The sequence below is a fragment of the Nelumbo lutea genome, chromosome 1 (assembly GCF_056320005.1).
Source record: "Nelumbo lutea isolate HS-2025 chromosome 1, American lotus-T2T, whole genome shotgun sequence".
Classification (NCBI taxonomy): Eukaryota; Viridiplantae; Streptophyta; class Magnoliopsida; order Proteales; family Nelumbonaceae; genus Nelumbo; species Nelumbo lutea.
The window spans coordinates 91,852,870-91,924,958 of NC_142684.1; the positions used below are offsets into that span (position 1 = coordinate 91,852,870).

Consider the following 72,089-nt stretch of genomic DNA (forward strand, 5'->3'; position numbering starts at 1 on the left):
CTATGTTTGGTGGAAAACCTGAAAACCCAGAAACGGTGCCATTCAACAAGAAAATTGGTTTTCAGGTGAAGCTATTTTTTAATAGCTTCTTCAAAATGGTTCTGGTGAAAGCAGCTTGGTTAAAGCTTGAGCTCCCAAACGGGCACTAAGCCTTTTGGGCTTCAAAAACACATATCCTAGCTTATCCAAACGCAACCCTAATTTGTACCTCTGAATCTAGTTTAGTCTGCTAGGTTGGACAGATTCAGTGATAGTCTTGAATCTCCTTGTCCTCTAATCATATAACACCAACCATGCTCATTCTTGTTGCGTATAATCTCTTAAAATGGACCATTTGACAACCAGACCGGACATAGACCAAAGAGCTATCTGATTCATGGTTTCCACACGGTTAACCAAAAGCAGTCAAGACCCCTTAAATCATTGAACCAGAAAAGGAATCCATAATCCGGTTTTCATGGTACAAACGGGATGCTCTGAGCCGGTTTTCCAAAAGAATGTATAGAACAAGCCATCTGAAAGAATGGATTCACCGTGTGAAATTAAAGGGTTTTATTGTATGGATTGTCACTTTGTCAAGTTTAATGTTCTAATACAAGGCCCAGAAATTGGGCCTGGTGAGAAATGAGAATAGTGATTTGTTGACTTTATGAGGCCGGCCTGGCCCACAATTAGGCTCCCCCTAGTTCCGAGTTGAATGCCAAGCCAATTGCCTACAGTCTCAAGCGGGTCCTCTCCATAAAGAAACCGAATCTTGGTAAGGATGTTTATTAAAAAGTTGCAAATTCTATGATTGCCAAGACTTGGGCCTGGGGACACAGGACCCTTAAGTGGTATGGGGCCCAATAACTTGGTCATCTGCCTTAGATTAGACTAATCGGGACCCTTTCGTTTAATGGGTCCCATCTTGAAATTAAATGATCTAAAATTCAACTCAAAATCACATTCAAAAATGTCTATTTTTAAGCAGTAGTTGGACAGTTTCCAAAGCTCTATTTATCTCTTTAAAAGATTTCACATGACCCATGAATCAGATGATATAAAAGACATCTAATCAAGCTGAGTTTTATTTTTGATGGGGGACCCATTTTAGACAGAACCCATTCAGTTGTGGGTCCTGATCTTTTGAATCTATGCAATGTGGGATGCTGACTATGAGGGTTCTAACTTCTAACCACAGTTAGGGGTCTTGTGTTCCTAGACCCTATCCATTCCCTAGTATGGTAGTATGATACTGAAAATTTCCACTATGAAAGTAAAGGAAGTATGTAGTGATGCTCTGAGTTGGATCTTATGCTGTCTGTCTGCTACTTTGCAACATTACCTTTGTAAAGGTGCAATATTGTGCAGCATGCAAACAGCGAAAGTGCAACCTATAATAGCAGTCAGCGCCATTTGTTTCTGATGCAAATTGGAATACAATTGCCTCTAAGATTTCAAGAAACAAAACTAAATTGAAGTGCATTTGTGTACCAACAACGATTACAAAGAAGGGAATTTGCATGGTTTCATGTTGGCTTTCAACTGGGGTTTTAAATGGAGTGGGTTTGCTGCCAATCCACTCGTGTCTCGAATTGGTCTAAGGCATCATCCTTTATAATGAGGAGGCACAGGTTCAAACTGTGGAAGGATAGACTCTCACTAGGTTGTGTGAATGAGCCTGTGTGTAGGGGTGTCAATAGGCTGGTTTCCAAATCAAAATCAATGTAGCGGATTGGATGGGTCAATAAAACATATTGAATTAGACCGGTTTAAATTTAATGGTCTAAAGTATTTATTGAATTGAATTAAACCTGATTCATTTGTAATGCATTTATACTGAATTGGGTTGGAGTGAACCAATATTTGATCCATTAATAAAAGATAAGAATACAGGTGTTAATGAATCAGGTTTGGATTAAAACCAATTTAAACAGATTGGATGATCTAAACATTGAATTGGATCAATCTAAAATGATCAATAGTATTCATTGGATTGGATTGGACCTGGTCCTTTTGTAATGGACTTATATCGGACTAGATCAGATTGAATCAAATCCGGTCCAATTGACACCCCTACCGGTGTGAACTCTATCACTGACGCATTTCACTGCTCTGGCATACAGCAAATTATTCTTGGGGGTTAAAGTTGCGTGATGACTCATGAGAAACAAAAAAAAAAAAAGGAATGGGTTTATCTGAAACCGAATCCATATTTAGTTGAGTTTTGGTCGTATAAATCTGTATGCAAAATACATCCTTTATGGGGGTAATTAATTGGCTTGGCATTTCTATAATCTTCATCGTGTTCTGGCGTGGCAAGATGGTTTCTTTTGGAAAGTTGGGACTTTGCCTTGACAAGTTTAGTCGGATTCCTAGAGTTGTTTTTTTTTTTTTTTTTTCACTTTTCCTGCTGATTGTATTCATAAACTTGAGGTCTGAGCATTATTACTAAGGCTCAGTTTGGAAGGAGTATAAATCTTGTATTTTGTATTATTTATATGTATTATACTGTATATATTTGTATTTATATTCTTTTGAGTCTAAGGTTGTGTTTGGTTGCAGGGTAATTTTATTTACACTAGTACAAATGCATAAGAGTACAATTGAACAACGTGTAAATTCTCGTTTAATTTTGTTTTGGGTTTTACTTTATTTAGTTTTATGTCTTAATTTACTTCATTTGTACTGCAATTAAATAAAATAAACTAAAATATGAAACAAAAATGAGTCAAAATTTACACTATAGAGGAAATGAACAAATTTTGGTAAAGTAGTTATGTAACAAGAGTCCGGATCTCCTGTCCACACAAACTCTGCCCATGTTTATCGCAACCACACATGGAGAATATCTCTTCCTCTACATAGCAGGGGGAGATATTCCCAATTCACGGAGAGTAGTATGCTGTGGGTAGACGTGGGCAGAATTCTCATGGACAGGAGATCCAGAGTCATATAACAAATCCGCAGAACTGTAGGATCTCCGTGGTAACACCAGTGGAATCCGGATCTGCTCCACACACCAACCTACAGCACATTGCAGAACTGTAGGCTCATTCATGAGGAGATGGGGGATGTTCCTAATGTGTGGTTACAATGTGTAAAGGGGTTGGCGTGGGGATCACTTTGTGAAGTGCAAATATGAGTTGAAGGCTAGTGGACCTCATGTTCATTCTGCTCTGCCCCACCCTTATTCTCCTCTAAGGCTAGTGTGTAGTATGTAAGAAAAAAAAAAAAGCTAAATGTTGAGAAATAGGGCAAATTGTCTAAGAACAATCTGAGCTAAATGTTGAGAAAACCTTTCCATATCAGTAAATATAGACCAAGAGAGATGAAAAACAGCTAAGCCTTTTAAACTTGGCAGCATAGTGGGGGCCCAAAAATTCTCCATGTGCTCTCTCTTTTATATATGAGGTGGCACGGCAAGTTTCAGTGGAATTTCAATAGAACAATCCAATAACGTGATAGAAGTTAAGCCTTTTATTTGGAAAAACTTTTAAATTTAAAGAAAAAAATATAAGTTTAGAGTCAATAGGATTTTAATTCTTGGACTGAAATGAAGCCCCTACATAAAATTAACGTTGTGTTTGGATAATTTTAGTAGGTGTTTGACATCAGTGTTGGGAACATTGCACCGTTTTTTCACAAAAGCAGTACTAGGCATGTGGAGTTGTAAGTACCGTTTTCTAAGAAAATGATGTTTATTTTTGTTTGGAACTGGTGCTACCACATAGGTGTTCTCTGAGAAAACAATACTAGTTTTGTTTGGTACCAATGTTGGCAGCAATATTTTCAACATTGATCTATAATATCCAACGTCCAAGATGATGCCACATCATTGCACCGTTGATAGCAATGTGTCATTTTCTCAAAAAACATTGGATTTGGCGTTGCTCCAGACCATACTTTCCCAATTTCCAAGGCATGATCTGGAGCAACCTTTTTTTTTGGAAAAATGGTACCAAACAAGAGGGTATTATTTGAAACACCATTTTTTCTGATGTGGCACCATTTTTTTAGAAAACAACTGTGGTCTATTTTAAATGGTGTGTTTTGAAAGGCATCTTGACATACCAAGCTTTTATTTTTCTTCCAGGGCCATACCAAGCTGTGGTTATGTGGTGTGTTTCAAATTCTTGATATTTGGATTATATAAATTATTATTAAAATATTTCAAATACTTCTTTGGTGAGTGTTTCAAGGTGCAGGGGGTTTTAGAACATTAAATTTTGGTGTGGTGAAAATATCATGATATATTCAATTTCAAAAATACACCATAATTCAATTTAAAACATGCCACAGTGTAAAATAATACCATTCTCTATGGGGAGTGTGAAATGAGCCACAACCATGCTACAGAATACCCCTAAATATTTCAAGCTTTGTTCTTATAAGTATTTTCATGTTTTGGCTTTAAATTGTCATGTTTTTAAAAGTATTTCTTATCAAATGCTCGAAACACTGTTTGTCTTTTTTTTTCCCCGAAGCCTAGCTTAAAAGCAAGAAGTTATCCAAACAGAACCTAAATGTATATGGTTTCTGATAGTCTATTGAGTAAAGTGAAGGGATGGGAGATCCATCATATGGATGGCCAAACCCTACAGGAAGGTTGGGCAAATTTTAAAAAATTTCTTTACTCCCATCTGAGAATCCTATTCCCAATTTAGAAAACTGCATTTTCAAGGTTCGTTCTTGTAACCAAACCAAACCAAATCTGAAACCAAGATTAGGGAGGGATATACCTTATATGGAAAAAAGCTCATCCCAATGCAAGTGTTCACACTCAAAGAGTATACCAAATCCTCTCTCCACTGAAGATGACACAGTTTAGGATGAGGCAGGATTGGCAAGTAGTTCTTCACCAAGAACCTTTTGATTCTTCAGCAAGAACCGAATGGGGTAGTGAGTACAGCTTCAGAATTTTTTCTTCTAACAAGAAACAATATCAAGATCAAATCTTGACCAGTTTCAAGAATTGGAGATCGAATAAAGTAGGGCGAAAAAGAATTGAAGGAAAAAATCAGTCAAACTAAGTTGTCTTCTGTAATGTTTGTGTCTTTTTCAGATCCGCCCTGCTCTCTATTTATAGCCTTAAAGAGACAACCTCCTAATCTGATTAGGAGTTTCTTGATCCAAATATTTATTTGGATCTAAACTCTTTTAAGTGATTAGGATAATCCCTTATCTTATTTATAGTTTAGGATCAGCTTATTCCTAATCAAATTAGGAGTTCCTTGGTCCAAATCTTTATTTGGATCTAAACTCTTTAAATGGATGAGAGTTATCCTCTTGTCCTTATCTACTGATCCAAACCCAAATCTGCCTCTATTTAATTAACCCAATTAACCTAGTTCAAAATGGGCTTTAGGCCCCTTAAGCTTTCAGGCTCACTTCCTTTTAATGCTGGCTAGCTTGGCTCTATTTGTATGGCATGGGACCCTAACATTGATCTACACATCAGCTTAGCCTCTGTTACAAGGCCTGACCAAATTCACTGTTGAATATAGTGAACCCCTAAGTCCATCACTATGGGCTCTTAATGGGCCCAACATTTATAATAAATGGTTATCGGGTCCAGCCATCTTATGAAGGCCCAAGGACTGTGGGTAAATGCAAAATTAGCCCATCAGGTATAACCCTCAATGATCTTACACTTAACCTCTCAGCCCTTAATGTTCAAACACTGCCTGACAAGAAAAGACCTCTCCCTCAGTTGTAAGGTACAGTGCTGCACTCTCTACTCACATGGATCCCGGTAATTAAAACATTTTGCAAACATTTTGAAACCATAAGATATATAAGTATATTTCTGTATAAATATATTTTGCAAAACCAAATTTCAAACACATTTGAAATCCACTGTCGGCAATTTTAGGTTTTAATCAAAGAGAATGCATTTTCCCGATCATTCACTTTGTCCGACAAAGGGGCTGCTATCACTATGATCACCCATTCAGATGAATTCTCGTACTGTCCCAACATACCCAGGTTTTGACCCCCTCTAAGGATCTCACTGATTGGCACATCAAAGACAGCCCAATCCGACACCTAGTGCAGTATCATAATCGAGTCTAGGGGTTAGTTGTAACATTCTAGTTTTTCCCATCTATCTCTAAGGTCCAGGGCAATACTGCAATTTTGGTCTGGTTCAGGGTTTCAAGAAAACTCACACTACATGTGCCTCAAATCTCACCCTAGTAGCTGAGATAAGGCACCCCAACCAACTTGATAGCACATCAGTGTTAGCCTTGGCAGGATAAATCTTCCCTGATCTATCCAACGATTGTGAAGATTCTAAACTAACACGAGTCTCATATGTGTTTAGTTTAAGGGTATTACACAGAAATACACCACAAAAACATGAATCAAATATGTACTTTATTCATTTACAATAAATGTCATAATGTATATCGTGCTGATTGGAGCTAAGGGCATACACTGTCTAATACAAAGTTGTCCAAGTAACTAAGTGCACTATTTTGTCATATTGACCATCATTTTGTTCTCAAGTTTAAAACAAAGCTAAGAGCCTGAGGCTGAATCTATACCGTTTGGATCCTTCTGGCCTTGATCAACTATTTTGCTTTTAACTGGCCAGAGTTTCAACTTGCAACCCCAAAGTATATTAGGCTCAGTTTGGAAGGAGTACAAATACAAATATGTACAGTGCAAATACATACAAAACTACATAGTTTTGCACTCTATATATTTGCATTTGTACTCCTTCCAAACTGAGTCTTAGGCTGCGTTTGGTTGCAGTGCAAATGCAAATATGTACACAACATATTTACCCATTTTTTGGTTCATAAATGCAAACACGATTCACATTATAAACCGTTTTTGCTTTCATCTTGTTTGTTTGAAATTAGTGCAAAAGTGTGGGCCCATCATTAAATGCTCCAATGCATTAACTTTGTTCAAAAAGTTAATTATCAAAAGAACACAAAATTGTATCAAAAAAATAGGTACAATAATGCTCTCTTCTCATATTACAAAAGTGTCATAAAATACATTTTTGCTCAAATAATCATTACTTTTTTACGTTTCAAACAAACGCTCGCAAACGTGAACCGGGGTACATAAATACCCCAGTCCGGTGTTTATATCGCAAACAAACAAAGGCTTAGGGATGCAATTCAGGTTGGTCTAAGGCCAAGTTTGGGAGTGCTTATTGGATGCTTATTCTAATAAAAACTTATGAGCGTTCAGTAACAAAGTACATATTTTAAATGGGGATAATGTAGGTATTTTTAAAATGAAGTGGTGGGCTAAGATAGGCTAGAAAAGAAATAGGCACCAAGGTTCTAAATATTGATACAGGCTGATATGCCCGGTGTATCGGTCTGTATTGGTGCTGTTTTTTGTGTTTTATTTTTTTTTCAAAACTGGTTTAGAGGAGTCAGTTTAAGTCCCGACTACCCTTTGAACCATGGCCTGACCCGATACATCCTCTATAGGGGCACATCAGGAAGGCCCCGATACGTTAGGTATTGGCTGATACGGGGCTGATTTGTAACAACATTTTAAACTTTGATAGGCACTTATTGAATAAGTCTAAAATTTGGGCTTCTCAAACAAGTACTTATTCTTAGAATAAGCACCTATTTTGGGCTTATTTCCCAAATGCAAATAAGTGTTTATTAGTATGATCCTGGCCCAAAATAAGTACTTATTCCAACAAACTCTTATTTTTAAGTACTCCCAAACTTATCCTTGTGCACTACTTCGAAGTTGGGCATTGAAATCAGATTCATTCAAATTTTAACAAAAGGCCCAATTCGACCAGCCCAAGTTGCATCCCTACTATATAGATAGAATTGGAGTTCACATCTTCTATGAATATGGTCATAGCATTTTCATGCATTCGCCCAATAAAACATAAACCTCCAAACAACCCAACAAAGAAGATCATTCTTTGTTTTGAATTTACACCAAATGGAGATCATGTTCATTTGTCATTGGTGGTTGCATGCTAAAGTTGTGTTGTCAATCAGTCAATGGGATGGGTATAGGCCAAGTTGGGCAGATCCACTCCCAAACTGATAAACACACCAACCCTGTCCTGAGTCCCGACCCATACCTTAATACCAACCCTATCTCTCAATTGGCCTCATCAAATCTGAACTGATAAGATTTGATTATATCTGTCGATACTTTAACTTGGTAATTTAACAATAATTTTGTTAATTCTCTTATTCTATCCTATTAAAACATCTTATATAGTTATATATCCCCCAAAAATGACAATTTTGAACATATTATATGAAGTTGCTATAGAGGCCATGAAAAGTTGTCATGTGTTGACATACATACATACACTATGATCAGTTTGGGTCTTAACCTTGTAGGATAATGTAAAAACAATCCCAACATTATTTTAATCAGAGCTCGAGATGGAGAAGTGGAGACCTTGATCTTGTGTAATACGGTTGGATCAGTTTGATGCCATGTTTGGGTGTGCTTAAGTTAAAATGAAGTGTTTATTGAATAAGTGCTTAAAAACAAGTACTTATTCGAATAAGCATTTATTTGCATTTAGTATGTTTAGTGCCTGTTTGATTTCACTTTAAATAAGTACTTAATAAAAATGTTGGGACCATACATTAAGTGGAAAATAAACAATTGTGGGAGTTTGATAAAAAAGTATCGAAAAAGTACTTCTTTATCAAAAAAGTACTTATTAAAAAAGCCACTTGAGAGTTACTTTTTTTTAAGTACTTGTTAATAAGTGGACCTGCAAAAATTTTGGGACTAAAAAATCCCTGTTTATTTTTTTAAATACCTAGAATACCCCAGTCTCTCCTTAAACACCCTTCTTCCTCACTCGAATAGGGTCGAGCATACCAGTGACAACACCTTCCTTGGGAGTGACTGGCGACCATCAAACGAGATACAAACTCGCCAATGACTAGGTCGGTTTCATGTTTGGACTTGTTTCCTACATATATTCTTGAATATTTTGGGTTTTTTTTGAGATTTTAAACGCCTGAAACCCTCTTTACCAGATCTGGTTTTTTGGGGCGATTTCAGGCATTCTCACTATGCTCTTGCCGGCAACACTCAGGTCAGCCATCCTCCTCCCTTGTTTTTGTTTTAAAACTATTTTTAGTGCAATATTTTGATTAAAACTGATGTATGAGTGAAGGCTAAAATTATCATTTGTTTCAATATAAATACTTATGGGGAAAGTAACTTACCAAACATCTCCACACATAATAAGTGATTTGGCAAGTGGGTCACCAAACAGCCTTAAGTGGTTGTTAAAATAAGTACTTCTAAAAAGTACTTGTGCAACAAGTACGCACAAGTACTTCTTTTAACAACCACTTAATTATCAAACAGGGTCTTAGTAGTCTTTTTCTCCAATAAGCACTTATATAAGCATTTGTGACTATTTTGTCCTTCATTTTCTTTCAAAATTTCAAATATACCCTTATGAAAGCACTTTTACTAAATTACTTTTATAAAAACACTTTTACGAAAGCACTTTTACGAAAGTACTTTTACAAAAATGCTTTTATGAAATCACTTTGATGAAAGTACTTTTATGAAAGCACTTTTGTGAGTACTTTTACGAAAGCACTTTTGTGAGAGTACTTTTATAAAATTCAACTAGGCATAATTTTATAAGTGGTATTTTAAAATTCAACTAGGGATCATTTTGGAAGAAAATTTTGAATAAATGCTTATTATATAAGCACTTAATAAAAGCTGGAAATTTGGGATTAAAAAATAAGTCCTTATTTATAAAATAAATACTTATTTCGAGTTTATTTCCCAAATACCAATAAGTGCTTAATATCCGAAATAAACACTTATTTTGAATAAACACTTATTTTTAAGCACTCCCAAACATAGTACGAGTCTATTTGGTTGAACTGGTCCATTAACAGCCTTAACTGAGACCCACCCAATGATCTTTCTAAGCATGAATAGGCAATTTTTCCATCCAAACTCGTAGTTTCATTTTTTATTCTCCTTAAAACTTTGCCATTTTAAGAAAATAGTACATTAACTATCACTTTATTTGTTCGTACAGGAATTGACTATTCTCATAAATTTGAGGAGATTGGTTTCAGTCAGTGCAAGGTCCGTTCGAACAGCCTTTACAGCCTTGCATGGGAGACATCTCCATACTTCTGTGCTATTTCATGGGGAGATATTCCCAATACAAGGCTATAACCGATGCTGGAACTAGTTCTTCACTGACTGAATCCTGTTTCAAAATTTAGTTACAATTTTTGCTACCTAATTAAATGTCACATTTAAGGCTACTATTAACAGTGATTTTGTTATTGAAGGGCTTTTGTTATTGACATTTAACCTGGACCCTTCACAATCTCTCTTGGGCCTTAATGAAGCTTTCAAGGGTTTTTGTTACCGGATCGGATTGAAATTGGGTATTATCAGAATCCAATTTGATGATATAAATCTTATATCCTACCTGACTCGAAAATCTAATAAGATGTCGGTCAATTCCAATTCAAATCCGTTAAGGATGTTGTATATCAGAATTTGATCCAAGCCGATTTAGATTCTGCAAAACTTAAAAAATTATTAAAAGGAAAAATATAACAGTATATATAAAGAAAAACGAAAAATAAAAGCATTTTTTCAATTATTTTTATTATATATACATGTCTTTTGATAGAAAAGTAAATAATGTAAAAAATTATAAACTGCAATATAAACATATTTATGATGGGGTGATCTGAATTCAACTCATTTTAATTGGATCATATTATTCAATTTGATTTGATCCAAAAATCTGACAGGGAGATATTTGAGTTTGGTTGTGATTCGGTCCATTTGCACCCCTGAGAGAGATAGATGCATATGTCGTATTTTAAATTTATGTGTTCAAAATGGTTTGAACAATTATTGTTTTTTCACAATAATGAACAATATTTACTTCAAATGTAATTTTTTATTGTTTTTTCACAATATAGAGATGAACAATATTAGGAAAATATTATTGAAGTAATAGAAAATAAATTCAAAAATAACGGAAAATTATTTCTCCTCTATGTTGTTTATATGCAATATTAGACCTTAGGATTAAACAACAAGGTATGAATGTTTTACTTAATTCTTACCATGAAAATATTGGAAGAAAAAAAAATGAAAGTGAATCTTTATTACTTCAAATGTAATATGGAAATAAAAAGACCTATACAGTGCCACCATTTGATAGCGAAGATAGTAGTACATCAAATAAGACATGGTCATTAATAAATGTAAGCAAACAACAATCAGTTGCTAGCTCTTCTTCATATTCATTTTATGAATTTTATTTTTATTTGAAAAATGATTTTACAAACTTCATCACATTTGAAGAAAGGGTATTAGATGAAAAGAGAAACCATATGATAGATGAAACTCTAGAAATGTGTATGTCTCAAAGATTGGGAGCATCCAAACATGTAGAGGATAGGCTAAAAGATCAAGGAAGACATGACCTTTCATCCAATTGAACACGAAAAATCTAAACAATGGTCAAGAAGGAAATGGAGCTTGAAGACTTAGTAATTGTATAAAATTTTTAATATTATTGTAAATTTTGATTTTCAATTTATAAATTGTAATCCAAGTCAATTGTGATTTTTAAGATTTTTTTATCATTTTTTGTCTATTTTGTTAAGTCATTTTTAAATTTTTATTCTTTTTGTTTTATTTTTCCTTCATTAAAAAATTTGTGTCAAACCATCCCAGTACAACCTATGGGCCATGGGTCTAAGCCCTGTTGGACCCCCTTCCCACTCTACTTCTTTGGGTTTTAACACTTCAACTTGAAAGTGCCAACTGGTTCAATAGGTAAGGATTCTAGCTAGTGGTGTTGTATAGACTTGGGATCGATTCTTACCTTTACCGGGGTTAGGGGTCATGGGTTTGGGCGATGGACCCTCATGTAGTAAGGGTTTTGAGAAATTTTTTGTTCTTTCTCTATTCTTGGTTGAATCATGTGTCGTTTTTTTCTTATGATTTTACAGTACTCTTGAGCAACTAGGAATCTAACTTCCTAGGTTCGTCATTCTTCTCTCTATTTTTTCCCTTTATAAGAAAATCCTATTTTTTTGCCTCCCATTTATTTTCTTAATAGATTTTTTTTTTTTATTATTTATGATACTTTTTATAGAGCCAATCAGTTGAGTTGTTTCCTCTTTTCTAAAGCGTTGGGCAATTAATTAAAATGTAATATAAGAAGTATCGTTTTCTTTTTCTTCCTATACAATTATATTTGGGAAACTTATTAGTGTTTGGGAGGTCTTTTTTTCCAACTGCACTTATTTGTATTTGGTGAATTGTTTATCCCATAATTATTTATTTTTGTGAAAGTAACAATTATATCCTTAACTTAACATACTCATATATTGTATATTTTTAATATTATATTGCCCTATCTTAACATAGCCATATACCGGACATTTGGGGTATCAAAACTGTAATAGTTTAAGCACATTTTCTTAAAAAAAAAAATTGATTTTCAACAATATTGTTATAGAACTAAAAAGATAAGCATATGCTTCAAACTCATAGATATGGAGTGAGTTCGTTCCTATGAGCAATACGGAAAAATGATGGGGAGAAATCTCCCTTGTCGTTACCACTGCAAGAAAAAAAAGGAAAAACGAGTGGGAGAGAAATGATAGAGTTTTATCATGTTTGAAAATGGGGGAAATTTCTAGAAATAGTGAAAAATATTGGTGACATTTTTCTTCCAATAAATTCAATAAGTGCTTAAAAAAGGTATCCAATTGTTGTTTATTTTTAGATAAGTGCTTATTTTAGACTTGTTCTTCAAATGCGTTCAAGTACTTAAAATGGACATTTTTTTGTGGTCCCAAAACTTTTTAAATGTATATTTGAATAAGTACTTAAAATAAGTGCTCCTAAATAAGGGCTACAAAGAGAAATATGATTTACCTTGCTTCATTTCTTTTTTCCTTTAAATTACTCTTCTTTTTAATTGTCCAGTACCTAAATATATTTCACATTGTTATTTTACTGATTTATGTATCTTGGTTTTGAATTCTATGCATGTTCATTTCAATGAAGCACATGCCTTCAAAGTTTTATGATTTTTTATTGACTTACTCTTGTTAATTATTCATTTACAATGTGATAATTTGTAATTTGTATATAAAATTATGTACTAATTTGATTTATCATATGTTCTAACCATTTATAAACTATAACTAATATTTTCTCTTAAAAGTTCAAGACTTATGCCTCACACTTTTAGACCATTATGCCTCAACCAAAGATTAAAGTATTAATATAATATGTCCGATACGGAGCATATCACATCGGTATTGGTGCTTACAAATATGGGATACACTATGACCAAAGGCGTATCCCTTAAGTTCGTGCATGTCGGGCCAATATGATCTTGTATTGGTGTGTATGGCATTGTATCAGTTCGACACACCGATACATGTCGATACATGTTGATACCATGCCTCACATGCCGTGTCTCTCTATTAAAAACACTCTTTTTGTGATTCGGAATTGTAATAAATTTAAGCACATTTTCTTTAAAAAAATTGATTTTCAACAATACTTTTATAGAGATAAAAAAAAAATAAAAATAAACGGGTGCTTTAAAACTCGTAGATATATAGTGAGTTCGATCTTATAAGCAATACGGAAAAATGATGGGGGAGAAATCGCCCTGGTCGCTGCGACTACAAGAAAATGAAAAGAATGGGAAAAAGATAGGGTGGGGTGAGAAATATGGAAAAACGAAAAAATGGAGAGAAAATGGGGTGATATCAAACCTATATAAAGTATAGAGGTGAGTGGGGGAGAAAGGATAGGGTTTCTATCATGTTTGAAGGTGGGGGCAAGTTTTGGAAATAGTGTAAGATATTGGAGACATTTTTGCCCCAATAAATTCAATTAAACATTTATTCAATAAAAATACCACCCAATTCTTGTTTATTTTTAGAAAAGTGCTATTTTAGACTTATTCTCCAAATGCGTTTACGTACTTAAAAGGACTTTTTGTGGTCCCGTAGAAAGTATTGCATTGAGAATTTAATAATTAGTTGATGTTTATAACATTTGAGAATTTAATATTTAGTTGATTTTTTTTGTTAATATTAAAAATTAAATGACATAATAATTAAAATATAATAGTTGCATACATTTTTTTTTTGCCTTGGACTTGAATAAAAAATAACAAAATAATGACTTTGTGCATGTATTAATTTATAAAAAATTATATAATATATCTTGGACTCTTAATTGATGCATTATCATTAAAATTGTATAACATCTATGCATCCTAATATATTAATTGTAATATATTTCTTCATATATATCATTAAAATATACATTTCCTATGTATTTATACATAATTTATGGCTATTTTGATTTCAATTTAGTGTTATTAATGTAATTTATGAAATTTCTAGCATATCCAAGCAATATATATATATATATATATATATATATATATATATATATATATATATATATATATATATATATATATATATATATATTGTTGATATCCATGCATTAGTGTATCAGTATCCATATCCATATCCAAGTTGCACAATTCAATACCCAATATCGATACTTTGATTCTTGGCCTCAACTATGCCATTAGCCTTTCAAAGCTTTGATTTGCACCACCTTTCTCCTACCTCAATTCCCTCTCATAAGGCTTAGTTTGTAAAGCGTACAAATACAAATATGTATAGTGCAAATACATACAAAATAAAATACGAGGTTTGGCACTCTACATATTTGTATTTGTACTCCTTCCAAACTGAGCCTAAAGTGAGGACCACATTCATTATCTCCGAAACAAACAACCATCCTCCACCTTCATTATCTTTCATATATATAAGGTGACGACCACATCATTTATCATTTGACTTCCTATTTTACTTATCCCAAACAAATAAGAGAAAATCAAATATAAAGCAAAAAATAAACTAGAATTTAGACTCCCATATTTGCAATCTTATGCATTTACACTAGTGTAATTGAAATTTGAATCGCAAACAAATTAAACCTAAGGCTTAGTTTGAAAAGAGTACAAATACAAATTTGTAGAGTGTAAAACCTTATATTTTGCATTATTTTACATATATTTGCATTTATACTCCTTCCAAACCTAAAAAAGCCAATTTTGAATGAAAAAAAGAATGTAGGACATGGATCTAGAGCCATCAGTGACATAATGAAAATTTAATATGAGATTAATTAAACACCAAAATTTCTACATGTTGTAAACATTCAAATGACAATAAAACCTATTTGGAGTGTTCATAGGGCTGTAAATTGGGTTGGTCTCGGGTTAAGGTCAACCCTTATCTAACCCAAGTTGTTGAACCCTCCTACCCCAATCCTAATCCAAACTTCAATCTGGCCCAAGTTACAGCCCTAAGTGTTTACATTTCCAAGTTGCCTTACATCGGAAATATATATGGTATCAAATTCTGGTAAGGCAGATTCAATTCAGCTATAGCCAAAACCAATTTGTTTATGATCGTAGCCATCATATTTTCCATCCATGAAGTATGATTCATGTCTAGCTTAGTATACATCAATAACAATTAGGTTTAAAGTATCAAATATAATACGGCTTATGTGTATCCTCTCTTGGGCCGAGGGACGTGATACATCCATTGAATTCCAATAATATCAAGCTCACACTCCGTATATTAGAACTATATGGACCAAGACGGACTAATAAAGATAAATATAGGAACCAATACAAAACTGATAGTTTGATACTGATTTATATAAACCAATAGATGTTAATACAAGAAAGAAAACACAATCACATAGAAGTAAGACACAGAAGATTTGATATTGTTTGGTGGTTGATACCCATATCTAAGATTAGAAATGGAACAGTAGTTTTTGAGCTGTTATAATCCTGGCACAGTCTTCGAATTTCACAGAACAGTAGTCTTAGATACCCATATCTAAGACTAATACAGTCTTTGAATTTCACTATTCTCGATTCAACAAAATTAAAATCCTGGCACAGTAGTTTTTTTTTTTTTTTTTTCGTTTATATCTCAAATGTATTCTCAAGTAGCAAATAATGATAGATCTGAAGATGTTATAATGCAAAATGAACCCCCTGTCCAACTTGATCCTATTGATTCTTTGTGTAACATGCGTGTTTGATAATGTTTTAAAAACCAACCTGGAATTGAAACCGCTTTGGCCATCACTGTCCAGGTCAGCAGTTCGATCGACCAGTTCGAATAGATGGCCTGTTCCAAATTAAAAAATAAAAAAAAGTAATTAAAATAAAAAATGACTAAAAGCCATTGTTTGAGTCGAACGGGCTAACGGTTTAACCGTTTGAGTCAGTGAGTCACTGATCAAGTCAACAGTTTTGGATCAAAAAACAGGTTGAGAATGAAATAGAACCAGTTGTTTGGATAGTTCTCAAGCCTAACAGTCTGACTATCCGGGTCAACGACAATTTAAAAACAATGTAATGAAATAGATGACCACGCTTTTACTGGAAGCTTGAAAGCTTCAAAACACTGGAGAGGTTAGATTGATCAAACCTCCCAATTTTGGGTCTTTTTGGATTTTCAACTTGTACCATCTTTGAACCTTGGTCATGGTTATTGGTTTTTCAAGCTCTGCCAATTGCCAAGGTTCAGGCCAAACTCTTCTCTTGCTGGCCCATGATGGAGAACTGGTGGCCCAAGGTTATCATATTCCCATTGTGGCAGCCCAGAAACAATTAAAAAAAAACAAAAGTATCCTCTTCATGAGAATGACCATTGACCAATTAATTAGATCTCCAAGGTAAAGAGAGATCTGGGTGCGAAGGAGGTAAAACTAACTTCGCATAGTTTATGTGATAATTTAATGGGAGGAACTAGTCTTGCCACATCACAAATGTCAAAACTCTCTCAAATCTCAAGCTTTAACCCAACAGTCACCTAAAGAAATATCAATAGCTGGCATTTTAGGAGGGGAATCTTTAAGTCTGACAGCAGAACTACAACTAGTCTGAGATGCAGTCTGAACTTGAATTCTCATTCGTGGCAGAACTGAAATAAAAGTTGAGAGAGCATACGGACGGACCACTTGAAACTTGAAAGTTGAAACGGTTCTTGACTAACCATTTTCATATTAGAATTGAGGAACCCAGAAATTACTAAATTAGAGCACATATGCTTGTACCAGTCATCTCATGTCAAGGAGGTGACGATGATGACATGATACCCGTCAGGTCTCAGGACCACAATGTATGCCTATGGAACCAGCAATTAAATGATTAATGCTCTCACAAGTCACAACCAGGCAGCTTTACATGGGAAATCCATACTAATTCAATCTCAGATCTGAAACTTGGAGATAGGGGTGTCAATGGACTGGATTTGGGCTGTTCCCAATCCAAGTCTAATGATCCAATGGTTTGATGGCCCAATAAGATATTAGATTGGGCCGGTCTAGACTTAAAAGGTCCACATGTTTATCACATCGAGCAAGTGTAGGGTTTAATGGTCGATGCAACAAATCTCTCTCTCTCTCTCTGGTGTGCGACTTGGGTTGGCCCAAGTTAATATTTTACACTGCTTTGGGCTCAAGCCTTCCGGCCAAGCCCATCAAATTTAGCCCAACCCAAACCCATTGCACCCCCCTCTCTCTATATATAATTTCTGTTTTTTTTTTTTTTTTTTTTTTTTTTGTATTTTATGTTATCCTTCAATTTTCTATAGTTTTATATGATTTTCTTTTTTTTTTTTTTTTTAGTTTAGGGAGACCAGTTCGGTTCAATCATTCCAACCCAACCTAACCCATTTGCATTTAAATCAGATAAGATTGGGCTTTCTCTTCACTAGATTCAGATTGGATATGGTCAGGGTTGTCTGTCAATGGATTTAAACCAGATTTGGTTGGACCAAAACCACCCGGTCCATTGATGCCACTACTCAGAGTCAGAGACTAGTTGGGAAATTTAGAGGTGTCAATTGGACGGATTTAATTCAACCTGATCCAGTCCAATGTGAGTCCACTTATAAATGGATTGGACCCAATCCAATTCAATCCATTAAAATGTAAATGGATTGGATTAGATCCAATCCAAACTGAATAAAATATCAAAAATTATATAAAAGCACTTTTAGCATTGAGAAAACACTTTGTAAAAGTACTTTGATAAAAATATTTTCATAAAATTGCTTTTACAAAAGTACTTTTGTAAAAGCACTTTTCGAAAAGTACTTCCATAGACTTACAAAAGTACTTTTGTAGAAGTGTTTTTGTAAAAGTACTTTCATAGAAGTGTTTTTATAAAAATGTGTGCTGTAAAAGTTTTCATAAAATTGATTTTCTAAAAGTGCTTCCATAAAAGTGCTTTCATAAAAGCGCTTTTATAAAAGTACTTCTATAGAAGTGCTTTCATAAAAGTACTTTTGTAAAAATGATTTCATAAAAGTGCTTTTGTAAAAGTACTTTTGTAAGTGTTTTTATTAAAGTGATTTCATAAAAGTGCTTTTGTAAAAGTATTTTTATAAAAATGCTATCGTAAAAATACTTTTCATAAAAGTACTTTTATAAGTGTTTTTATAAAAATGTTTTCATAAAAGTACTTTCATAAAAGTACTTACATAAAAGTGATTTTCTACTATTTTCAGTTTTGATTAATTTCAAATTAGACAAGGGTTTGGCCTCATGATCGGATTATTGGAAATTTGGTTTAAGTCTAAATCAAATCAATAAGAATATGGATCAATTTATTTTGGATTGTCCCAATCCAATAATTATAATAGACCATCCAAATCCGATTTGATAAAATTTAAATCGGATTGAATCCAAACCAAAACTAACCAATTGACACCCCTAGTGGTAGGGCTGTTCATAAGAATGCCCAACCCAACCAAACCGACCAACCCAGACCGACCCAACCCGAGTCGGCCGGGTTTTCATTCGTACTGGTCGGTTTCGGGTTGGGCGCATACAAAAACCGACCCGACCTGAACCGAACTACTCTTTCTTCTACTAGTTTGGTAGTTCCTACTTCCTAGTTTGAGTAGTTTCCTAATTCCTACTAGTCTTCTAGACTTCTACTAGAAATAGAAGGCCCATTAGGCAATTACAATTAGAATTCAATTAATTAGGTGTCATTTTTTAGTTTTTTACCTAGATTAGGCACTTACAATTAGAATTCCTAGTTTCCTATTAGTCTTCTAATTCCACTTTTGTCTTCTCTTAAAATCTTATATTCTCTAACTTAACTTGGTTGGTCCGCCCCCCCCCCCCCTCCCCTCAACTCAAGTCCTCAACTAATTCAAAGTTTATTTGGCTTTGTACAAGAGCAAAACCGAAACCGATCGAAACCAACCCAACCCGACTCAAACCGACCAGGTCGGTTTGGCCTATCAGTGGATCGGTTTCAGTTCCCACCTCCGGTAATCTGACTAGATCGGGTCCGTTGGAAAAATCCCATGAAACCAACCCAACTCGACCCGTGAACACCCCTAGCTAGTGGGAATAGACGAATAGCTGGAGCATGTGGAACCAAGCGGAACTTCCTCTCGTAGCTAGAAACAGAGTACATCGAAATGCATACGCTCTTGAATGCAGGCATGGAGTTAGTTGCCATTCACCCCAGATGAAGAAGAGGGCGAGATGCTTCATCAGTGTACCTTTTTCTTGATCATCAGTTTCAAGAGTAGGTCAGTCCAGTTTAGCTTGATAATATGCACATGGATGCCTTCTTAGCCTCTATATATTAATATTGCTGAATTGTTGTTGAAGCAAATAACAGTTTGCATCAATGAATTGTTAATAGCAATTGACTGCTTGTTAAAACACTGAATCACTAATCTACATAGGTGATCTACAATTCTACATTTACAGACGATGATAATACAAATGAAAGAAGGTGAAACGCCAATGGCTACCGTGATTCTACGGTGCGAATTTCAGGGGCCCTCAAGAAGCACCTGCGCCACCAGATTTGAAAGGCTTTGCCAAGATTAGGACACTCGGTGCCATTCCTGGAGAAACATCGGAACCATTCCATGAACAGCCAATGCTGTTGCTTCAGTGGGAGGGTAAGGAGCGCTTGGCCCATGGCTTCCTCCAACGTCTTTATTTCTAGCCCTTTTCTGCACCTCTGCAGCCAACCAAAGTCTACCAGCATAGGGCCAAACCATGCTTGGAGGACCTGCGATCTGGCCTCCGATTGACAGTGCAGCTTCCCTCTCCCAAGGGCAATGAATATGTATGCTGAAACTCGGCTGAGCTCATACCTGATCATTGGAGACACCAGCTCATGGATCCTTAGCAAGTCTCCTTGATCTGCCCACATATCAACAAAGTCTTCGGCCATTTGCCTTTCCAGCAGAATCTCTAGAAGCCAGTTTAAGTTGTCAACTTGCCTTGAGACTTGCTCGATCAAGGGCTTACCATTCTCTTCTTTTCCTGACTTCTTCCTAGCAGAGTCAGATGTTTCCCCAAATAGTCTAACCAGTGAACTCAGACAATTTTGACAAACGACATAGAGATCCTCCTTGTTTAGACTTATAGCATCCTTCTCATATACTGAGCTCTTGGACAAAAGGCCCGTGACCAAGGACTTGAGCTCATTCCTTGCACTAGCATCAGCACCACTGGTGATTGACCAAATGAGTTGCATCGCCAAATGTTGCTGGGAATCAACTTGATCTAGTGCGTGCAGCCGGCCCAATACTTCTCTAGCTGTTGCATTGTTAAAAGCAAATTTTGTAAACAACTTCTTCAGCTTCTCTTCGTCATTCTCACTCCAAGGAACAGCCTCAATGTATTTCAAACAAGACAAAATGCCTTTTGTAAACGTGATGCCTGCTGAGACCTGAAATGAAATATAATATTGACTCCTGAGTCTAATAGTCCAGAGCCATCAAATGAAGCAGAAAAGAATTCACCAAAACTCAATGGTGCCATCACTTTGTCCCATAAGCTTTTAAACACTTGAGAGCACAAGTAGACCATTCAAGGTAATCAGATACAAGGAACTTATTGGTCTAAAGGATGGCATTTAAGATCACTGAAAACCTTCTTTATTACTGATGTAAAATTTGAATTATAAATTTCTAAAGTAAAATATGATGGACTAGACTAGCCTTGGTAGCACACTGGTAGGAAAACATCAATTTCTAAAATTATAAATTGCACTGATCATGTTACAACCAGCAAACTTTTTCTTCCTTTTCTTTTAGTTAATGAATAGCAAGAATTTTTAGTGGAAACAAGGGGTGAACAGCAGAAAAGAGAAAGAGGGAAAAGAAAACAGAAAAAGAAACCAGCATATCTAGACTATTGAAAAGGTTTCCCTTCAATGCCAAACTATTTCCAACCTAGACCAGTAGAGCTGTATGACTGAGAGCTCTAATACCAAATGATGTGAGACTGACATTATCAAAGGCTGAACTGGTAGAAAATTTGAGAATAACCGCAAGGGAATTGGTATTTATAATGGTTTAGCTATAAGTTTGGCCTTGTGGGGCCAGGGGCAGGTTTATGGAATGTGAAGAAGTCAAGGGTTACAGCTGTGTGATTGATTAACAAGCAATTTTAGGGCTGAAATTCTTGATATATGCACAGCTTTCCAAAGAGAGAACAAAAAGAATTTGATGGCTTCAGATTGGAATAGAATATCTTCAAACTGTTTTATAGGGGCATTAGGAGTGGTGGACAAAAGAGGTAGATTAAATTTGGAGATGTTTTCAAATGGTTTGGCACAAAAGGACAACAAGAGAAATCGAGTCCTTTTTTAGTGCACAAATGGTTTGGCACAGGATAAATCACTTCCTTGACTAGATGTTGAATAAATGACTTCTCCCAGGTATTTGATAACTATTAGTGTTAGTTTTTTAATAGAGAAAACTTGCAAGAGAAGACAAGAGAAAGAGAGAAAAAAACTAAGAATCGTAATAGGGGTTCCTAGAATCATCTTGAACTTTGGAAATCACTCACCAAAAGTCACATATAGTACAAAAAAAAAATTCAAATTAGAAGAAAAACAGCCTTTTGAGAAGAAATGACTGTTTAGAAAGTTGCAAAAATTCAAAGAAAGTAGTAGAAATCAGAGTTCAAGAGGAGAGAAGAAGAAGAAGAAGAAGACGGTGGCAGCAACTTGGGTTTAGAGAAAGAGATTTTCTAACATAATCCCTTCTCTTACTCCCTTAATTCTATTTCATTAAGTTAATAATTTACAGAGAAGCCCCTAGTTGGGTAGAAAATTAAAAAGACATAACATAAGAAAGAATAAAGCCCAGATTAAGGCCCATTACAGCAAAGAACATAAAAGATAAAAAGGATAAATAGCCTATGGGCCATTCGGCCCATCTTCTCTACACTCCCCCTCAAGCTGAGCATAGATGTCAATCATGCCAAGCTTGCCAGTATCATGTTGAAGTTTAGCCTTGGGAATGCCCTTGGTGAGGAAATCAGCTAACTGTCCTTCAAAGGTGATGAAAGGTTGACACACTTCTCCAGAAGCCACTCTTTCTCGAATGAAGTGTTTGTCAACTTCAATATGCTTAGTTCTGTCATATTGCACTGGGTTGTGAGCAATGTTAATGGCGGCCTGATTATCACAGTATAACATCACTGGCTCATCATGCTCAATGCCCAGTTCCTTCATCAAGGATCTAAGCCACAATAGTTCAGAAACTCTATGAGTCATGGCTCTATATTCTACTTCAGCTGAAGATCGAGCAATAACTGATTGTTTCTTGCTTCTCCAAGAGACAATATTACCTGTCACCAAGCTATAGTACCCAGAGGTAGATCTTCGGTTATCAATGTTTCCGACCCAGTCAGCATCAATATAAGCTTCAAGTTTCATATGGCCATGCTTAGCAAATAGAATTCCCTTTCCAAGGGAGCCCTTCAAATAATACAAAATCCGCTCTGTTGCTGCCATGTGAGTATCCCTAGGAGAATGCATGAATTGACTGATGCAACTGACAGCATATGCAATGTCTTGCCAAGTCATGCATAGATAAAGAAGTTTTTCAAGTAGTCTCTAGAAGACTCCCTTATCTTCTAACAATATTCCATCTGAAGCAGAGAGTTTATGGCTCATACCGATAGGAGTAGCAACTGGTCTGGCACCCATCTTCCTTGTTTCAGAGAACAAATCAAGAACATACTTTCTCTGAGAGATAAAGATCCCATCCTTGGATCTAGCAACTTCTATGTCAAGAAAGTATCTCAATTCCCTCAGATCTTTGATCTCAAACTCTGTATGAAGGAAATATTTGAGATGATTAATCCCTGAGACATCATTACCAGTCACAAAAATATCATCAACATACACAATCAAGTAAACGGCCAAGGATCCTCTCCTCTTCACAAAGAGGGTAGGATCAGACTGTGTCTATACATAGCCAAAGCTAACAAGGGCAACCCTAAACCTTTCAAACCATGCTCTAAGAGACTGTTTGAGTCCATAAAGAGATTTCTTCAGCCTACAAACCTTTCCTTTCATATATGGTTCATACATCCCTAGAGGAAGAGACATATAGACCTCCTCATGTAACTCTCCATTCAGAAATGCATTCTTTACATCCAGTTGATAAAGTAGCCAGTCTGAGTGTGCAGCCAAAGATAGCAGAACTCTCACAGAAGTCATCTTGGCAACAGGGGCAAAGGTCTCCAGATAATCAATCTCATATGTCTGTGTATAACCTTTTGCAACCAGCCTAGCCTTGTACCTTTCAATGGTGCCATCAGCATGATATTTGATAGTAAAAACCCACTTACAGCCTACTAGATCCTTCCCTTCAGGCAAATCAACCACTTCCCAAGTGTCATTCTTGTGCAGGGCATCAATTTCTGTTCTCATAACATCCCTCCATTCTGGAATAGTAAGAGCTTCTGACACAGACCTAGGAATTGGGTTGGAAATGCAATGTGCAGTATACTTCCTTTTTCCTTTCCTAATAGCAATGGGGATATCAAGGTCTGGGAAGGATGGCTCTAAAGGGGCTGTAACAGTACCTGTTGTCTCATCTGTAACTGAAAGTGCATGAGGCTCATGTGTTGGAGGGGAAACAATCTACTCATTTCTGGTTCTCTACCATTGGTACAACCTGGGATTAAAAAGAGGGCGAGGAGGTAAAGGAGGAGGAATAGGAACACTAGAATGAGAGTGAAGTGACTGATCCTCCCTTGACTCATTTGAAGGAGGAAGAGACTCAGCAAAAGTCTCAACTGGGACAAGAATAGGAAGAGCAAACACCTGTGACAAATCCTCCCCCTTTGGATAATGTCTCTCCAGAGAAGAACCATAAAAGGCTATAGTTCTCTTCTCTCCCCTGTTCGAACACCGAACCACAGCAACGGCAAGCGGTGGTAATCCCCAACCTCCGGCGACCGTTCTCTCTCCATCTCCTCTTCTTTCCTCTTTCTTTTGCTTCCTTCCTTCTTCTTCCTCCTCCTCTCTCAGTTTCCGTCACCTCCATAGATCTCTCTCTCCCTCTCTCCTCTCTCTCTTTCTTCCTGTCTCGAACCAGTTGCAGCAGCAAGCCATCCCTCCATAGAGCTCTCTCTCACCTTCTACTTACCAATCCATCAGAACTCTCTCTCAGCATCAAACCTCCCTCTTCTCAGTCATCCTCGCTTGGGCAGAACCGCCACTGCAACTCCTAGCAGCAGCAGTGCCCTCATTTCAAACTCTCTTTCTTTTCCTCTCGCCCTCTTTCCATTACTGTCAAGACCGGCAATCAATCTGATCCACTCTCCATCGTTTTTCTCTCTCTCGTCTAAATCAAACCAGCATTTCCTCATCTTCTTTGTTGAGACGGCGGCTGCGATCAGAGGTTCCAAAATCGAGTAACAATGGCGACATCCGGCCAGATCTCTCTATCACTCTCTCCTCCTCACCAGTTCCATGCCTTTCGGCTGAAACTGTTGATCACCTTCTACTTTTGGACATCCAGCAGAGGTGGCGGCAACCATCTCATCTACCTTCTGTTTTTACCTCTTCGAAATTCCTGATTGCAAGCACCGAACACCATGTCAGTTTGAAGCAAGAAGATAAGAAACGACACCCCTGTTCCAGCGATCAAATTCAGGCCAAAACCCAACCAGGTTGTGTGGAGAATGGGCATCAAGAGGTGAAGTGCTGTTGATCGACGTGCGCCGACTGGTCATCGCCTGTCTGAATAACTTGGGCAACAGTGTTGATCGAAGTGCTGTTCCCTTTGGGAGAATGATGGAGGGCGAGAGAGGATTCAGAGCAGTAGGAAGATGGAGGTCTGAGGTGTCGATCGAAGCCAAGACGTTCAAGTTCGAAGAGGAAAGAACCAAAGGCAAGGCTGTACTGAAAATCAGAGAGAATAACAGGGCAACAGTGTTGGTGTCAAAGGAGGTTATAGCATGGAATGAAAGGTTTCGTAGATGGGGCTATCAACTCTGGTATGGTGAATGGTTGGAAAAACTCCATGTCAGTTCCAGGCAAGAGATATGTAACAGAACTGAATAGAAACAAGGAGTGGTTCGTCACTGTGGTGGAGTTTTTTGGAACAAATGGAAAACAAATGCTTTGTGTGCCGGAAGGGAAATTGCAGAAAGGGTCGATGGCTTTTGTGCAGGTGCTGCAGTCTTACCTTGTAGCTTCGGAAGAGAAGGGAGTGGCTGGAGGGAAGGCAACTGGCCAAAAGCTTGAAGACCAGGGTCAAAAAACTCAGGAGGAGGCAGCATCGATTGGTACCTCTGGGAGTGTAGAAGTGCAAGGCCATTTGAGTCCTGAAATGGTGGTTGCTTGCTCTTCTATTCATCGAAGAATATTGGTAGGAGTGGGGAAGGAGGAATGGAAGAAAAGAATGGTGTTAGTGGCTGATAAAAGGGTGACAGATTGGAAGAAGGTTCTGAGTACAGTTGCAGGAGAGATAGGTGCTGGGAATGAAGCAATGCTGTTCCCTTTTGCAGAGACGAAAGCCGTGCTTGATGTAGGCAACCAGGAACTAAGCTTCAAAGCAGTTGTGGTGGATGGAAGTCTGATACGGGTTCAGAACTGGAGCCCAATCTGCAATGAAGTCAAAGTTCAAGATGGGTGTGTTTGGCTGAAGCTAATAGGCCTTCCATTTCACCTATTGCGTTTTAGTGAAGGCTGATAGACGTAACCTGAGTGCAGTGGAGTTACACGTTGCTGGTGTTAGACACAAGAACTTGCCGAGGTTCTTTGATATTTGTTCAGATGAAGCCTGGTACAAGGTGTGGGTGGCTTCAGAAGTCGAATGGTCGTGGTGGGAAGGAGGTCCTAAGGTTGAAGATGATGAGATGGTAGGGTGGTGGGCACGTGGAGGGAAGAGGGAGGGCGGTGAAAAGGTAGAGCAGATGAAGGTTAAATCTAGGGTTACTGTGTCGACTGGGGAAAACCAAACGATAGGCAACCTATTTAAGGAAATTAATTCAAATGGGTTTGAATTAAACAAAATTAGGGCAGGCTCTTCATCTTATGCTGACGTGACAAAGAAGCAGATTGCTCCTGGGAGCAGAATGGCTTGGTCCGAGCCGGTGAAGGTGGTGGGTGGGTCGGGCAGGCTGAAGATTAAACCGGGACAAATTTGGAAGGAGCCACGTGACAACTTAAAAAGTCACGTGGGTGGGTTGGGCGGGTTGGAAAGTGAATCGGGCCACTCATTTAAGGGCCCACGTGACAACTTAAGTGGTCACGTGGGCGGGTCGAGTGGGCCTAATACCGAACACAGGTCTTTTTCGATTGACCCACGTGACAAGTTGTCACGTGGGTGGGGGTAAGGAGACACAACATAGACCATTACTAGACAGTGAACTGGGTCTATCTCCATCTCAAATGGCGAGAATGGATGGGGGACATTCGCAGCAGTGGAAGTTGGAGAAGGGGAACTTTCAGTGGGCCCCCCGCCAGAACTGTGAGGAGGTTAGCTCCCTGCGACACTCCTCAGATAGGCCGAATCCAAGATATGCAAGGGAAAGAGCAGAAGAGAGGGAAGAGGCGGATGAAGGCTGGGTGCAATGTAGTGAGGAAGATGAAGATTTGGACGAAAGCTCAGATGATGGTACCAGCGTGGGCAGTGTAAATGACAAAGGTGGCTATGCCGGAGGTGACATGGATGGGTGGAATATTGCAAGCTTATTTCAGGGTGAAGGTTGTAACCAGACTAATTCATCTCCAAGACTCCAAAGTGTGTAAGGTACAACAGAAGGGGCAAATCGGGAGAACCTGAAGCAAAGCAGGAACACACCTCCTAGGGGTGATTCAGGGGTAGAGAGGAGAGATCACCCGAGTGACCAAAGGACAGAAGTACTTTCCAACCAACTCAGGGAGACAGACGTTTACCAACCTCTGAAACAAGAGAGGGAGGCCGGGAACAGTCCTTTTCCAACCTTTCTATCAATCCTAGGTAACAAAGTGAATTCGGTTTGTGCTACTAATGTGTCTCATGTGTCTTTGGTTCCAGATTCCGTCTCGGTGTCATGTACTATAGCCCATGAATATGTAGCCAAGCTAGATGGTGGGTTGTCCAAGGTAGTGGAGAAGTGAAGGAATGTGGGGAGGAGTAGGAAGGGAGGTATAGGAACGAATTGAAAGAGTGTTTAGTGAAGTGGAAGGAATTCTGACTTGGAGGAGGGGTGGGGAGGAAGGAAGAGGGGAGGGGTCAGTGGAGAGGAAGGAAAGGAAGGAGGGTAGAGTGGGAGAGGAATGTGGGGAGAGAACATGGCTGGAGGCAGGTAACAGGAGAGGGGGGATGGTTGGAGAAGAGAAGAGGGGTGGGACCAGAGGCGAGGAGGGAAGGGCGGGGGGGTAGAGTTGGAGGGGAAAGTGCAAGAAGGATAGGAGTGGAGGATTCAGTGAAAGAGGACAAGATAGTAGAATTTGTGGGGAAGATGGGGTGTAGACTGGAAGATTTGAATGTGCTAAAAGAAGGTCTACAGAAAAGGAAGAAGGAGATAAAAACAAAGAAGAGGAAACTGAGTGAAGTAGAGAGAATGAAAAGAGATGTAGAAGGGGATAAGAAGTTCAGGGCAACAGGAGATAGAAGAAAAGGGGGAAAGTAGTGGGTAGGTAGAGAGGGAGTCAAGAAAGAAGTGGAAATGAAGATACTTAGTTGGAACGTGAGGGGAATAGGAAGTGCAAGAAAAAGAGCAATAATAAAAGAGGTGATAAGGAGGTATTACCCAGATATTGTTCTGTTACAGGAGTCAAAGAGAATGGAGTTTAATAATAGTTGGGCGAGGAGTGTATGGAAAGCCAGGGGGATTAGCTGGGTGGTTGCTCCTTCGTGGGGTGCTTCGGGGGGGGGGGGGGGGGATTGTAACAATGTGGAAGAGGGATGCGGTTGAAGGCCTGGAGGAGCTGATTGGGAAGTATTTGGTTTCCATGAAGTTTAAGCAACAAGAGGATGGTTATGTATGGGTGCTCATAAATGTATATGGACCAAATGACTACAGAGAGAGAAAGGAGTTGTGGAAGGAATTGGCTGATGTTAGAGGATTGTGGGATGGGCCATGGTGTGTGGGTGGCGACTTTAATGTGATTAGATACTCGGAGGAAACCAATAAAATTAATCAGAGGGTGACAAAAAGCATGTGAAAGTTTAACAAGTTTGTGAGTGCCTTAGAGCTTAAAGAGATTCCTTTAGCCCACAAAACATTTACATGGTCAAATCTCCAATCTAGTCTCATCTGCTCTAAGTTGGATAGATTCCTGTTCTCTTTGGATTGGGAAGAACATTGAGGAAATTTGGCTTCGAGAGCTCTCCCAAGGGTGACCTCGGACCATTGGCCCTTAGTGATTTGTAAGGAGGAAAGGAGTGGAGGACCCGCCCCATTTAGATTTAAAAACATGTGGTTACTCCACCCTAGGTTTACCAATAAAGTAAGGGAGTGGTGGTATGACTGTAACCCAATGGTGGATTGGGAGGGGATAAGATTCCATAAGAAACTACAATTTGTGAAAGCAAAGGTCAAGGAGTGGAATCTTTTGGAGTTTGGGAGGTTAGAAGAAAGAAAGAAAACGCTGATGGACCAACTTGAAAACATTGACTCTAAAGAAGAAAGGGGAGAATTTGGAGAGGAAGATAAGGAACTCAGGAGAGGCTTGGGAAAGCAATTAGAGGATTGCTTGCATAAGGAAGAAATAAGCTGGAGGCAAAAATCTCGATGTAAATGGTTGCAGGTGGGAGACAGAAACACTAGGTATTTTCACTCTTTGGCGGATGGAAGGAGGAGGAACTTTATCTCCAAATTGGTAGTAGGTGGAGTTGAGTTAACACAACAAGAGATAGTCGGGGCTTGTGTGGAGCACATTAAATCCATTCTAAGAAGGTTGGTAAGTACAAAGGTGTTTGGTAGAAGGTTTGGATTGGCCAGATGTAGGGGTGGAGAACAGGAGAAGGTTGGAAAGAAGATTTGATTTGGAAGAGATTAAGGAGGCTGTGTTTTCTATGGATAGAACAAAAGCACCATGGCCGGATGGGTTCACAATGGTTTTTTATCAGGACTATTGGGATATTTTGAAAGATGATCTTTTGCTGGTGTTTGAGGAGTTTTTCAGGAGAGGAATTATCTATCTGAGTGTGAACTCTATATTTATAGCTCTGATTCCAAAAAAGAAAGATGCCTCCCACCGGAAGGACTTTAGGCCAATTAGCTTGGTTAATAGCCTGTACAAGATCATTGCTAAGGTGTTGTCATTGAGGTTGAAGGAGGCTTTGCCAAACATTATCACACAAAATCAAGGAGCATTTGTGAGTGGAAGACAAATCACTGATCAAATCTTAATTGCTAATGAGAGTGTGGAGAACTTTAAGAAGGCTAAAAAGAAGGGAGTGGTCTGTAAGTTGGACTTGGAAAAGGCTTATGATTTGGTGGATTGGGAATTCTTGAGGAAAGTTTTGATCAAATTTGGGATTAATGGTAGATGGTGCAATTGGATCATGGGTTGTGTCCGGAATTGTCATTATTCAGTGCTAGTGAATGGGACAGTGGTAAAGTTCTTTCTAGCCAGTAGGGGTATAAGACAAGGAGACCCTCTCTCTCCTTTCTTGTTCATACTAATTGCAGAGGTCCTGGGGAAATTGATTCACAGAGCAGACTCGAGGGGTCTCATTAGAAGTTGGAGAGTTGGGAGGAAGGAAACCCCCCTCACTCACTTACAATTTGTTGATGACAAGATTCTTTCCTATGAAGGTGGCAATGTGAGCTTTATCAAGAACTTGAAGTTGGTGATACAACTGTTTGAGCAAATGTCTAACTTGAAGGTGAACTTTGGAAAAAGTTGTGTAGCAGGGGTGAATATGGAGGAGGGAGAGATCAAGGAGAGTGCAGAAGTATTGGGGTGTGAAGTGTTAGGGTGGCCATTGAATTACTTAGGGTTACCATTAGGTGACAACCCTACGAGGGAGAGCTTTTGGAACCCGATGGTGAAAAGGTTTGAAAAAAGATTGGTCTCTTGAAAAAGAATTACCTCTCTCATGGTGGAAGAGTTACACTAATTAAGGTCACGCTTGCTAATTTACCCATCTACTTCCTATCTATGTTCAAAATCCCAGTGAAGGTATCTAACAGGTTAGAGAAGTTGATGAGAGACTTCTTGTGAAAGCCGGGAGAGGAGAAGAGGAATCATATAGTCAGCTAGGAGGTAGTGTCCAAGAGTAAAATTTGTAGTGGTTTGGGGCTCGGAAATGTTAGGAGAAGGAATATGGCTCTTCTAGGGAAGTGGTTGTGGAGGTTCCCCTTGGAGAAGGAGAAGCTATGGGCTAGAATAGTGGCAAGTATACATGGGCTGGAGCACAATGGTTGGGATGCCGGAATCAAATCCAGGACCACAAGCTTTTCTCCTTAGAAAGCCATTCATGATCTGCTTCCAGTATTCTCCCCCAATATCATGTATGATTTGAATTCCAGTAACTCCATAAAATTCTGGGAACAAACTTGGGTGGGGAATGCCCCTCTAAAGGATCAGTTTCCTTCTTTGTATGCTCTATTTGATCTTAAAAATGAGCCAGTTTCATCCTTCATTACCCTGTCCTCTTCCAATTCTGGGCTTAGGTGGAATTTGGGTCTCAGAAGAGCCTTGAGAGATTCAGACTCTACTAATATTTCGAGCCTTCTTGAACTTCTTGATAATGTTGTCTTACCCACAAGGGCGGACTCTAGAATTTGGACCCCTACCCCCACTGGCTTCTTTTCTTGTGCTTCCTTTTTCAAAGTCCTAAGCCAGTCCACCAGTCCTGTAACCCCCCCTTTCCCTGTAAAGCGGATGGGGAGACTGGTTTTCACCTACTAGTGTCTTGCCATTTTGCGAGGTCAATTTGAGAATGGGCTTTTTCCCTCTTTGGGTGTAGATGGAACCCTCCACCAGATCTGTAGGGTCTTTTTTCCCCTTCTGTCTTCAGGTGGCGTAGGAAAAGGGGAAGGACTATGTGGAGAGGTTTGAGGGTTGCAGTATGTTGACAATATGGAAAGAAAGAAACTTTAGGTTATTCTCAGCAGTTGAGAGAGGGGTGGAAGAACTAAAGACTATCATTCATTTTAGGGTTGTATAGTGGCTCAAATCTTTGGAACTATTCACAGGTTACACAGTGGATGACATGTTGAGGAAGTGGGGTGAAATAGCAAAGTGAACACAGACCAAATCAGTAATGAGTGTGTCTTCGACACCTCCACCTGCTAGGTTCATGAAATTAAATTTTGATGGGGGTAGTAGGGGGAACCTTGGACAATCAGGGATTGGGGGTGTCTTTAGGGATGAGAATGGGGTCATTTTTGCCTTGTTCTCAGGCCCAATTGGAGTGGGTGACTCCCTTAGAGATGAGATCTTTGCAGTTATGGAAGGACTCCAGAAAGCCAAGGAGATGAACATTAGAAAACTCTTAATTGAAGGGGATTCGAAGGTGGTGATAGGGTGGCTGAATGCAAACAGCAATGGTTTATGGAGGTACAGTAATCAAAGGAGGAAATTTAAGTGGTTAGTGCGGGAGATGGAAGTTAAAATGTGATGGGTCAAAAGATCAGCCAATTCTCTAGCTGATGGTTTAGCCAAACAAGGGGCAGAACGGGATTCAATGTTTTGGGCTAAGTTGTAATTTTTGTCTCTACCTATTCTTTTGTTTTCTTGATTGTACTTGGAAGATAAGTGTGTTTGTCTTCCTTATGTAACCTCTTTGGTGAATTAATGAAATTGTTATTGATCAAAAAAAAAAAAAAAAAAGAACCATAAAAGGAAGAAAACTCATCAAAGATGACATCCATTGAGACATACCGAGTGCTAGTCTTCGGATCAAAACAATAGTAACCCTTCTATGTGGGGGAATAACCAAGGAAGATACACTTGTGGGCTTTTGGTTCAAATTTAAGTCTCTAGACATTTGGGATATGTACATAACAAGTGCAGCCAAAGACACGAAGAGGAATAGGAAAAAGATCCTTGTCCGGATGGAAAAGACTGAAGAGAGACTTAAACCCTAAAGCCCTAGATAGCATACGGTTTATAAGGTAGGTAGCAGTGAGAACAGCATCACCCCAAAATTTTGTAGGGACATGTAAGGCAAATAGAATGCTTCTTGCAACTTCAATAATATGTTTATTTTTTTCTTTCAGCAACTCCATTCTGGTCTAGGGTCCTAACACAGGAGCTTTGATGAATAACCCCTAAATCAGTGAGCTAACAGGTCAGGTTTTTCTCAAAATATTCTTTTGCATTGTCAGATATTAAAATTTTAATTCTAGTATCAAACTGGCTTGGGACAAATTCATAGAATTGCCTCACAAGTCTGGGAACTTCATCACGGGACTTCATAAAAAATATCCAAGTGAATCGAGAAAAGTTATCAATAAACAAGATAAAATATTTGTAGCCACCCATAGAAATTAAGTGGTAAGACCCCACACATCAGAGTGCACAATATTAAAAGGAGAAGAAGATATTTTATTACTCAGAGGATAATTGTTTCTACAATGTTGTGACAGTTCACAAAACTCACAATGGAGACTGGACAAACTAATTCCCTTAAACAGTTCTGGGAATAAATGACTTAATGCAGAAAAAGAAAGATGACCCAAACGAAAATGACATAACATGACTCGACTGATGGACTCTGTAGATGTAGACCCAAAAGCAGCTTTTCCAGGTTATTTATGGCACTGTCCAGCAGATATATTCCATTTGCCTCACGGCCACTCCCAATCATCTTCTGAGACTCAAGATCCTGAAAAATACAATAGGAAGGGAAGAATGTTACACAACAGTTTAATGACTTGGTTAGGCTACTTACAGATAACAAGTTTGTATTTAGACTAGGTACATGAAGAGCAGAAGGAAGAACCAAGGAGTCTGTAGCTTTGATGGTTCATTTGCCAGAGATAGAGGCAAGATACAATTACTTGAAATAGTTGCATGATTGGCAGAAGCCCGTATACCTGAATGAGCAATGCAGAAGAGGTCACACCCTCTAGGTGGCTGATCATCCTCCCAAACTTCTCATATTCTGCCTTCGTAGCTACTAACTGCTCACTAGTCATCATCTCTTCAGTTTGGTATCTGTCACTATCTGGACCAACAGCAACATTGGCACTCCCTACCTTTATATTATCAGACTTCTTCTGAAATCGAAGTGGTAGGAGCTCGAGATGCAATTTCTAGCACTTGTCTTTAGTGTGTTTTGGCTTTTTACAATACTCACAGATAATCTCGTTCTTCCCTAAGCTACTTGGAGTCCCTGCAACCCCCTTGGGTTTCACTCCCATATTAGCAAAGTGATCATTTAGACCAGCCCCTTGGACCCGGACAAGTCTTCTGCTTTCTTCACTACTTACCAAGGCATATAATTGAGACAGTGAGACACTATCATTGGATAAAATAGTTTGCTTTGTAATGCCGTACTCTGGATTTAGCCCTATCAAGAACTCAAACACCTTGTTTCTCTCAACCAGTTTTTTGTAGGTCTCAGCATCCTTAGTGGTGTCCCAGGCTACAGCTTCTATCAAATCTATTTCTTTCCATAAAGACTTCAGTGTTGAGAAGTATATACCTAATGGTTTCTCCCCCTGTCTCAAATTCTTCACATCATTTCTCAACTTGTAAACCCTGGCCAAATTTAATTTTTGGGAATATGTTTCAGCAAAACTATCCCAAATTTCCTTTGCTGAATTCATCCACAAATAGTTTTGACTAATCTATGATTGCATTGAGTTCACAAATATGAATTTTTACTGATTGTGACCAAGCCAGATAATTAGTTCCATCCATCTTGATTGTGGTCATAACTAGTAGAGAGTCTACAGAGGCTCTCGGAACTTGTCAGGATTTAGCAACATGCTTGTTTTCAAAGTCTGAGGAGTCCATCTTCTTAAATACTTCAAAAAATGACTTCAAACAATTTCGAATAACAACAAATGAAGACAGAACAAAAACCGTGTTGTGAGCCAACCTCTATGCAGTCGTACCAATAACCTATGTCACACCCGGAAGCTGGGAGAAACAGAGAAAACTCAGCCGCTCCTTGTAGACTTCACAGAACACCAATCCACTTGATTTGATCTTCAAGAAGAAGAATGAGAAGGCCTTTAATCACTGAGCGCCTAGGTCAAACTCCCTGTGGTGCCCGCAATCAGATTTCTCCAAAAAATTAGGGTTTTGGGCAACACACTTGAATCTGTCAAGAGGACGACAAAACCAGTCCCCTTCTCTCCAGAAACCACTAACAACTGGGCTGAAATAGGTTTCTTTAACTATTCATACGATTCAGTTCTCCATACACACTATGTATGGGGAAAAAAAGGTGAAAAAAAGGGAAAAACGAGCCTGCTCTGATACCAAGAAGAAAAACAGCCTTTTGAGAAGAAATGATTGTTTAGAAAGTTGCAAAAGTTCAAAGAAAGTAGCAGAAATCAGAGTTCAAGAGGAGAGAAGAAGAAGAAGAAGGTAGCGGCAACTTGGGTTCAGAGAGAGATTTTCTAACATAATCCCTTCTCTTACTCCCTTAATTCTATTTCATTAAGTTAAACTTTAGTAATTTACAGAGAAGCCCCTAGTTGGGCAGAAAATTAAAAAGACATAACATAAGAAAGAATAAAGCCCAGATTAAGGCCCATTACAGCAAAGAACATAAAAGATAAAAACGATAAATAGCCTATGGGCCATTCGGCCCATCTTCTCTACAAAATTCATTAGTTTTTGTAACTTTACACGTTAAATAGACTGTCCAGGGTCAACCAAACTCCTTCCTAAGCTAAGAAAACTCAAAATTATACTCTTCCATTCATGCTTCAAACTAATAAGCTGGACCTTACATTGCAATTGTCAAAATAACTAAAATACCCCTGTGACTAAAATCATTACAATCCCCAAGAATAACTATCCTGCTAAATCAGCAGTTACTGATTGGCTTTCTTCTATCTAGAATAAGTCTTCAAAGGCCTAAGATGATCCCTATCACCTTGTATAGGTCCCCTACCCCCAATGAAAAAGAGAAGAGAACATAAAGAAAAATCCAAGAATAAGAAACCAGCATGTCCAAACTGATAATAAAAAGTTTTTATTCCAATACATCTTTTAATTAAGAGATCCATCTCATCATTTTCTCAACTCAAGACTGAAAGTTGTGATACATTGTCCAACAAAGACAACAAAATAGTTGTGATACACTGTCCAACAAAGACAACAAAAGTTTTTTGTTTTGGGATCAAAACAAAACAACAATCAAGGGGTATGTAAATGAGACAAATGAATAATACAAAGAAGAACCCCACTTTGAGGTATGTCCAAAACAATTGGCAGTCTACTTTTAAAACCAAGATGTCCCAACTCAACAAGCATGTTAATTGAAGCTCTTGAAGCAGAGAAAGTTCTGCTCTCATAGAGAATAGTGAATCACTTAACTACCCAACTTCCAGGGCCACAAGTTATAAAATTGGTAGTGTAGCTGCAACTAATTGTATACCCTATAGAATATCAGACATCCCAACATATTAGCTATTATTGGTCATAAATAGAAATTGTCAAGATTTTGTAAAGCCAAATTATTCAAACATCATTATGTACATTCAAAATTTTAAATGGAATTACTTGAACCTAATAAATTGATTCTCTTCTGGAGTCTGGGCCATTGTTAAGTACATGGAGAAAAGTTGGTTCGATTACAAATTTGAATAAGTCAGATAGTTCAATTGGGGACAATTTGGTGGAACAGCTTGAACTAGCATGAATTATTCCACCACTCAGATATGTCTTTTATTCTTCCAATTAGATAAAAGTTGTGGGACCTTGATGGGTAAGTAGATGAGGTTCCTACTATGCTATAATGAGCCTTAGTAGGAAAAGATACCTTTTCTTTAAACTTGATTTCATGATTTCATGAAAATTTAAAAAATGTACATGTATTTCTCTTTTCTAGATATAAAGGTTAAGGATTGTTTATATCAAGGTAAAGACAAAGGGGCAAAGCTTCATTTATTAAATTGCATGATCTTCTTGTTTTTGAAACAGAAATTACATAGTGAAATTTTCTTCATTTTGTAAGTAGCTCATAAAATGTAAAGGCAATGATTTTAGTGGGGTATCTTGGTCATTGAGATTGAACTCAATAGAACTGCAAATTGCAGCAAAATGCTCATTTGAACTGACAAGGAGGTATAGGACTTGAGACATCCTCTTATTTCAACAATATCATGGTTCATGAATATTAATATTTAATAATAATGTGAGATCAACTCCATTGACAGAAGAAATCTCTAGGAGAATAAACTATCTCTTAGACCACCATTGGAGATGCTGTATCACTTACCAGGTTTCAGAGGGGAAAAACTAGTAAAGCATAAATACCAAAAAAAAAAAAAAAACATGAGGGTCATTTTACCTGTTTTTAGGGAAAAAGAAAAGATGTTGCATCACTTTTTCTATTAGTACTATATAGGCCCTGCACATGAAAGGCATGTGCAAAGGTGGTAAAGGATAACCGGTAGGCTTGCCTATATAAGAAACGATAGTATGTTTTTTTAAAGTTAATCGAAGAAATGGTAGTTCAAATAAAAAGTTAAGGGAACTAGTCAAAAGATAAAAGGTAAATCGACCAAAATGTATTTAGCAATTCCTTATTAATAAGAAAATTAACTATATACCTTCGTACATGATGGGCAGAATATCCTTATTAAACCAGCAATTTTTAATCCTACTTTTATAGTTGATATTTAAATTTTACTGTTACTACTAAAGCAACTTTAGGAAATATGCTATTATTTCCAAGTACTTGAGGTGCTTATAACATCACAAAGCCAAGACAAACATATAGACCGAGGAAGTACTCTGAGATTATTGCTGGAAGTTGTAAACCAATATACAAGTTAATCTTTAATGGTAGTTCAAATAAAAAATGGTAGTTCAAATAAGAGACGATAGTATGTTTTTTTAAAGTTAATCGAAGAAATGGTAGTTCAAATAAAAAGTTAAGGGAACTAGTCAAAAGATAAAAGGTAAATCGACCAAAATGTATTTAGCCATTCCTTATTAATAAGAAAATTAACTATATACCTTCGTACATGATGGGCAGAATATCCTTATTAAACCAGCAATTTTTAATCCTACTTTTATAGTTGATATTTAAATTTTACTGTTACTACTAAAGCAACTTTAGGAAATATGCTATTATATCCAAGTACTTGAGGTGCTTATAACATCAGAACGCCAAGACAAACATATAGACCGAGGAAGTACTCTGAGATTATTGCTGGAAGTTGTAAACCAATATACAAGTTAATCTTTAATGGTAGTTCAAATAAAAAATGGTAGTTCAAATAAGAGACGATAGTATGTTTTTTTAAAGTCAATCGAAGAAATGGTAGTTCAAATAAAAAGTTAAGGGAACTAGTCAAAAGATAAAAGGTAAATTGACCAAAATGCATTTAGCAATTCCTTATTAATAAGAAAATTAACTATATACCTTCGTACATGATGGGCAGAACTATCCTTATTAAACCAGCAATTTTTAATCCTACTTTTATAGTTGATATTTAAATTTTACTGTTACCACTAAAGCAACTTTAGGAAATATGCTATTATATCCAAGTACTTGAGGTGCTTATAACATCACAAGGCCAAGACAAACATATAGACCGAGGAAGTACTCTGAGATTATTGCTGGAAGTTGTAAACCAATATACAAGTTAATCTTTAATGAGACAGCTTTCCTGACATTGAAACAATTGTAACATTAATCTATTGTATGCAGTAGAATCCATAATTCCTACAATATAGAGAGATCATATTGTCATTACTTCAGGGCTCTAAAAGAAATGCCTGATCTAATAAAGGATGCTATAATAGCAGGCGGGGAAAGCTTGCAGATGGAGAAATACTATCAGTACGGGTAAAGCCATTTTGTCCCACCAGAGCACTAACTCTATAATGATTTGAGCTGAGACCTAAAGACATGGGCAGATAAGGATAATCATGGTACAGGAGACAGCAAAGTTCTGGGTGATGCTTGTAGTGCTATTGTAACCTTTAAAACAGTCAGTTCGATCATCAAAGGCTAAAGATTACTATCATTAATCCATGTTGAAGTATCATGGGTACATTTTCTCACTCCAAACACAGTCAATTACCAAACCAGATCCATTCAAAAGCTTTTTTGCCAAGTAAGAAATTTCCCAAGTCGACAACTAAGTTCTCATGAAGATGCATTGCACCCCCCCACCCACCCTGCTTTTTCTGAAAGCAATCTAGAACCTATTTCTTCGTACATAAACCCATCTTGTTCTTCCTTATGTAAAGCAATAGAAATCAACCCATATCAAAACAAGTGGCTGGGTCAAATGGGCAAATTCAAAGTTCAATAGAAACTGCTAGCAGTTCTACTTCCACAGAATCGAACGAAGGGCATGGTCTATCCTTGCAGAAGTACAGATCTACAGAATTCAGAAAACCGAGAAAAGATTCTAAAACACTCACCTCGAGCACATCAATCGCACGGGAGACCCCCATCTTTAACAGACGCCTCGTGATATCTTCCAGAAACATGAGCTCAATTGTCTCACGATAGACACTCAAGTTCTCAACATCAGGAACCTCAATCCTGCAGAGTTTTGCAGCCGAACCGCCGCCCGAATTCCTTCGACAATCTGAGATCAAATCTGCAAAGACGGAGCTATTCGCAGATAACACCTCGGAGTCCAATTCCAAGACCAAACAGCCCTCGTTCTTGCCCTTCAAGCTTAGTCTTACATCAAATACCGGAGAACAGCTCTGTTCTCTCGTCGCAGTACTCAAAGAACGATTAAGGGAAGGTGCCTGATAAATTTCCGGTCCCTCCGGTGTTAGCAACTTCTCTTCAGTCGAATGGAAAGTCTCCGATTCCAATGGAGCTCCACCATCGCTAACAGACGAAGTGTCCGGTACAATATCCCGAACAGGATCGGGCGCAGCGTCCGAGTCAATCGGAGAAACCCGTCCGGGGGACAAGATACGCCGACGATCGATGAGCCCGACTATCACTAACCCAGTTCTGCTGCTCAGAGGAGAACTCGGAAAGGAATTACCAGATTTCGAAAGGATCTCAGATTTCTGAGTCGTTTTGGAGCGGGCACAGCTCAGATTTTCGGGGCTCTCGGGAGGAATACCGAAGGAACAACACCAAGACCGGCGGGACCCTCGATTATCCCGGCGGGAAACTACTTTCCGGTGGCCCGAGGCCGCCATTGACAACGATGGTTGGTCGAAGAGTTTCAGAAAAGAGGTTGAAGAGGCGGAAAGGCAGATAACTTAGGGTTATTGAGAGAGAGCAATGCATAGAACAGTGAAGTTTTTGGAGTTTCTTTCGAAGATTCTTGTTCTTGTTTCCTCGATTTCCGTGGGTTTTGGATTCTTGTTCGTATCAGAAATGGAGATGGATCGGAGGGAGAAAGGAGAGAGACATTCTGTAACAGTGCTTATTGCAGTGTAAGTAAAATATGTATTTCGAAGAAGCTAACTTGCCTCATTGTGCACCATGGTTATTAATGTATATGTTTAACTAAAATAATAACCAATAATAATATGAATAAAAATAAATTATTATTATTATTACATTCTATTTTTATTACGATGAGTATATAACATTACAAATGTTTTCAAAGATTTTCGATAAAATTTTGTATTTTTTCATTTTTGTGTTCTATTTTTCTAAATATTTATTATTTAATTATCACATAATGGGTTTCTTTAAAAAGTGGAATCATTGAAACACTATCTAGATAAGAAAATAGTTTTTCTTCCCAATCAATTTTAAACTATATATTTTATTTGTATTATATAAATATTTTTTACTTATCATACTTAATTTTTGTTTGACTATGATAGCATTTGACCCAAACCACTGTCCCACCACCCAAAAGGGAAAATAGTTTGATTTTTAGGTTGATATTAAATTTTGTATTACATTTTCATCATTGATAAAATCATTTCTTATATATAATACGTATTTTGGTTCAATATAATAAATATATAATATTAAAGATGTACACAATATTTTAATTTTAATTTTTTAAATAATTAATAATTATTTATATTTTATGCACTACTTGTAATAATTTTTTTATAATACAAAAATAACAATAATTAATTTCATCTAAGGTTGTTCAACAATTTCCCAACCCAACCAGGTTGGATCAATTTCGTTTTAGCAATATTTTTAATACACAAAAGTAGAAAATTTCCCATGTTCCTTAGTCTAAAATATTTTATATCATAGATTTAATTTTTAAATTTATTTTTTAATAATGCCATTGTATTTTTATAAAAAAAATAAATTTAATTTTTTAAGTTTAAATCTTTGAAACCAACTAACCAAATAAGCAATTTGATATAACTTGAGTTGGCTAGTTTTCGCTAATGATTTATCAGTTTTCAGGTGACCAACTCCCCAACCTAACCAGGTCGATATCGTTAGCCAAAATGCTTACAACTAAACTGAACAAAACCATAAACACTCTTAATTTCAACAAAATTAATAGTCTAATCTCTAATAAATAACAATAGTTTAATCTCCAATAATTCTTGGAAATTTATAACAAAAATACACAATTATTGAGAATATATTAATAACAAAAATATAATAAATAAATAATAAAAATAAAATAAATATAATAATTATAAAAATACAATAAATACTAAAAAATATATTAAATTAGTCAGTAGATAGTATAATCGCAAATAATAGTTTAATCTCTATTAAATATTAAACAATAAATTATAAAAAAACACAATAAGTACAATAAGTTGAACTTAAAACGTTAAATAACAATAGTTTAATCTCCAATAATTATTGAAATTTTTATGCTAAATAACAAACATGAAAAAGATTTATACATAATTATTGAAAATATATTTATAACAAAAAACAACAAATACATAATTAATGTTAGTATATAAGTATATAATAAATATAGATTAAGATTTTAAAATTATTATCAATAAATATTATTTTTCAGAAAATTGTTTTCTAGAATTATTAATTGATATAAGTGAAATTAGTTATTTATAGAACTATTTAGTTATTTAAATAATATCATTATTTTAATTTTAAAATATTAATTATTTATTGAATTTAATAATCCATAAAATTATAATTTATATTATTATGACATAATTTCATTATTTTAACTATTTAAAATCTACTTATGTTAAATATTTCATTATTTAAAATATTTAGTAATTTAAATATTTAAATAATATATATATTTAAAAAAAATATTTGAATTTTATTTATTTCAAAATTATTATATAATATTAAATACATGGTTATATTATTATTTAGATATTTTAATATTTTTATTTAAGATATTTAGTTATTAAAATATTTAAATAATATTTTATTTTTTAATGTTAAATTTTTATTATTTGAATAACATTTAAATTGAACAATCTAAAAAGTCGTAATTTATGTTTTTAGTACATAATTTTTTTAAAAATATAAAATTATTAATATTATGAATATTATTAAATCTATTATAACTATTTTTGTGTTTTTAATAAATATTTTAAAGTTATTATATAATTTTGATAGAATATTTAAATAATTTTAATTTTTTTTTAGTTCAAACATTGTTTAGATAAATATAGATAAAAAGTGAGGGAAAAGGATAAATTGGAATAAAAGATAATTCCGGAGCGAAAATCTCTACTAAATTAGATATAATTTAGGAGATAAATAGGAATTAGAGATAACTTATGAGAAAGTTTGAGAGGTAGTTTATGAGAAATTTTAGGAGATGATATTATTTAAGTTATTGGGAATGTGTGAGAGAGAGAGAGAGAGATTTTAGTTAATTTTTATGGGGGAGGAGAGCATCTCACTAGTTATTTAAAAAATGACATGGAATAAAAAGTTAAAAAAAAAAGGAAAAAATGTATAGACTGCATTCTATTTTCATCATTAATGAAAATACTTCTTACATAATACTTATTTTTGTTTAGTATAATGAATATACAATATTAGAGATATCCCTAATATTTTTGTATTATACATTTTATTTATTTTTATTTTTTATTATTTAATTATGGTATTATTTGTTAACCCATTTAGCCCCAAAGGTTGAATTGCTTACCCACCACTGAGAGGGTAGAAAATAGTCTTGTTTTCTAATTACTTTTCAAAACATTTATTTTTATATTGCTAAAATTAATATTGTTGATTTAATTAGTGGAATTTAATGAAGAGAAAAATATATTTTAAATATAGGTTTAATGAGAGAAAAGAAAAATAGTTTTATTTTCAATTGGTTTTAAATTTTACATTCCATTTCCATCATTAATAAAAACATTTATTATTTATCATAGTTATTATTGTTAATATGTTCAATATATGATGTTAGAAATGCTCTAAATTTCTTTTAAGTTCTACATAAATTATTTTATATTTTATTTATTTTTTTATTTTATTATGTAATTGTTGCAATATGGAATGGCCTATTTGACCCATAATGATCTAATTTTTTACCACCAATTAGATGAAAAAACTATTTTTTCCAAACATATTTTAAAAGTATAAGTTTTTATGTTAATGGAATTATTAATTTATTATGTATGTGTTTATTAATAAAATTTAATGATGAAAAAAAATGCCTTAAATATAAGATTCAGTGAAGATGAAACCAAGTTAATAACTTAAATGTTGGATTTAGTGAGAGATAATTAAATGCCTTGAATATCTTAAAATTACCTCTTTTCAATTCATTTAATATCAAAAACTAATTACCTTATTTGCCCTCATTTTTATTAATAAATTTAAATATGGAGGGATAAATTTTGTCCTTAGAAGATTTACGGAGTACTCTTGAGGTTATTCATGCTTTTTAATTTAGTATAGATTAGATATTTTCCTTTAAAAATTTTGATATTTTATATATTTTATAATATATAATTGATATTTTATAATAATTGTTAACAAAAATAAAATATCATTTATTAAGCATTTAAGAATTTAATATTTAGCTGATTTTTTATTAATGTTAAAAGTAAAAAAATATTAAACAACAAAAAATCATCATCATTCATACCATAACCCAACTATATGGGTTGATTATATGAATTTTTTTCACCAATTCGTTCTATTTAAAACCAAATCCATTATTAAATTATTAGTGATTAAATAATTTCTTATTACTTCTACCCATGTTCTTTTTTGTTTACCCCTAGCACTTTCAGTTCATTCCACTTGTAAATTTTTCTGATCGACATTATCGGTGATCTTATGTATGTGACAAAATTATCTTAGCCTATTCTCTTTCATTTTATCACTTATTAGAGCTATTCCTAAGTTTATACAAAATAGTTTTGTTTCTTATTTTTAGTTCTTTCACTCATCTATCTTAACATTTATTTATAATCAATGGAAATAAATAAAGGATAAATATTTAACCTTGGTGAAGATCTATCATAACTATAAAATTGGAAGTTTCTTTTACTAGTTTTCTAATATTGGTTGTTAACCCTTCATACATATTTTTAATTAGGTTTATATACCTATTTTGAACTTTATTTTTCAAAACCCATTATATTATCTCTCTAAGAATTATATTATAAGCATTTTTCTATCACTATATACCATATGAAGATCTTTCTTCTTCATTTTGAACTTTCATGGTTGATAACCTTATCATAAAGTTAAATTAATTTTTTACATACTTTTTTAAAATCATAATCTTTGTTCAATTATTCTCTTTCAAAGTTTCATAATGTGGTTTATAAATTTACTCCATCGATAATTATTATAAATTTGTATATCACATTTGTTCTTAAATATAATTATATGCTACTATTTATTCAATTAGCAAGCATTCCATTTTTTATTATCTTATTAAATAATTAATTAGCTATATATAATAAGGTTATTTCTTCCACACCTTTCTACACTTCTATTAAAATCTCATAAGATATTATGCCTTTCATTTATTTTATCTTATTTAGTGCATATTTTATTTTAGTAGGTATAATTTTATAAAGGCACATATTATTTTTAACACTATTAACATTACTAATTATTTCCTCCATTAGCTCATCATAAGTCATACATTTAGGTTCATCCATTTTCTTTTTAACTTTTTCCTTATGGTTTTATACTTTTTTCATTTTTTCGTATTTTTTATTTTTTTTAACTTTTGTAATACATTTGTTTTAATTTGATTATATTTTGAACATCTTCAATTCACCATTAAGTTTTTTAGTTTGTTTCTATTTTTTTATAAATTTTTTAATGACCCCTCATTTGCTACTTTTTTTTTTATGTTTACTTAAGCTAAATTTCATTTATCTTTTCATCTAAATTTCAATTTCTTTTTGTTATCAACTTATTTTTAATAACTATTCCATTTTTAAGTTTTTCACCTAATTATCTTTCTTCCACATTTTTCTTTTATTACTTAATGTCTACATCTACTATCACTAATCTATATTGTATTATTAAATTATCTTTTAGAATAATTTTGTAATTTTTACACATCATTCATTGTCTCTTATTAGAAAAAAAAATCCATTTAACTTATGTTTGATTCATTTTTAAATGTTAGTAATTGTTCATAATTTTTAGAAAAAAATGAGTTTAAAATTATAATATCATAAACTACTAGTATTTTTTATTCATTTTTTCCTAAATCTAAATCCTTCGTATACTATATCATATCCTAAACTTCCTTTTCCTATATGTCCATTTAATTCCCCTATAAAAATATTTTCTTCATTTACAATTTCTTGGATTAATCCTTCTAAATTTTCCTAAACTTGTATTTTAATATTTTCTTTTAAATTTACTTGAAGTGAATAAGCATTAATTATGTTAATATTTAAATCCTCAATTCTTACTTGTATTTTAATTAAAAGTATTTTATCCTCAATTCTTTTAATATTTATAATTTTATCTTTTAAATCCTTATTTACTATTTTTGCCACCTCAGTTTTATTATTCACATCTTCCATATGCCATAATTTGTAGCCATTAATTTTTTTATATTTTTTACCCTTTTATTTTGTTTTTTGTGCATATGTAATATTAACTATTATCCCCTTTATATGATTTGTCAATTTCATAATTTTCTTATTAATATTCTTACATTCCAAATGGTTAAACAAAGTTACGTTTTTTAAGCTACTTTACTCACTCCTATTTAATATGATGTGAGAATTTTTGCACTATTTTACACCACAGGTGTTGCCATTGAGTGACACTTATGAGAATTATCTTATCCCGCTTAACACTACATTCGAGTTAAGCTGCAGTGTGTCATGAAAAATGTCTTAACATGAATACAAAAAAGTAAATCAAAACCATATTCATGAGAGTTTGGAAAAGGTTTTGGTATTAGGTGTCAACCTAATGCAACTCTCCTCCTTTATTTGAACTTAAGACCATTAGAAGACAATATCACAAAAACAAAGTTGTTAAAACAAAAAAAATTATTATAATAATTAAGATATAATATTATGTGCTTTTTGTTATATACAAGTAGGAAATAACATAATAATGTTTTTGTGCATGTATTAATTTGTAAAAATTTATATAATGATGCATTATCAACAAACCTATATGATATCTATGCATATGCATCTTGTTATATTAATTGTAATATATTTCTTCATATATAACATAAAAATATATATTTCTATGTATTTATACATTTTTTGTGGCTATTTTGACATTAAATTTAGTGTTATTAATGTATTTATGGAATTTATATGTGTTTTCCTAATATATTTAATCATTTTCATGTTTTCCATTTATATCCATGTGTTTTTAAAATATCCATATTTAAATTATTACATATGATACCTAATATTTGATTATTGGTTTTATTTTCCAAAACACGTCTATATATTGAGATCATAGTCTTCTACAAAAATCAATATCACATAAACCATTATTTTATAATGTTTTGTTCTTTTTATATATCTCAATATTTTTTAAATTCTCGCTATTTAAAGTATGTATGCTCTGATTAAATGAATTAGGGAAAAGACTCATTTAAAAAAAATCACATTATGAAAGATTGCATTAGATCATTTTATTAATAATATGATGGTACATTATATCATTTTTTCATGCCATGTTTCTTGATTGATGTTCCATATTTAAAACAGACTTCCAACCATTTTTTCATCTAGAAAAATGATAGATAAGATGTTACACCTTATAGTAGGGGCATGTGATAAATAATTTAAAATTAAATTGTTATATGCTTTACAAATAGGCCCTGTTTGATTTTACTTATAAGAAGTATTTCCCTTTAATACATACTTCTTTTAACAGTTGGGACCATATACTAAGTGGTTATTAATGTGTTGTTTAGTAGTGTGTTCATCTTGTGGACGAGACCAATCCACACTATTTCATGGACTAGCCCTGTCTACATTCTAATTTCTCGTCAACAACATTTTTTCGTGGATGGGATTAGTCCACGGTTTGCTTTTGCTATTATGTTTCACGCACACTCTCCAAACCCTGCACCATTTTACCATTGAAGGTCACTTCTACCAAAGTGCTCCACTGAAGATCTCCACCATTGGAAGTTGTTGTGCTTCGCCGAAGGTTTCCACCGAATTAGTGGATTCAATGGATTATTAGTTTGCATAAATCGTTAGATGTCATGCTTATCTTGCAAAAATTTCTCGCATCAATTGTTTAAATATTATTTTTAATATTTTTGTCAATAAAATATTAATTATCTTACTTAATTTTTTAATTTTTATATTTTTTAATATTTTTATCAATAAAATAATATTTTTTAATTATTTTACTATTGTTTTATAAAAATAATAATAATTGTTGGTTAATATTAATTTATCGATACATTTTTTAAAATATTTCATACAAAATGCAAAAATTAGATATTTATGATTAACTGTATATATCATTAATAAAATGTACATGAGATACATGGAATAAAAAATTTTTCATCCACACTAAAGGTGTGGACTTGTCTAATCCACATAGTTTGTCCATAGTTTAGAACAGTTGTAGACTGTGGTGTGGTGTGGATCAGTTCACACCCACAAATTTCTCATCCACACTACTGAACACCCTTAAGTGGTTTTATGTGTTTAGTAAATAAGTGGGGAAGAAAATTATCCACACCACACTACAAAAAGCCATTATGGGTGTGGGTTGGTTCAGTTCACACAGTTTGTCCATAGTTCAGAATAGTTGTGGACTGTAGTGTGGTGTGGATTAATTCACACCCATCAATTTCTCATCCATACTACAGAACACCACCCCCTAAGTGGTTTTATGTGTTTGGTAAAAAAGTGGGGAAGAAATATTTTTTGTTAAAAGAAGTATTTCTTAAAAAAGTGACATGAAGTTGGTTTTTTTCAACATTTTTTGAAAAAATACTTCTCCAATAAAATGGGACAAGCTAATCCCTAATATTTTCTTATAATACCTAAAATACCCCTATGCGAGAATGATATTTTCATCTCCTCTAATTCAAACATATATACTAGGTAGCGGCGCACCAAAGTTACAAGTCCACTAGTGACGATCGATGGTAAGTAAAAGTGGCCGGCGGACCTGTCATTTTGCCACTTTTTTCTATTTTCTAAAGTTATTCTTCTTATTGAATCATTTTTTTTTTGTTTTTTCTTAAAACTTGAACTCCCCTATTGTTCACAGATCTACACTTTGGAAAAGAAGAGTCTAATGGCGACAGTTTCACCATCCAGCCACCAGTGACAAGAGGTTAGTTCGCCAAACTCCTCCCCTCCAAGATTTTACTTTTTTTTTAACTTGAAACTCTCATGTTTTTCTTGATTTTTGTATATTTTTTTACAACGCTCGAATTATTTTTAATGCAAAAAATGATATTGAAATCTGGGATTGGATCAACCATATTCTCAAACCCCATAGCTTCTTACTCTAGTAGCAAAAATTTGGGATTGAATACACTACCATAGGGATCGAAACCCAGATTTGGTTATTATTATTATTGTTATTTATTATTATTATTAATTGGGTTCACATGGCAATTCATGTGTGGGTCCACGTGGCCTCTCAATTGTCATGATGTGGGGTCCACGTGGTCTCTTAGTTGAAATGTGTAGTATAACATATGAAAATCATTGTATATATGTATGAATGAAGTGAGAGCTAAAATTGTCATTTGTGTTAATATAAGCACTTATGGGGAAAGTAGTTTACCAAACATTCCCACCCCAATAAATGTTTAAAAGTATAATAAGTGATTTGGCAAGTGAGTTACCAAACAACCTTAAGTGGTTGTTAAAATAAGTATTTCTAAGAAATACTTGTGCAATAAGTATTTTTTTAACAACCACTTAATCACCAAATAGGGCCTATGACAATTAAAATTAGTTACAAGAGATTTTAAAATGACATAAATAATATCTTTCGTTCCAACAAGTTTTGTACTACATAAATAATGTATTTAATCCACAAGTTTCATATTTCTTATTATTATCATTATAAATCCTATTTTCTTCCATTTTGATTCCAACATAATTAAACTTTTTTATATTCAACCTTCCATAGTTGTAACAAAATACTCTCTTCTAAAAGTTTGTAAAGGAATTTTATTTTTTGTGCCATTTTCCTTTTTCTTTTGGGATGTTATCAACCTTAGTGCTAGAATTAATATTTGCCATCATTGCTTGGTTAGGTTTCTTTTTGTTTTTCTTTTAGCTTATAATGCTAATAATTAATGTAGTAAGACTTTTTAGATTTAAATTAATACTAAAAATAATTAGACAAACAAAATTTCCTTGAATCAAGTAAACTATATAAAATAATAGAAATCTAATATTTTTTAGGCATAGAATTTTCAGATGTAAATTCTTTATCTATCAAATTCATAGTATTGATATAGTTTTCTATAGAGTTGGTTTCTTTCATTTTACATGCATAATGTTTTTTAATAATTAATTTTGCAATTTTATTTTCTTCAAGAAATTGAGAGTAATTACTATCAATAGTAAATAACATCTCTTTTTGGAACTTCAAGATATGAAAATTTGTTTCATTTAACTTTTCAATTTTTTAAGGCTTAGTACCAATGTAGAAGTGCCACTCTTGATTATATTAAGTAAAAAATTAATATAACTAATTAAATTATAAATGTTTAACTTTTGTTAAAGGTTTTCAGACACACTTTCTAAAAGCTGTCTACTTTAAATCAATATTAAAATTATAAAAAGATAATACTTTGCACCTTGCAAAGATAGAATTAAGGTAGTAAAATAAAAGATTATATTTCATACTCAAATAATAAATTAAAAATTAAAAATTTTAGTTTTGAATATATAAAATGTAGTATAAACAACAATAACCTATAAAGAAAACATGAGTTGTTTCATTGAAATTCAACATGCAATATGAAAATTATATTATGATAGAAATCCCCAAAAGTTTCTATGTCAATTTAGAAAATAATTTGTTAAGCAAATATGTCCAACTTAGATGCATGCCATATTTTTCAATGTCTCTGACCAGCAATGAATTGTGCTAAGAATTGCATCTCTAGTTGTTCCCATGAAGATATGGACTGCAGAGGGAGGCATTCCAAGTTCTAGTGACTCCGTGGAGGGTGGCAATGAAGGCCTTGCACATGAGGCCTTTGGAAGAGCCGTGCAACATCATTACAACCTTAATTCCTTTGATGTAGTCATTAGGGTTCAAGGCTCCATCATACTTCACAAATTGAGGAGGTTGCCAGCTAGTCGATGGAAGCTTGTCCATGATCTCTTGGACGAAGATAGGTTCCTCCGCGAGCTGGCTATGGTGTTGTTCTATGGGCCGGGCCATTGGAAGAGCCACACTTTTGTCTGCTTCGTTATGTTCCAGTTTGTCTAGTTGTTCTTTCAGCTCCCTAATCTCAACGTCTTTGTCAGTTGGGGTCACATCCATTGGTTTCTCTCCTTTTAGGATTGTAGGCCAATCTCGGACCAAATTGGACTCAACTATCGAGGTTGGTGGTTGTGGTAGATGTTGGCCGAGTCGTATTTTTGTCGATACTTGAGTGAAATGATGTGAGCTGTTGTGGATGTCGTGTGCACAAGACCAGATTGGGGAGTCTGGTCTTCTAGATAACTGTTGCTTCTCACTGTTGAACCGGGCACTATACCTATCTGTGTGTCAATTTTTGGGGTCCTCGATGTGAGTATTAGCCATGGTAAACACTTGTGCAACAGGGCAAACAGTTTGTAGGTCTTGAGCTGGCTGTCCCAGCATCTCCATCATTGCAAGGATGCAGTCGACTTTCTGTTACATTGCTTGGAATTGTGCAGGGTTGACCATGGTCTGTTGTTGGGGCTTTCAAGGAGGAGAGTTGTGATGAGAGTGGGAACCCCAAGATGGGGAATGAGCTCCAGAGTAGTCAGATGTGTTCTTAGGCATGGTTGTTTTGAGTGTGTAGAAGGTGGTTTGGGAAATGGTTTTTTGTGTGTTTCCCACAGATGGCGCAATCTGATGTTGTTCGATCCAAGGTATCTTGAACCAAGGACACAGTCAAATAATCTTTCCAACTAGACGAAGTTGAGGTGGAAGGACGAAGTCATGAACTAGGATCTACAACCAAGAGGGAAAGTCAGAGGCCCGAGGAGTTATTCATCGGGTAGGTACTCCGCTGCTCAAGTCAGTTGAATAGAGAGGTAAGCAAGCTTCAAAGTATTGGAAACGCCGAGTGTATTGGAAAGACAATTTTAAGAGACATATTGAGATACGCCTTGGATACGCATGCGTATCGTAGAAAAACTAAGATATGCTTGGAAACACTATAAATACTTTAATAAATCATAAAAATACATCAACAACATTAAATATAAGACCTTAGTGAGGTGTATATATATATTAAATTAATATATTTTAATGGTTTTTTGAAGAAATGTATTGTATCTAATTATAATTTCATTAAAAATCCTATGCTTAACTATAATTTATAAATTATAATTCTTAAGTTTTAATGTTTTATGGGATGGGAAAAACCCAACTCTCCCCTCCAACCATAAAACATGCATTGGCACAACTTCTATGTGAAAATATAATTAATAATGATTTATTATTTAAATAATTATTATTTATTAATCATTTCCAAAAATTATAATAAATAAATAAAAATTATATAATATATTAAAAAAATAGTTATTAATTAAGAAATTTAAATTACTTTGTGCATATGATAGATCATTCATAGAATTATAATATATTCAATCATTGTGATCAAATAATAAAGTATAATTAATTAATTAATTAATTTTTAATTCTAAGAATATAAAAATAAAAAAATTATTAAAGAAGAAATTTCAATTGGTCTGTGGATATGATAGATCATCCATAGAATTATAATATATTTAGTTGTTGTGATCAAATGATAAAAATATAATTAATTATTATTTATTTGTTAATTCTAAAAATATAAAAAATAAAAAAAATATTAAAGAAAAAAATTCAATTATTCTATGGATATGATAGAAAAATCTATAGATTTAAAACATATTTGGTCTTTATAGGCAAAGGAAAAATTACATTTTCAAATTTTTTGTTAATTTATATTTTCCCCAAATATCTTCATGAAATTTCTATAAATATACTGATAACACAAAAAAAGTTGTGATTTTCAATGTAAGAAATGTAGATCAACATAAATTTAAACATTCAAGAAAAGAAAGAAATCACAAGATATTATAAAAAATTGAAAAACTTTTCCTATTTTTGCCATAATTTTTCAAAAATTGAAAAAAAAAAAAACTATTCACACTTGTTTCTTGCAAACTTTTGCAAATCTTGTACTCTAGGAATGAAGTTTTGTAGTCATTTGGGGATGAAAGAAGGCTTATTTCGATGAAGAGAAGCTTACTTCCCCCCTTTAATTTAATTTTTTTTGTTTTTGGCCATATCTTTTTCATCAATACGCTAACAATATGCCTCGATACACCCCCGATATACCCCCGATACGGGTCCGATATGATTGGAAAAAGATGAAATGTCTGATATCCATCTGTATCTTGTATCTATTTTTCAAAGATACAATACAATATGCCCTGTATTGGGTGTTTCGTATCGAAAATTTAAACATTGGAGATAAGTGGTCAGGTCGAGCAAGTGAGAAGAATGTTGGTTCGAGCAAAGAAGATAGAGCAAAGGTATTCTCAAAGCATATCTTTCAAAAAGTCCCTTACCTTGAATGGAGATTACCCATTTATAGTTGAACGTCCGTGTTCTTAACGAATGAGGCTATTAGGGTTGTCGGGATGAGGTTGCTTACTAAGGTCTTTGGGATGTCTCCTATTCCCCAATGGATTTAACTTCCTCATCCGTGACACTCCTTCTTGGTCATAATTATTTGTTGTGCATGGTACCGATATGGCTAGAGAGGGAGGATGGTCGCAAAGGCCGCCACATAGCATCTTTGGCCAGCTCAACCATATCCCAAATAGCTACAACTCTTCTCAGTATAGATACAAGTTATATGGCACAGGCTGTATAACTGTATCCCCTATAATTACAAGAAATTCTTGGCTTTCTAGTGATTTTGTTAAAGGCTATGGTTCAAATTACTAGGCTCAACCTTAGTATCAACAATGTTGTAATAAGAAGCAACTTAAGCATTTTAGGTAAATATACATAATGTCCTACTTTAATAGAATGGATTAGGGCAAATATTTCTCTTTAATTATAGGCTAGGGCTGTACACGGGTCGGTTTGGTTCATTTCACTTACTTTTCTCAACCGAATAGACACTATCGGGTTGATTATTTAGTCAACTGAAGCAGATCCATAAAAATGTAAAATTGTTAAACCAATTTTGATTTTTTTCGACCAGTTTAAACAGTTAACCAAAAGAAAGTGTATTATGTATTTTACTGTCAAATGTTTAGTCTTCAATTTATTATTACATGGTTCCCATAAGAGGTAAAAATTTTCACTTTAGTACAAAAACTGTCTTCTTAGAACTTTATTTGATAAAACTAACATCCATAAGTTTAAGATGTCAGACCATAGGTAGTAGGACTTAGAGTTTTGAGTTTTGTCTTTTTCATTTGTTTTGAAATTAGAAATTGAGAAATTGAAAGTGAGAGAAAATAATGAAGAGAGAGAATGTTAGGCGGCTGAAAATTTTTAAATATAAAACAAGTGAAATAATAAAATGAGTCTAAATTAAAAAGTAATAATAAGGCTACATTTTCCTCTATTCCACTAATACAACCGATTGGTTTTTGTTCGGTTTATGACACAATAACCCTTAACCGAACCAAAGTGTCGGATTCTACTATTTTTCAAACCAAAAATGACTAAAATATTTTGAGAACTGACCAAATTGGTTGAGTCAGGCCGGTTTGGTCGATTTTATCGGTTTTTACTATTTTGTAAACATCCCTATTAGAGGCAAAAACAATGTAAATATAAGAAATTATGAACTTGTAAGAAACTCCCTATGGTACTAAACTATTAAATTCCTTCCTTTACTTCAAGTATATAAGTATATAAATTATCAAATAATGATTTTTTATAATTTTATTATGATTTTAATATTTATTTATTAATTATTTTTAAATTATATATCATATATATTATTAACAAACATTATCATTTATGAAATTATGTTTTACATTTCTTTAACTAAATATTTTTTCATCAATTATACTTTTATGCATTCGGCAGTTGTTGGTTTGATTTAACTTTCCTTACTATTTGGGATGGTTGTTGTTAGGGCTGTTATTATTGTTGTTGGGTTTCTCTAGATTAGTTTATCAATTTGCTAAAAATGTGTAATAATTTGTCAGTGGATTGTAAAACTTTACAACTTTATTTGTTTATGTCAATCTTTCAATTCTTTTGTTGATGTTTTAGAGAGATTGGGTATAAAAGTTCTAAGAGATGCATCATGATCTTTTGGTGAAAATTCATCATCATCACTTAAAACTTCCACCTCATCTTATTGAGAGTGAATGTCTAATGGCAACAACTACTATATCAAATGATACCATCTTATCCCCATTTTGACGTAGATAATGGATTTTTTTGAGTGGATACTTGTGTTGTATGACCTCAATGATGTGAACCCGTAGTAATTGCCCCATCAAACAATGTTCTACATTTATCATACTATTAATGTATTTAATACATAAATTGTAGGGTTTTTGGATGAATTTATTATTTATCCATATCATATGTTACTACTTAAAAGAGAAAATATAGATATTTGAATGTTAAATAGGTTTATGAATATTATCTTTATATACTCTTTTCATTTCTTATTAAGGTAGTCTATTAAGTCAATGATTAGATTGTAGCCACCTCTTATAACATTAGTTGGAGCCACCCATTCCTTATACTAATATTTCAAATAGATATACTGATCTTTTAATTATTGTTGGTCCATGTCCATACATCAAACAACATTTATATTATTAGTAATTTATTGTCAGGATTGCAATGGTCCAAAAATGATTTTACCAATATTGAGTCCTATGAATCAAAAGACTTATCCATAAATGGCATTACTATGCAATCCATACAACACTCAATTAAACAATAAATAATGTTGTAAAATGATTAACCTAAATAACACTATGAATTGATGATTGAGGCTCCCTAAATTGAGGATGCCTTAAAAAATAGACTATAAATACAAACAAGCAAAAGAAACAGGTAAGTCAAATTCGCAGAAAAGTGAATAAATGGATTATGTTCGCAAAAGATAAAAACTTAGGAAACAAGCAATTACGATGACAATTATAAGTGATAGAATGTGTCCCCTTAGATGTGACACACGGTAGTTTGTAAGTATAAAATAAGGTGAGCTTGTACCATGAATTACAGTCCAACATGTGTCACCATCACAATGGTTTAAAGATCCAAATCAATAACATATTAACGATTTTTCTAAAATCCCTAATAAATGTATAAGTGAAACCAAATCTCCCGTTCTCCTATAAATAGAAGGATTTCCTAACACAATAAGAAGTGATATATAGAAAGACACATTAAAGGTCAAAATATTCTCAAGGTCTTGATCTTATCTTGTAATCATTCTTAAAGTTCCTTTCTAAGTTTTCCAATTATTCTTCCCCTTTGCATCCTACTTCACCTTATAAACAGATTAATAAATAAATTATGAAAGATAAAATATATTCAAAATATTTAAGTAATTATTATTTTGCATAAATATTTAAATAATTTAAATAATTTAGGATGTGGTATACAATCTAGTAAATCTTTTAGCAATAAATAAGAAATTTTGTTAAATATTTATATAAGTACTACTACTTATAAAAATATAGGCAGTGTTTGCCTATGCTACCCACCTATATAAATACGTATAGTTACTATATGATTATAGTTTTTATTCTATATTCTTTAATTTTTTATGTAATAACATAGTGTACGTATTATGACACAAAGTATTGTATTTTTAACAATATTGAAAGCATAAGGAGTAGCTCAGTTGGTACACTGGATGAATTGTTCCAGCATTGATGTGGTTTTGAATCTCGTTATTATCATCTATGTAAGAAAAAGAATTATGTGAATACTTAAGGTTGTTGGTGTGATGTTGTACACTTCACTTAAAAAGTAACAAGCCTTATGGGTGTGTTAGGCAATGATTAATACCAAAATAATATTATTACATTAGATGTATTAATATTCGAATAAATTAATAAAATAAAATAAAAGAATCAAATAAATAAATTTACACATGCACATAAGCTGAAACTTATTAACATATAGAAAATGAAAATAAGAAGAAACTTATTAACATATAGAAAATGAAAATCAACTATCGACCAAAAAGCAAATATACATGCAAACATATATGTACAATATAAATATTATATTACATTATATTATATATAATATTTTGGAACATTACAATATATAATGTGTATATGTAATATATAGTGTATATAATATATATACTATATATTATATTATATCACTATATATATGTTATATTATATACATTATATATTCATATAATACACTATATATATACACGTTAGACATAAATATTATATGTAATATAGTTGTTTAATATTAGATTTAGGCCAAATAGCACAATGGGTCAACCTAACCCGATCCTTTCTAAGTTGTACTTAGACATGAATTTAGGTTTGTGGGCTTGGGCTTGAGCGTAAAACACGGGGCCCAAATTTATTTTGGTTTGGGTTCAAGCTTTCTTAGAAAAGTTTGGTTTGAGACCAAGCTCAACTTAATAATATATTATATAGCAAAATATGTATTTTATATAATAAAATTATACATATAATATGCTCTTTTCTTTATTCCTCCTCTCATTTTCAAACTACATTGAGATCTTTTATTAATTTTGTGTTTTGAGGTATTTTAATATAAATAAATTAGTTTTTTATTGAGTAAAAAAGAGAAAAATCTTTTTTTTTTCAATTTTCTGGCAAGCTTCATGCTCGGGCTCAAGACCCGATGGTCGGGTCAGACTCGAGCTTGGTCTTGAAGGTATTCTATTAATATGGAGACAAAGTCGGACTCATGAACAAGTCTATTTCATGTACATATATTATATAAATATGTATATTTTATACATCATATCTTCTAACTTTCAGTATAATAATTTTATAATATTTTCTATAGTATAAATTTGATTATAATTGTGTAATATGTTATATTTTAAATACTAATATATATTGTGATTTTGAATAAAGCTTATTTTTGTATAAAATGAAACAAATTACTGTCATACACTTTTTTATATTTTAATTTTTAGTGTTTTACCAAAATATTATAATATTTTTAAACACCCCTTACTATTTAGAAATTGTCTTAACCTACCCCTTAGTTTCTTTCAATTGACAACCATTGATTACCATTATGGAAATATTAGAAATATAAAAAATGCAACTAGTGTGACTTGAACCCAATGCCACAACTCCCCTAACACCCAATAATAATGCATCTTTAACCACTAAGCCAACATTTATTTCGTGTCAATAAAAGGAATACATTAGCTTTTATTACTTAGTATCTTCATAAAATCCCAGCAACCAACATTCACTTATCTTCAACAACTCCAATTACAAATTAAAAAGAATAATATTTTATAAACCAATAGAGTAAATAATCTACCAAATCCACATTTATATCAAAATGTTGATTTTTAATTTAAAGAAAATTTAAATATTAATAATATAATAATTATTTTAATACTTAAAATTTACTAATTTTCACTTGATATATATCTTAAAATATTTATAAATTATTAATTAATATTTTAATTTGCATTAAATAACCATGAATTTATTATTTACAAAAATAAAATATTATTTATAAAATGTTTAAAAATGTAATATAAATTGAATCTATCAAATCCACTAATCTATACTTATATTAAAAAGTTATATTTTTATTTTAGAATTTTATATAAATAAAAATATTAATAATGAAATAATTATTGTAGTAATTAAAATTTGTGAATTTTCATATAATATATATATCCTTGAAATTTAAATAGATTTGATATATTTTAAGTTAGGATTATATATATATATATATATATATATATTTATTTATTTATTTATAAATTATCTATTAATTTTGATTTGCATTTTATAATAACATATTTATTGTTTACAAAAATGAAAATATTGTTTACCAAAATTTTGAGAATTATTTTTTAGTTAACATTTTTGTTAATGTTAAAAATTATAAGTAGTAGAATAGAAAAATGATATAATAGTTGCGTATGTTTTGTGCCTTGGACTTTAATATAAAATAAAGATAATAATGGCTTTGTGCATGTATTAATTTGTAACAATCTATATAATATGTTTCTTGAAATCTTGATTGATGAATATCAATAAAATTGTATGATATCTGATGAATCAATTTTTTGTGCTAAGTACCTCATCATTCGGTCTACTTCCAAGTGGCCGATGACTCAGAGGCTGAAGTGGAGAATTTTGCTGGGTGAGGACCTGAAGGCCAAGCTGACCAGAATGTCGAGTTGCCTATTAGGTGCCGAGCTGACCATAGGGTCGAGCTACATATTAGGTGACGAGCTGACCAGAGGGCCGAGCTGCATATTAGGTGATGAGCTGACTGGGCCGAGCTGGGCAGCTTAGTTGCCGAATTGACTAAGCTGAGTTGACTAGAGGGCCGAGCTGGATTGCTTGTTGAGCTTCGTAGTTCTTTAGAGACCTACAAGGAATCAATGTTAGAGGACCCAGGGTGGCTAACCCAACGAGGTCGCTCTGATGCTTAAGTCAATACCCTCATGGTAGAGTGCGAGCTAAAAATCATAGAGTATGAGAGCTAGAATATGCTTACTTGCCCCCCTATGCCATTGGGGTTTGTGCCTTTATATAGGCATAGTTTGGCGTGGGCTTCACGCATCGCATCCGAGTTTTCTGAGAAGTCGTCTAAGTGGTTCGAGATTCCCTGAGGCAATCGCCATGCACGTTGACCACCCTCTGGATCATTCGGTATGTGGGCCAACTTCCAAGGATTTGGGAGTGTTGGGATATGCATGCCGAATTTGTCGGCGAGCACGTCTCACAGGTCGCTAGGTCGGCACCTGTGCCAAGCTGCAAGTTCGGCGTTTGTGCCAGGTCGCCAGGTCGGCGCCTGTGCCAGGTCTCCAAGTCGCCATTTCGGCGCCTGTGCCAGGTCTCCAAGTCGCCAGTTCGGCGCCTATGCCAGGCCACCATGTCATTTTAGGGCCAAATCCGCCCTCATCATTTGCCCCCCACTCCCGAGTTGAAAGTAACTTAGCGAAGGGAGTAGATTGCTCCTTTTGGCCTAGAATGACTAATTCGATGAGCTCGTAAGTGTCGATCCAATTTGCTTCTCAGGTCAGCAAAGTCCAAGTGTTTGTAGCCTTGTGTAGGACCTCGCCATCTTTATTTTCGAGGCACGAGAGCGAATTCATCTACTTGAGAAGAGGTGGAGCAGGTACCTCGAGAACATCTACCTTATTAGGGATGTGACCATCGAGAGGTCTTACGATCCGGCTAAGTACCTCAAGAGTGAAGCTCATCATGCCGTCCTTAAGAGGAGGTTCCATGTGACTGTTTTATCAGGTCGCTCCACCTAGGTAGACTTCGACGTAGCGTTCTTTGAGCTGGCCCTAGCTAGTGAGTTTGATGCGAAGCCTGCAACCGAGGTGGAGGTCGGCTGTGAAGAAATCAAGTTTGCATCCATCATGGTTCTGAGAGCGAACTAGTCTTTCCTTTGTTTTCTCGTGCTGAATACGAACTGCTTTAGCCCTTAGGATCTGGGAGCAATTCGTAGTCTACTCTCCTTACCCTTGATTTTTCCCATGCTGAAGAGGCGATTGGGTCTTATGTGGTGCCGAGGTCTTTTATCAGTTCAACACTTTAGCCCTTAGACTCTAGGAGCGACTTGTAGTCCACTATCCTTGATTTTTCCCATGCTGAAGAGGCGACTAGGTCTTATGTGGTGCCGATGTCTTTTATCAGTTCAACACTTTAGAGCTATGGTTGCATTGCATTAGCCTCGTTAGTGATGCCGATCACCCACTCCTACAAGATGCTACTAGGAGCTCGACCTACGGGGGCAACATTACTAACTTTAGGTCACCAGCTCGCAATCTACTCTCCTTACCCTTGATTTTGCCCATGCCGAAGAGGCGATTGGGTCTTATGTGGTGCCGAGGTCTTTTATCAGTTCAACACTTTAGCCCTTAGACTCTAGGAGCGACTTGTAGTCCACTATCCTTGATTTTTCCCATGCTGAAGAGGCGACTAGGTCTTATGTGGTGCCGATGTCTTTTATCAATTCAACACTTTAGAGCTATGGTTGCATTGCATTAGCCTCGTTAGTGACGCCGATCACCCACTCCTACAAGATGCTACTAGGAGCTCGACCTACGGGGGCAACATTACTAACTTTAGGTCACCAGCTTGCACAGGAGCCTTGGAAGGCTCAACCGGCAGGGGCGTCCGTGTAGTCCGTTGGCCGCCAACTCCCGTAGAAGCCATGAAGAGCTCATCTTGTAGAGAGTACCTCGCAAAGAGGACTAATGAGGCTTTATCCGAGTTGAAATAAAGTCAGCAGAGCTGCTTAGTCTGTTGGCCATCAACTTCCTGCATACTCTTTGAGTTCATAAAAAATGGAAACTAGAAAGTGAGAGCTTTAGTTTCTAAAAGGTGAGAATTTAACTTTCTAGAAGAAGAGGACTTAGCCTTTCAGAGGATGAAAACTTAGCTTTTTGTAGCGTTTTCCACAGATGGTGCCAATTGATGAATCAATTTTTTGTGCTAAGTACCTCGTCATTCGGTCTACTTCCAAGTGGCCAATGACTCAGAGGCCGAAGTGGAGAATTTTGCTAGGTGAGGACTTGGAGGCTGAGCTGACCAGAGTGTCGAGCTGACCAGAGGGCCGAGTTGCATATTAGGTGACGAGCTGACCAGAGGGTTGAGCTGCCTATTAGGTGCCGAGTTGACCAGAGGGCCGAGCTGCATATTAGGTGACAAGCTAATTGGGCCAAGCTGGGTAGGTTAGGTGCCGAACTGACTGAGCCGAGCTGACTAGATGGCCGAGCTGGATTGATTGTTGAGCTTCATAGTTCTTTAGAGACCTGCAAGGAATCAATGTCAAAGAACCTGGGGTGGCTAACCCAGTGAGGTTGCTTCAATGCTTAAGTCAGTACCCTCTGGAGGTGTGAGCTAAAAATCGTAGAGTATGAGAGCTAGAATATGCTTACTTGAGGCAACTACCATGCATGTTGACCATAGTTTGGCGTGGGCTTCATGCACCGCATCTGAGATTTCCAAGAAGTCGTCTAAGTGGTCCGAGATTCCCTGAGGCAACCGCCATGCATGTTGACCATCCTCCGGATCATTTGGTACGTGGGCTAACTTTCAAGGATCGTGGGAGTGTTGGGATATGCATGCCGAATTTGTTGGCGAGCACGTCTCGCAGGTCACCAGGTTGGCGCCTGTGCCAGGCCGCCAGGTCAGACACCATCATCTTGGCTAAGGCAAGTTGTTGCCCAAGTGGTTTCGAGTGTCACCTAGTTGTTTCGAGATGCCATGTGTCACAATGTCATTGGAGGACCAAATCCGTCCTCATCAATATCTATGCATTTTGTTATATTAATTATAATATATTTGTTCATATATACCTTCAAAATATACAATTCTTATGTATTTATATATTATTTGTAGCTATTTTGACATTAAACCTATTGTTAGTAATATATTTATAAAATTAATATTCATTTTTCTAGCTTATCCAAGAGAGGGACTTCTAATCCAATCAAAAAATTTAAGATTGACCTATAGTTTAACAGAAAAATTATACCATCCATGTACATTGTCATTTATAGAGAATGTTAGAAGAGTTTTAGAACTGTTATCCACATGAGAGATAGAAGCCAAATGATGAGTCTGGCCCACATTGCATTTATCAATCTCTAAAAGATCTACAATGTATTCTACATTTAGTTGTTCTATTTCAGAACAAATGCCATGCTCTTGAAGCAAGGATCTTAAACCTTTTGTAGACCGGGAGATGTAAGCATTACATAGTCAATTTGTTCTTCCTGGGTAGTTAGCACCAGTGAACGTCACCACAAATTGTGAAATATACACATAAGAAATGTCACAAGTTCTCCTTCAAAGCATATAGTAAAGACTTCGAAATGAATCTTCCTAGGATACTTGTCGTTTCAATAAGAAATCTGCCTCTCCTCCTTGGGTGGTTGCTGAAGTCAATTGATTCACCTGAAAGCCTTTAGTAGCTTTCTATATGTAGACCCATTTCTGTTCAAAAGCAAGAGTTTTTTGTCATCTTCTCCTTGAACCATTTCTTTTATTTTGGTTCTGGAGCTCTACGTATTTCCTAGAATTACCATTTTTATCTCTTAGAGATCTAGAGAGATGTATGAGCATTCTCAAGCTAGAGAGTAATGAGGTCTTTCCCTACTATTGAAACAAGACTGAGCATTGTCAAACTCCCTGTTTAAGGTTTTTGGTATTGGGAATAAAAATGTTGAAGAAAGTAGACCATTAGTCACAAAAGGGCAATATTAGGTTTTAAAAAATTCTAATCATCATGTGATGCCACATGTGAACCAATTATGATGGAACATTAACGGACATTAACAACAATGGAGGATCTAGTCAATTGTCAGAAAACTTAGGGATACTTTAAGACAATATGTAAATAATAATGGTAAGAGTAAATCAATTTCCTAAACCTTATGGGTACTTTAAGAAATTTTCCCTTTATTTTTATATTTTATGATATATATTTTATATAAATTATATAAAATATTTAATGGGACTATTAAAGTCTAAAATTCAATAAACTACTATGTCACAAAGCAAAACAGTGGACTAGTGATTGTTCTAACTAGACCTATTCATGGGCTGGGTCGGGCCGGGCTCGGGCCAGGCTTTTACTCTTTATTAACACAAAAATGTTAGGCCCGAGCCTGAGCCCGAGCCGATCAATGGGCCTACAACTTGGGCCCGAGCCCGGCCCTGATAAAAAGCCCGAAGCCTGACCTAATAAAAGAAATTCGAATTTTCTCTATTCAAATGGACATTATCTATTTTAATTCAGATGTTTTTTCCCCTATTTAAATGAACAATGGGCCTACAAGTGAATCAACAACCTTCTTAAATCAAAATAATTATTCAAATGGACATCACATAGGGTTTTTACTTAGGTTTAACTATAGGTCGGGCCGGGCTATTTTGGCAAAGCCCGAACCCGGCTTGAATTTTATGCGGGCCGGGCTTTTTAGCTTGAGGTTAAGCCCACGGGCCAAAAAGCCTGTTCAAGCCCATTTGGGGGCCGGCCCGTCGGGCCACCCAGCCCATGAATACGTCTAGTTCTAACCACATAGGAAGCATCTTTGGAGATCAGTGGTCATTTGACCACACCAGAAGCATCAACAACGATTGATGGCCAACTACCCATGAATATTCTTCTGAAATGAAAGCATAATCAAGTGGATCACCTAGATTGATGATATGCAATTGACCAAACTGTTTGGGTCATTTGATAATAGACCCTCGATGAGAACGCATTCACATCCTAAGAATATGATCTATTTGGTTCTTATTGGGGCTTCTGTGATGAACGAAAAAGGAAGGAAACAACAATATGGAACTGAGGAGGAGAAAACGTGTAGAGAGGAATAAGTGGGTGAGGTCACTCATGGGGGCCAACATTCCTTTTATAAAAAGTATTGAACGAGCAAAAGGTATTTTTGGAAGAATGACCAATGGATATATTTATTGCAGGCCTTGATTTAACATTTTAGACTAAAATATTTATCTACAATTGAATGCTTTGAAACGTTCAACAATTTTTAGCATTTAGCATTTAGAGCTATCGAAAATGCTCTTAATTTAACTATCATAGTTCATAAGCCAACCATAAAAACCAATTAATTAGACAACTTCAAAATCATAATCCAACATAAATTATCATATTCATTCATAAACACTTCAAGAAATAGTGACATAAAATCATATTCAACTATCATAGTTCATAATTCATTCATAATTCACAAGAAATAGTGATAATTCTTTTGACATTCAAATGGTTATTTTTATTTAAAAAAAATATTTTTTAAAATTGAAAATTTGACATAAATTTATATTGGGTTTATGAGTATTTCAATTTCTGTTTTTAATTAAATAGAAATCATAAAATTATATTTTCATATGATTCATATCACATAGAAATATATTATTTTTTTTATATAATTTTATCTATTTTACAAAATTTCATTAAAAACTCTATGCTTAACTATAGTTTATATATTATAGTTCTTAAGTTTTAAGGGATGGGAAACCCAACTATCCTATCCAATCATAAAATGCATTGGCATAACTTCTTAGTGAAAATATAATTTATATTTAAATAATTATTATCTATTTTTAAAATCTAAAAATTACAAAAAATAAAACAATAAATATATTTTACAAGAAATTTCTCTCTATGGATATAATAGACCATCCATAGATTTATGATATTTTCAATCCTTATGGTTCATAAAAAATATAACTAATTATTATTTATTTTTAATTCTAAAAATTATAAAAAATAAAAAATGTAATTATCTATCTATCTATACATACATACATACATACATACATACATACATATACACACACCTGAGAGAAATGTGTCCCTTCAAGACTTTCACATGTTGCTTAATTATTTGAGAGGCTTCCTCGCCCCTTCAATTCTTTTAGCTTTTTTTATTTGAAAAGACATCATGGCCACAGACACCCACCTAAAAGCTATCATGGATTTTTTGATTTGGAAAGACATCACTCTCCCTCTTTTATTTAAGAAGACACAAAATTGATATATAGAAAGTATATCAATTTTTCATTTTATTTAAAAAGCACCTCTACCTCTCATGTCATATCACTCCTCTTTAATTTTTCATTTAATTTTTCACTCCCAATTTTCTATGGGACCTAGTGGAACCCACTATAGAGAGTGTTTTGGATTCGTGGCAACAATTAATAAAGTAACGTTTAGTTTTTTATGTTTTTATCTTGATAAAACTCATAATTTTGAGGACTCTTAGCAACTTTTATAAATAAGAGTTAATGAAATAATATAAGTAATAAGAGTAAAAATATAATAATTAATTAAAGTAGCAACTTTCAAAAATACATTTGCTATTGTTAGTAAAGAAATTAGGATTAATTATTGTTTCATTATGTTAATTTAGTTCAAATTAATCCAATTTCTTAAGTTAATAAGTTGCTTAAAAGTCCCCTTGAAGTATTTTCTAAGAATTGCATTTGACTTCACATTTTCCCCTGTGAAGTAGGGGCCCCACCCCTAGTTAAGAAGAAATTCCAATAGCTCCATGGATGTGATATATCATGCATAGATCTACAATATACATAATCTTTATGGGTAGATCACAAGAAAATATAAATAATTAATAATTATTATTTAATTCCAAAAATTACAAAAAATTAAAACAATTATTGTAAAAAGAAAATTTTAATTGCTTATATGGATTTGATAGATCATCCATAGATCTAAAAAATATTAAGTCTTTATAGGAAGATAATATATATATATATTTCAATTTTTTTAATTTGTTATCTTATATTTTTTTGAAACTTCTTCATTAAATCTCCATATATCTTCTCATAACACACACAAAAAAAAGCTGTGATTTTCAACACAAGAAATGTAGAACAACATAGATTTACACATTTTCAAGCATTCAAGAAAAAAACAAAAAACAAAATCACAAGATATTATAAGAAAAATTGAAAATGCTTAAATATTTTTGCAATATTTTCCAAAATTTGAAAAATATTCAAAAACCTTGATGATTCACACTTGTTTCTTGTTTTTTTTTTATGTGTTTTTGTTTTTTTGTTTGTTTGTTTTTTTAGCAAATCTAGCACTCAAGGAATCAAGTTTAGTGTTATGGAATTGTTTGGGCGAATTCCAAGGGAAAGAAGCCCTCTTTCACACCTTTATTTTTTTTCCTTTTCAACATGTTCCTTTTTCAGAACGTATCAACTAATACACTACAATACCGGTAGTGTATTGACTAATATGCCACCAAAACATCTGATACACTCCAAACACAAGTTGATACATGTATGATGCGATGGAAAAAAGACAATTCATTCTATTTCCCATTGTTTCCATACTGACTTCTCAAATCCACATATCGTATCAAAATTTTAAACCTTAAATATCCTAACCCACTTCTTTTTACTTTCCTTCTTATTACAAGTTTCACACTAATCAAACTTTTTGATAAAATTATTTTATCTATAGTTGAGCTCTTAAAAAAACCAGTAATACATGCTCAATAAGAACCCAAACCCAACCTTTAATTTAATGAGAACATTTGGATACATAAAACCAGTAATGGGGTAATTGAGTCATTTTAAACTAGCAATAGGTTAGACCTTTCTAAAACATAGAATTATGGTAGCTAGCAAAAAAGTAATGGCACCACATTTAATTGCTATTTGTGTTCATTTGGACATAGAAATAGGTTAAGGCTACATTTTATCTTTGCATGTTGTATCTTGACAGAACACCAAAACTACTATAAAACAATAGTTCTCCAACATAAGATATACAATTAGAATAATTATAGTAAATAAAAATAAACCACTAAAATAATTCTTATCAAAACCCTCTTAAATACTATCTAATCTAGAAATTCAAGATTAGAGGTGTCAATTGGACTGTATTTGGTCAACCCGATCCAATCCAATGTGAGTCCACTTACAAATGGACTGGACCCAATCCAATCCAAATCCAACCCAATCCGAATGAAATATAAAAAATTATATAAAAAAAATAGAAGATATAAAAAGTTACAAAAATATATTAAAATGAAGAAAATTTGAAGATTACAAAAGTATACCCTTTTGTCATTGAAAAAGCACTTTTATAAAAGTGCTTTGATAAAAGTACTTCCATAAAAGTGCTTTTATAAAAGTACTTCCATAAAAGTGCTTTTATAAAAGTACTTTCGTAGAAGCACTTTTGTAAAAGTATTTTTGTATAAGTGCATTTGTAAAAGTACTATTGTAAAAGTTCTTTCATAAAAGTGCTTTTATAAAAGTACTTCCATAAAAGCAATGTTTTAAAAACTGACCCAGAGGTCAAACTGATTTTGCCTTCGCATCATGGGTCGACGGTTCAGACCGTGCCACGTTAGTGCATATCTATCTATCTATCTATATATATATATATATATGTGTGTGTGTGTGTGTGTATAAATATATATTTTAGCAATAAATAATGTATAAATATGTTTTAGATATGTTATATGTATTATTTTATATTTAATTTATGTTTTTAATTTTTTTATTTATAAAAATATTAAAATTTGAGGCCAGAAAAGGGTTTTTTTTTTTGCGAAAATAGTGGGGCAATGATCCTTGGGACGCATAGATCTCGAAAAGTTACCCAAAATAAAAAAATCACCCCAATCAGACATTGGAGTGAAAAGTTATGGCCTCCAAAAGTTTTGCATGCATTGAGTGTGCAACTCATGACCCAGCCACTGGGTCGAACATGTCAATAGTTGAATGGTTCTTGACCAAGTCAACGGTTTTGACCATCTAGCAGGTCTTGATTGAATTGGACCTGAAATCCTGGCCGGGTGATGGTTTGAACGGCTCAACCACGGTCAACATCTGGTTGAAAATATTGCACAGAAGTGCTTTCGTAAAAGTGCTTCTATAAAAGTACTTCCATAAAAGTGCATTCATAAAAGTACTTTTATAAAAGTACTTCCATAAAAGTGGTTTTATAAAAGTACTTCCATGAAATTTCTTATGTAAAAGTATTTTCATAAAAGTGCTTTCGTAAAAGTACTTTTATAAAAATGATTTTAGCCAACTTCAGTTTTGATTGGTTTCAAATTGGAGAAAGGTTTGGCCTCATGATCGGATTATTGGAAATTTGATTTAGGTTCAATTCAGATCAATAAAAGTATAGACCAATTTATTTTGGATTGGCCCAATCCAATAATTATAATGGACTATCCAAATCTAATTTGATAAAGTTTGGATGGGATCCAAAGCCGGTGGATTGACACCGCCCTAAGCAAGATTACAACAAGAGATATAAAAGTGAGGTCAGTATTTTTGAAATTATCTTTCCAGAGTTCTAAGAAATCTGAATTGAACAAAAAGGTATGCTGGTTTGAAATATGTATCTCTAAGAAGATAAAACAACTAGTTTGAAACAAACAAACAAAATCAGAAATTCAGGATACTCGATTGATTCAAAGGATACTTTGTTTAATCCATCTCCTTTCCTGGTTGATTCAAAGGAAAAGAAAACAAATAAAAAAATAATAGATTTAGAGAAAATAATACCTTCATATTGTGAGAAACGGATTAATAGTCCTAGATGCAAGTTAGCACTTGGATTGGTAAATCCTAGTCAATGATATCCAGTAAACCCCGGGACCAGATCATGAGAAACAGATTAATAATCCCCCTAACTATAAATTATTAATCAACTATTACTCTTATTTACCCAAAAACAAAAATTATTGACCAATTATTATTCTTATCTACCATCATATCATAAGAAACATAAAAAAAAAGGAAACAGATTAACAGTCCTAGACAACTTCTGCGCAAGAACGATACATCAATTGACTTCTAATCTTATCTACCAAAAAATTCAGAGAAAAAGATACCTAGTAAACCCCCAAATCAGATTGGTCTTGTGGAAGAGCATGTTCTCCACATTATGGGATTTAAAAATATACGAGAGCATGCAAATAACGTAATCACGTTTCACAAACAATTGAAAGCTAGTTGTTACTTGCATGATCGAAAGCAGTTCTTGATGATTGGTACTAGGAGTCGCAACAAACATTAGTTATTAGACGCTGATATGAGAGAGAGAGAGGAAAGAAGCAAGGGAGAGTAGAGATGACAATTTATCCCATTTCCTCAAATCCCCAGGGTATCCTCTCTGAATGGGGTAGGGGTGATTTTTCCTCTACGGGGATGAATAGGGTAGGGGTGATTTTTCCTCTACGAGGATGAAGATGGGAAAGTTTCATTGCCATTGGTGGGACAGGGAGAGCACTCCCCACCCTACAAGGTTATATATATATATGAATATGATTGTGCACGATCTGGATGTTCTTAGCTGGAAGGTAGCAGCTCGGACGTTGGTGCTCAGCTGGTCGGTCGAATTGCAAGAGAAAGGATTAGAGAACCCGGAGTGGCTAACCCGGCGAGGTAGCTCTGATGCTTAAGTTAGTTCTTAGTGATGAATTGTGAGCTAGAAATCAGTAATCTTGAGAGCTAGAATGCACTTACAGGGGGCTGATGCCTTTATATAGCTAAGTTGTCGTGAGCCTCAAGAAACCTCTTTGAGATCTTTGGAACGAGCAGTAGGAGTCTGTTCCGCTACGGAAGGTGACCAACGTGCTACCTGATAAGGCTTATCGTGTTTGTCCGATTCGGGCGGGACGAGGATAAGGTCTATGGTTGTGCGATATGATCCTGGGCGGTTCGGAGGCAGTTGGCAGACTTCTAGAATTTGTTACGTGTCATTTTCGGCAGATTTGGTTACCCGAGGTACCTAGACCTCAGTGCTATCCGAGGTGACTCAATTTTCGTAGGTGGTTGGAGGTGCTGAATCATCATCTAGTTGGCAGGTCGTGTCCATGTGTCTTCTGCTTATCAAGTTGGGCCAAATCACCTCTCATCAATTGCCCCCCACTCCTCGTGCCGAGGGTCCTGACCCGGTGTAGGGAGTTCATAATGAGCTAAGGTGGATTTGGCCTTAGTTACCTCTAGGGTTGGTGGCTGATCTGTCGGTTTGTCCTCAACGACCCACCCGGTTCGACTAGGAAACCAAATCGCATGTTCGGGATGTGCGGATGCCACACTGGTTATTTAACCCTGTAGACGTCAAAACATGTGCTCAACTGATTTCAACCTTCGGAGGCGTGTAGCCGGTTTCCTTGGGAGCCATCGGATCGCGTTGATCTTGATAGTCCAAAATTGGCTACAATGGCTATAAATAGGGTCTGTCCCCATTTTTTAGGTCGGTGACATCTATCCTTGTCCTCGAAATCGCCTCCTCCTCTCTTCGGTCTAGGTAACCCTTCTTTGTTCCTAGTTTGTTTTCCTTCAATTGCGATGTTGAGTATTAGCACTGGTAGCTTACTAGTAGACCTGTTCATGGGCGGGGTGGCCCGACAGGCCTGCCCTGCCCGGCCTAGCCCCTGGACAGGCTTGAACAAGTATATAGGTCCGCGGGCTTAACCTCGAGCCAAAAAGCCCGGATCGCAATAAATTCGAGCCAGGCTCGGGATTTTCCAAAATAGCCCGGCCCAATCTATAAATAAACCTAAAAACCCTAATTGATACCTCTCTTTTTTTCACCTCTTTCCCTTTTTTCTTCCAACCGAATTCTTCTTCTCCACATCCTCTTTTCCCTTCTTTATCTATATTTTTTTAATATAAATAAATTTTGGATTTATATATTTTTTCAATGTAATAAATTCTGATTTATATTGATTATTGAATAGGGAAAATTTCTAATTTTTTTATTAGGTCGGGCTTCGGGCTTTTTATTAGGGCTGGGCTCGGGCCCAAGTTGTAGGCCCGTTGGTCGGGCCGGGCTTGGGCCTAACATATTTCTGTTAATGAAGAGTAAAAGCCCAGCCCAAGCCCGACTCGGCCCAACCCATGAACAGGTCTACTTACTAGATGCTAGTAGTGAGTCGGTTGAGGCCGAGGTGGAATCCTCGGGCCAGATGGTGGAGACCGGTCTTGCCGAGGTGGGCAATTCGGTGCATGGCTCTGAACCTAGCCCACCCGAGGCGGACTCCTAATTAAAGGAGCGAGAGGACTCCTGAAAGGAAGCCTCGACCTCCCATGGTTCTCGGAAGCCGGGGCCAGATCGCTTCGGTCCTTCTGTAATGATTGCGGAGAGACTTTGAGCTCTAGCTGAGTACTACAAGTTTCTCGAGGACCATGGGACCATGGCTGGAGTATTCCCATAGAAGGGCATCCCTGGGGTCATGATCCCGATGAGGTGATAGTATTCGAAGAGCAACTAATAGCCAGGTTGCGCTTCCACTCCACCCATTCATCGTAGAAATCCTCAAGTTTTTTAACATCACCATAGGCTAGCTTCACCCAAACTCAGTTCTCTCCCTAGTGGGTATCATTTCCCTATTTCGCCACTTCGGTATACCTTTGACCATGGACACTTTTAGCTCGATCTATTCCATCAAGAAAAATTATGTCAATCTCCCTTCTTCTGAGTTCCATAGTTACTACTTGACCCCCCGCCCTAGGTACAAAATTCTGTATGGTTATCCTAACAAGGTCTCGGCCTGGAAGAGGTGCTACTTCATTGTTACTGTGGCTGGGGGTGGCCATTTCCGACGTACTAGAGAACAGCCATTAGTGACCTCAGCATTAAGCTAGGCAAAGACATGAAGAAACAAATCCATGCCTAGGCGATGCTCAGGTTGGAGTTGAACGTATTCCTGGCTGAGGAGAATTTGGTTAATGCGGGGCTGAGTCCCAGTAGGTCTCCACTTCGGTTCCACACACTTAGCCTTTTCCCTTATAGCTTTTCTGCTAAATCGGCATTTATCTTCCTTACAAGTATCATGGCGGATATCTTGATCTACAAACTTTTCTCCAACATGAAGAAGAAGAAGAAGAAGAAGAAGAAGAAGAAGAAGAAGAAGAGGAAGGTATCTCGCACTGACCCCCAACCGTCGAGCCCGTCATTTCTCCCACCGTTCCTGCTGCTCCAAGAAGGAGGAAAGATGTCCCTATGATCGACTTGGTTGAGGATGACCTGGGAACCAAGTCGCCAACTTGCGAGCCCGAGGTGGCCCAGGAGCCCAAGCCCCGGCTTGTCCAACCCGAGTTTACTGCTTCCAGGGCAATCCCTAAGGAGGTCCAGAGCATCTTTGACACTTGAATCGCCAATCTCAAGAGCAAGGAGGTTGTCTTTCCTATCGAGGTCTCCAAGTATGTTGCGATGCCGCGCTCCAAGCTCATAGCCACAGCGTGGGGTCATTTGATGGTGGTATGTCTTTGAATTCACTTCTCTATTCTTTGTGTTTTTCCTATCTTAATAATCTGCACAATTTTCTTGTAGAAGAACTCGATGATTCTAGCTGCTGAGGCTAAAGCGTAG

The 72,089-nt window shown here is 34.9% G+C and overlaps 1 protein-coding gene across 1 annotated transcript; it reads right to left on the reverse strand.

Moving 5' to 3' along the window:
- Positions 1-19,684: 19,684 nt before the first annotated feature.
- Positions 19,685-39,928, reverse strand: LOC148876119 (BTB/POZ domain-containing protein At2g13690-like). The gene is made up of 2 exons (XM_088966159.1): positions 38,900-39,928; positions 19,685-20,809 (listed from the first exon to the last, which is right to left on the reverse strand). Exons 1-2 carry the CDS (start codon positions 39,644-39,646, stop codon positions 19,874-19,876), a joined length of 1,683 nt encoding a protein of 560 aa, XP_088822285.1. The 5' UTR covers positions 39,647-39,928; the 3' UTR covers positions 19,685-19,873.
- Between the last annotated feature and the right edge of the window lie 32,161 nt (positions 39,929-72,089).

What these genes read in the sequence shown, in the direction of transcription:
- LOC148876119 (XM_088966159.1), bottom strand. Translation starts at nt 39,646, where the DNA reads ATGGCGGCCTCGGGCCACCGGAAAGTAGTTTCCCGCCGGGATAATCGA. An exon ending in GTGCGATTGATGTGCTCGAG is followed by an intron (nt 20,810 to 38,899) that starts GTGAGTGTTTTA and finishes ATTTCATTTCAG; the next exon opens with GTCTCAGCAGGCATCACGTT.